The following is a 72,089-nucleotide window of genomic DNA, read 5'->3' on the forward strand; positions in this document are numbered from 1 at the left end:
GCTAGCATCTCTGTGTCCTTTGACTACGAAATGCAGTTCCAGCTCAGAAAGATCTGTCTTGGCCACCAAACCTCTGGAGGTCGCCAGTAGCATTTGCTTGTCGAACCTTGCTGATTTTTTGTTGTTGTTGTTGTTGTTATTGTTTACAATAATACTTGGGGTTCTGTAATTTTTCAGGTCTCATTTATTAGTTTATTATAAGCTGCCTCCAACTGGACATAAATTTGATAAGAACCACTACATGGTTGTATCGACAGCCAAGAGAATAAGGCTAAGGCAGCCTCACCCTTAATAAAGCCTCAGTAAAAGTCTGTGACAGAAGAAGAAAGCATCCTCATCAGCTACAATAAGCCCATTCATGGTCTTGCCACTGACACTGAACTAGGGCAAAGTTAAACTGGCTTGCACATCTGCTCACAGAGACTGCCCATGCTTTATAGTAGGGGTTGCTACAACAACCCCTTTACTGAGCTGAATTGCTATGTTCTTTAATTTATTACCTTTATTTGCACAAACACTGAGGAAAATGCACCCAAACCTGCTGTTAGTGCTCCTGATATGCCTACCCACTAACCTGGTTCTTATTTTCTGCATTCTTTCCTCCACCCACCTGTAAACTGGGATATGTGTACGTCACAATATGTGTATGTAGATGTAAGTATAAATGTGAGCGCTCATAGTAAGTTTGCTTTGTGTTGTTTTGAAAAACAACATGACCAAAGATACTTTTGGGAAGACTGAATTTATTTCAGCTTATGCTTCCTGACAGTACTTCATTACTGAGATTTCAGGGCAGGAACTGAAGCAGAGCCTGATGTAGAAAACCATGGAATAACAATGATTACTGCTAATCTCACTGGCTCATGCTAAGAGAGCTTTATTATACAGCTCAGGTCCACATACCTAGAGATGGCACCAACCACAGTGGTCTTAAGGCTGCACCCTTACACACTTATTATCAGTCAATACAACCTCTCACAGACATTGCTATAGGCCAATCTGAATGAGGCAATTCTTCAATTCAGGTCTCCTTTTCCCAGTGACAATAAAAACTAACCAGGACACTTACTAATAAAATGGACATGGGGTTTTGCTGATAAGCCTTTGGAGTTTCTGTTTTAAATTACATCATAGAGAAACTTTACTCAAATTTCTGGTGTTTCAAGCTGTCAGTCATATTGGCCATTATGTCCATTGTTGGGGAGTTTTGCACAGATGGATTTTCATGTCTCTAGTGTTTGCCACATGATCATACAACAGAGTCACAGTATTGTAACCCTGAGTTTCCCTTTTCCAGGATTGATCGTATCTCAAGGCCAGACATGGAAAGAACAAAGAAGGCTGGCCCTGATGACACTGAGGGAGGAAATCTGAGTTAGGGAAGAAGAGCTGAGAATGCTGCATGCAGGAGGAGGCCTGCCATCTTGTGGAGGCCATAGGAGAGGATGGAGGTGGGCGTTTTTCGGGGAGGTGCCGGAGGCTGTGGACTGATATTTATTAGTACCTAATTACTTGACTGTTCTTCTGACATAATACTTGACAAAAGGAAAGATTTATTTTGACTCATACTTTAAGGGTCTGTCCTTTATAGAAAGGAAGTCCTGGTGGTAGGAGCATAACACCTAGGTCACATTGAACCTGCAGTCAGTAAGCAGACAGAATGCAGAGGTTAGCTCCCCTTCTCATCTTTATTCAAACCTGGACCCTGTAAGATGCTACTGCCCACCTTTGGGGTGGGTCTTCCGGCTTCAGTTAAACCTTCCTGCAAAGTCCCTCACAAATACTCAGAGGTATGTTTCTATGGAGGTTCTAAATTCAGTCAAGTTGATGAGGAAGATGAACCATCATGGTGTTGGTACCAGACGGTGCACTGTCCTACAATCAAATTATGCATATCTTACTACAATCTTCATTTAGAGTGCTGCTAAGCAAAAAATACAGATCATTAAACACATTATTGATTTTAAAGCTTGTCCATATATTTACCCTTCCAGACATTGATAGAGTCCTTGATGCATTCCAGACCCACGTACGATTATTTGGCCACAGACTCTCATATGTTTCTCTGTTATGTATGTTTTATGTCATGTGGAGTTAATTATCTACAGAAATTGAAACCAATAACTATAATGGTTATTCTAAGCCTTGTGGTATTCTTGGATCAAATGGTGAATATCTTACCATAACCTTGAGTAGGAATGCTGCAGCACAGGTCATTAAATACATTATTGAATTTAAAACTTGTTGGTGTATCTGAGTTTGCAGGCATTGACCGAGTCTTTGATGAATTCCAATCCGACGTAGGATTCTTTGGATACAGCCTCTCATAGGCTTCTCTGTTGTGCATGTCATATGGAGTTAAATATATATATATATTTATATATATTAGAAACATATATAACTTTAAGGAACTATCTTCCCTGCTCTTTACCTCCAGTACAGCCTTTTAATCCTCAAAAGATTAAAAGATAAAAAAATGCAGTTTCAAATATCATTAGCTCTGTCACCTTTGGAAGGCTCTTCGAGTATGAGAATGGCCAGTTTTAGGAGTTGCTGAAGTTACTGGATAAGGCCATGTATTTGCAGGCTTTAGTGATGGACCGGGTAAATAGCAGGAACACTTTTCCTGACTGATACTGGTCACAGAGTCTTCATTTTCAATTTTTGCTTTTATAAATCTTAAATACACTTTTTAAAATCTGAATTCAATACAAATCATTGAAATCAAGTGCGTAGAGTTTTGGATTTTCAATAATTGGAATTATTACAATTACATTTCTAACTTTTAAGTAGAGAAGTAAATGGATGCATATTTGTAGTTATGCACTTTTTATTTAATGATTATCATTATTCTCAATGTTATTAGCAAATTATTGATGATTATTGACTAAGTCTAGGTTTTTGGAAGATTCAAATTGGTGATATCCTGATTCTTTTTTGTGTCTTTGGAACTGGATTTTGCTTAATGCTGTTGTTTTGATCTACTGGCAAACTGACTGATTTCTTAGACAAACATATCACCTTCAAGGTGTTGCACATGTGTGTGCATGTGTGTCTGCATGGCTGTGTGTACAGGTTCCTGTATGCACGTATTTGTGGGTTTGTTTATGCAGGTGCACACATGTGTACCCAAGTGCTGAGGACAGATTTCTGCTTTGTGTTTAATCTTCAGTCACTCTTTATCTTATTTTTTCAGATAGGGTTTCACATAGAGTCTGAAGCTCACCAAACCACTAGAATAGTTGGTGGGTAGCAAGTCCCAGGGATCCTCCTGGAGTTCTTTCCCAATGTTAATATTACAGGTACACATTGCCACACCTGGTATTTTTTGTGGGTGTCAGGAATCTGAACTCAGGTTCTTATGGTCATGCCGCAAGTATTATTATACCAATCATGTCATTCCCCAGACTCTCATTTCCAATTCTTATGCCATTCATTTTTCCACTTGCTTTATGGTTCTGGCCAGAGTCCATGGTGAGCTCAAATTTCCTATGAAAGGGAGGGTTTAGCTCTTTCTCCTTTTACTTCTGTGAATGTTTATGACATATCATTTACAACCAAATTACTAGACATATGCAAATTTCTGTCTTCCTTGTAGTCTTTATGTCTGATAATATTTTCTTCCCTAAAGAGCAATTTATCTCACATAAATATAAATAATTATCTTCCTTGCATTTCTGGCTAGTTCTTTTCTATTCTTTTATATTCAAACTCCCTGTCTTTATTTTTCTTTTTCATTAGTTTTTTGAGAATTTCTTACAGTGTTTATTGATCATAGTCATGCTTTCCATGAGCTCCTTCCAGATTCATCCCACACCTTTACATATCCACCCACCTTTGCATTGGTTTTTTTATTGTTGTTTGTCAGTGACCAGAACTGCTTCCCCTAGTGATTAGGAGTTGTACCTACCTCCCCTGACTCCATGCTTGAATTTTGTTATGCTTGTGTTTACACCCTCCTTGAGCACAGTGTCACAGCCATTGTGAGTCCCTACATGGAGTTGCCTTCTTGTGTCTGAGGGACACAGTATCCTTGGAATCATCTGCTATCTCTGGCTTTTACACCTCTGCTGTTCTCTCTGTTGTAATGATTCCTGAGCCTACAGAGAAGAAGTTATGATATGGGTGTCTTTTGTATTTTACATTTTAGCCAGTGGGTCTCTATATTAATCACCATCTACTACAAATAGGTTTCCTCTTCTCTGAATACAGTTGAGAGATGCACTAATTTCTCACTCTGTGCCACATTTATATTTTACATGTTTTCTTTTGAAGCATCATAAATTTGGTGTAAGTTTTTTATCCAGTCTTATCATCTTTGAATATTGTGTTATGGTCCTGACCCATGGGAAAATACTATAGACTCAATCCACTTATAATTAAACGATACATTTATTGCTATTTTCAGGACCACAATCTCTGAAACGAACTTGAGATTTCTGTAGGAATGTGAGTGGGGGAAGGATTTTTAAAGGCAAAACTATAAGAAGACCTTGAATATCTATACAAACAAGCCAAGAACTGTTTTTCTCTTCAAGATTATGTAGTCAAGTTGACCAGAACATCTTCATGAGCAAGCTATACAGAAATCAAAAAACTGTTAGCCATAACATAGCAAGTCATGGATGTATATTTCACAGCTGGGAAGTCATTGACTCAGGGTTACTTGGAACTTATATTCCAGGAACTAGAGTTACAGACAAATGACTACTGGGTAAGAAGATGGAAACATACCATAAAATAGAGTTTCTATAGCCATCACATTTGATACAAATGATTATTTTGCTTTTATCAAAATCTTGGACACATGAGAACTAACTCATAATGAGTTTTTGGTTTCTTTTTTCTCAACTTCTGACTTGTATTATTCAATTTTTTCCTCATTTTAAATTTCTACATACATATTTATATGATAAACACTCTTTTTGTTAATTTAGTGTTACTTTAAAATTTTTAACAATACCAAATTAACCTTTACTTTTAGAATTTCAAAATGCAGAATCAAGCTTTCAGCATAAAGATTAACACATTTATTCTTCCTCACATCATAGAAAATCTTAAGAACACCAACTCTAAGCATTCAGTTTCTCCATTTCTGAAACAGAAAAGATAATAACTGCAATTTCTTTGCACAATGTCTGTTTATATTTGACGGCTATTTACAGCTGCTGTTTCATCATCCCACATTATACTTTAGTATCCTCTCATAAATTTCACATGGGTGATGGGGGAACAGTTAGAAGTAAATCTTTTTTATGATAGCTATTGAAAATAATTACATATGGATATTTCTTCTAATTTAATCTTGAAGTGTCTCTGGAGAGTAACCATAGACAGTATACCCTCTTACCAGAGGAACCTAGACATGGAAGGGAATTAGGTTTGAGTGCACATGGCAGGTGAGACTCAGTACAACAAAACAGGTCTAACAATACAACAAAAGCTTATCATTCAAATAAACAAAGATAAAGAGTTGCCTGTGAGAGCCAAAGGAAAAGCTTGGGATGGTAAGGCTTAACTCCTGGGTGGTGAAATGCAAGGGTTGGACAAGCTTATAAGACCAGGCTTATTAAATACATAGTATTCTCCTTGAGTTAGTGATGGGATAGCTGAAAGAGAACACTATGGAAATTTGAAAAAGAAACACATTTACCAGATTCTGATATTTAGTCAGAAGTTATTTTTTTATGGCCAGCCACTGTGGCTGTGTTAGGTTTGGGACCAGTTGGAATAAGGAACAAACAGACTGTATTACAGTCACACAAAGGAGGAGGTTATCTGGAACCAAAGTGATTCATTGAGAATTTTCTATTAACTTATGCCAGGCCATGGCAGGAACTGGCCAAAGGAAGTTAATAACACTTATCTTTGCTTGTTATATTTTAGTAATTTAAAGAGAAATTATTATTATAGCTTATTAAATTTGTTTTAGAATGATTTTACAAATCTAAACGAATTGTATATTTAGTAAGGATTTATTACAATTTATACTGCAAATTTGTAAAATCATTTTTAAAAAACTATGAGTTTTGTCTCACTGTACTTTGAAACAACACTTTTACAAATCTTTGGTGTCACATTAATACTAGAAGGGCAATGTTGATTTTCTCCAGGGTGATTTTTGACTTTTACTGGCTGCATTTTAGATCTCACCATTTGCTCTGATTTTAGTCTTCTTTATAATCCATGTAAATGTCATTTTACTATCATGAAGTCCTCATAAACATCTGTTCTTGCAGCTTTATGTAACTAACTATAGAAAACTGGTCAATTGCTTAGCATTAGTTTCAGAAAATATAAAATCATGAATCATCATCATCATCATCATTGCCATTATTATTGCCAAAGCTATAGTTATTATTTACTTTCAATCTTACTCATGGTATCTCCCAATGCAGAATTTCCATTTGTTTTCCTCCAGTTCAGTCAGAGCCTGGAAACAGAAGAGAGTTCAGTGGATGGTCAGCTGAACTGTGAATAGGTGTCTCAAAAAAAAACTTGGGAAAAAATAAAGGCAAGTAAATTGGGGATACAAAGGAACTTCTTTACATACTGAAGAATACCAGGCATTTTGGTAGGCAACGGAACATAATCTGACAATGGTCAAATGAAACATCACATGTGCATTCTGGTGGAGGAGTACACAAGCAATTACAAATAATAGTCCACCATCTCTGTGTAGCTGGGGTTTATCAGTACCCATTATCTCCCTGGACGCCCATTAGAAACTAGGTTAATAAGATAAAATAATTATTAGTAGTAATAATAATAGCAATTATTATTAACTATCAGGGAATTACTAGTCTATTGTAATCATAATAGTAATCATAAGTAATATTCATACCCATGTCCACACCATTTATATGAAACTATTAATTTTCCATAACAATAAAAGTAGTTGATTCAATAGCCACATTTTTTCCCAATAAAAATACAGTTTTACCCATATGGTGATTACATCATAATTAAGAGACAACCGTGGTATAAAATTGCCTGCAAACACACATGTTCCTGTTGATTTTTTCAAGGAAAATAAGTCATGGTAGATTAATAGAGAAAGGGTGAAAGACATCTGTCACTTAGAGCATCATCAACAAGACAGTTCCAAGGAGGTGGCACTTGACAGAGGCTTCACGGACACAGGAGAAGGGTTGCATGGATTTCAGAGGAGAGATTTCTGGGCAGTTACAGTGAGTAACAGCTGCAAATCTTTACAATCAGAGGCAAACACAGAGGACACTGGCTGCATCTCAGAGAGTAGCAGTGACAGAAAGAAGGGAATGGGTACTCAAGGACCAGCTGAGTAGAACCTACAGTGGAAAGTCGCTCGACTAGATATGAGTATCATGGAAACACAGTGGAAGATTGAGTCAGTCTGAAGCCAAGTGTGTAAAAGGTCAGATGATTACTGTCGTAATCCTATAGCTTACAGGCTGGACGTGAATTAAGAGTAAGAAACTAGTTAATGCAATGCCAGCATCCAGGTGAGAGAGATGGTGGTGTGTACCAGGGAGCAAGCAATCAGGACGGTGAGAAGGGATATGAGACTCAGTATGTTTTCCATGGTGGAACTTAAACGCTCACTACAAAGTTGAGATTGAAAAAAATGTACGTCAGAGAAGTCCACAGTTCCACTGTGAGGAATGACTGCTAGGCAACCTACGACCACTTACCCAGTTGTAGGATTCCTGCATTAATGAATAATTAGAAAAAAAATGCCCTATAGCTTGTCTACAATCTCATGTATCCATTTCCTCAGTTGTGGTTTTATCTTCCCAAATAACTCAAGCTGGTATCAAGTTGACAAAAAAAAATGAACTGGCACATCTATCATCTCCTGTAATCTACTCATTCGGTAATGACTAGAGAGAAAATGGAATGGTATCTTCTTTCTTGCTATAGGAAAACACATAATATTCTAAGAACATACAATTCTATAACAAGGCTTAAGCTAAGGTTTATACCCCTAGTCAGGTTCTCTATTACAAGCAGATTGAAACTTGCCTACAGATTCACAGCCCTTCTTCACTGAGTTCATACGTATCAGTTAGTACCTCCTTGGATATCAAGCAGTCTCAAATAATATTACTCGCAGTTATTGTCCATAATGTACAGATCAGCTCAGGGGCTCTTTCATGAGTAGGTGGACAGCTAGCTGACTGTTATGAAACCAATGAGTTTTTAATTGATACAGTGTTCTTCTCACATTATCTCCCCCTCCAGCAAACCAGCTGGCTTTTCACATAGTGTTGATAATGTCCTGAGAGAGAACACGAGCAGGCAGATCTGGTGGAGTCCAGGATACAACTTCCACTGCATTCTGAACCTTCACTTCACACAGTAACTTCCATTGCATTCTGATGGCACAGTCAAGCCACAAGTAAACCCCACCTCAAGGGAAGGCAAATTACAACAGTGTTTCACTGGAATAGCACCACTGTCCCAGTGCATGGACATGCAATGTGAAACTGAGAGAAGGTAACCAGAATTGTTTTGTTATCCTCATCTTTTTCTGACAGAGAGGAATAAAATTCATTTGCCCAAGCACATAAATAAGAACAGTTAAATTGAGCAGAGTGTAGAAATATCTGGTGATTTAGCATCATGCCAGGAGCTATCTGGATTTTCTGTCTTGTTCCTACCATTGGCCCAGCTACTTTTCCCACACTTTATCTAGACGTCTTAGAGACAGCCTCTATGAAAGAATAAAGTAATGATATCAGACTCTCTTCCCTTGACAAAAGTAAGTAGACATAGGATTATTACCTTTGTTTTATTGAGGCAGAACACAAAGCAATTCTTGAATCTTGTGTCTCTATTTATAGCCTAAAGCAAATTTAGAATTTCTTAGACTGCTTTCTCATACACTCTAGGATCATATTCTGTGTGGTGACTCAGCCCATGATGAATTGGGTCCTACTACATTGATCACTAATTTAAAAAATATACTACAGGCTTGCTCACAGGCAAATCTTCTGGGAGTATTCTCAATTGAGGTTCCCTCTTCACAAATGATTCTAACTTTTTTCAAGTTGACATGAAAAATTAGCCAGCAAAATGGACCCTTTGTCAACACAAAAACCCATCACTGTTAAACCATAACCTTCCTTTCTTCTTCATCCCCCAGGTCTCCTACTAATATTATATCACAATATAACACAGTCTTTAAAAATTTGAGCATTTTGATAAGAAAAAAATTGTTATTACTAGATGCAATAGAGAACTGGGACCCAGACTTTCCATTAGGTCCATAGCCTTTGATCCTGTGGCTGCATGCTCTGTGAATAGAGAATATAAGGTAATGCAGTTGGTGCTGTGATTTGGAACATAGGAAGGAGTTGGACATAACTACAAGAGCAATTGCCATATGTAGGACGTACATTGATATCAGGATTAGCACTGAAAGAGAAGAGAGAGTCTTCTCATTTTTTGGTAAGCTCTTAAAACAAAGCTCTTTCATTGAGCTATCTGTCAGGAAAGAATGAGACACAGAAAATTCTAGAATCATTATACAGAATTGGAAGGTGATTTTTAAAGCATTAGAGAATGTGTCTGCTTGACCAAAATACTTTAAAGTTTTGGATGTACTGGGGAATATATTATTAATTTTTTTCCTGCTTCAAATCTCTTTTTTTTGTTGTTTTTGTTTTTTGAGACAGGGTTTCTCTGTATTGTTTTGGAGGCTGTCCTGAAACTCCCTCTGTAGGCCAGGCTGGCTTCGAACTCACAGATATCTTCCTGCCTCTGCCTCCCGAGTGCTGGGATTAAAGGGTGTGCCACCAATGCCCGGTTTCAAATCTCTTAAGACCATGTTCTTTATTTATAGAAAATTTTACTTAAAAACACAAATTTGTGCTCATAATGCTTATAGTAACTTATAATGATTATTAAATGCCACATATTATGCTTTGATTGACAAATTTACTTAATATATTAGTATATACATTGTGAGAATTTATGAGTGGCCAAGCTATTTTCCCTTTTAACTAGTGCTGTTAACTGTATTCATGTACATTTTCAAAGCAATGCAAATGATCATAAGATCTATGATATCTATAATTGTAATTCAGTTTATATTATATCTATTCTCTTGAGACAGAATGAATACCAACAGGCCACACAATTTCCAGCTTCGTAAACCAGTAAGTTTATTAGATCTATTTACAGGAGCATGGGTACCAACAGGAAGTTCCCTGCTTCATTCACAGGCAGCTGTTCAACTACTAAAGAGTCTCCCTTCCACCACCTAATGGCTATTTGGTGTTTGAACAACTTCAGTAAAGGGCCTTGCTGGCATACAGAGCCTTTCTCCTCCCTCCATGAGGTGATGCTGATAGGGCCCATCCACTGAAGATGCCATGCAGGTGATCACAGATGTTTTGTTTCAAAGTGCAATGGTCTTATTGTCCTGGAAGGAACAGCTACACAGCACCACCTGATCCCAGAAGTTCTAGAGGTTTCTTCCTTCTTGTGTCTAAGAGACATTTCAAGCAGGACCCACCAACTTTCCATTCACTTTAATGTAATGAATGTTCTCCTTAACATTCCCTCCTAGCTCTCAGTTTGTTCATTACAATTTGCAGTTAAATAGACATACATATCCATGATTCTATAGATTAGTTTGTCTCTTCATAAGACATTAATGCTCCAGACTTTCCCTTGCTGGAATCCACGATGCCATGGAGCCGCATATGCCCGTAGCATTGCACTAAATCTCACACCTTGACATGGGACATAGTTCCTTCTAGAGAGAAGCCCCTTCACATCAGGGAACTCTTTGGGTGTTTCAATGTTATTATTATTATTGTTATTGCAAATATAATAAGCTGCTTTTTCATTCTGATTAGGTTTGGATATGTGACATTATCCTACAATACACAAACACACCTGATGTGTTCTTATTAGCAAATATTTCATCACTTTTCCAATATGCCAATGCATTTGTGATATCTCCCAAAAATGGACAAGCAAATTACAGAAAGCAATTCTTCTAAACAGTAGGAGTATTTGAAACTGTACTTTGAATGGGGGCGGGGCCTGTGATGCAAAATGGGACCATGAGTAGGAAGGAGCAGATCTTCAGGGGGTTAGGATGAGGGTCACGGAAACCATATAGCCAAAATGCAGAAGGGGGAAACAGAGAACCTACAACAGTAGTGTGGGGAGGGTGTGAGGAAGGAATATATATATACATATATACATATGTATATATATATAATATATATATAGTGTGTGTGTGTGTGTGAAACTATGTACATGTAAATATATGAAAGTGCTAAAGGAAATTCATTAAGTTACATGCTAACTAAAAGTAAATAGGAAGGGAGAAAGAAACAAACTGATGAAACAGTGGAAAGGTTGCCTAACGTGCTCAAGGGCAGACTTCAATCTCTAACACTATATGAAAACAAAACAAGCAAACAATAAACAAAGACCCGGATGTTCCTTCAATGTTAACTAAGAATCTGTGAATTCTTTTATTCACCATTGATGGCGCTGTCAAAGTGAGGGGAGAGCTACAGTCTTTCTTACTTCCGGAGAAGGTTTCTCATTTCCCATGAAGGTCGCAGTCACTGGTGAAGTTCGTTTGTAAGACAGGGGTTCAGGAGTTCAGATGCCCTTCATGCTTTCTGGGATGCATGCAAATCACAAAGCGAGAGCCACAGGAAGGACTTTCTGAATGAGCTAGGCTCTCAGCCAGTCCTAACACACTCAAGAGTCTTCTGGAATCCATCCTAGCTTCTCCACAGAAACAGACTGCAAAGCCTGGAATCCATCCTAGCTTCTCCACAGAAACAGACTGCAAAGCCTGAGGACCCGAACAGGAACTTGGGGAAAAGGCTTGACCAAGACAGAGCATTGAGGTGCAGCCAGGGAGGTTGGGTCCTTGAGAAAACTGGGGGAAGTGAAGCGGCAGTGGGTGCAAAGATCTGCTCCAGCCTAGGGAGCTGAGAGTTTCACAAGAGGTTGCCGCCAGGCCAGAGAGCCGGAAGTAAACACATCTGGGCGAAGGAGTCCGCAGTGGGAGAGATGGGAGGAGTCCTGTGGGGACTGGGAGGGCACAGCCAAGGGGCTGACCCATTCTGGGAACCACAGGCGGTGACGCTGGGGACTTGCTCCAGCTCAGAACCCGAGAAGCCTGTTCAGGTACCAGCCATGCTCGCCTCGGTGGGCTCCCTGGTGTCAGCCATCTGGGCAGCGCTCCATCTCCAGACTCTGCTGCTGGCGGCTGTTGCCTTCCTGTTCCTGGCTGACTATTTCAAAAACCGGCGCCCCAAGAACTACCCTCCGGGGCCGCGACGCCTGCCCTTCTTTGGCTGCTTGTTCCATCTGGACCCAAAGCAGCCCCACATATCCCTACAGAAGGTAGGCAGAGGCCAGAGTGCCTGGCTGTGTCCTGGGACTGGATCCTGGCACCTGGAACGGGAGGACCTGGGCGATATTCCCAGCCTGGCAGCCTGATAACCCAGAAATAAGATATTCAGATTTCTTGTTATCTGTTGACGTAAGATTTTCAGTGTGCTCTTATGGCCGGGGAACATACTGTGTATGATATTAATTCTTTTGGATGACATAGTAACTTAGCTTCATAAATATGTCATGCTGAGCCGGGCAGTGGTGGCGCACGCCTTTAATCCCAGCACTCAGGAGGCAGAGGCAGGTGCATCACTGTGAATTCGAGATCAGCTTGGTCTACCGAGCGAGTTCCAGCACAGGCTCCAAAACAATACAGAGAAACCCTGTCTCGAAAAACAAAACAAAACAAAAATGTCATGCTGGTTTAAGGAAAGGGGTGCCTCTGGTGTTGGTTAGAGTGCCGGTCCTGTTTAAAAAGAATACACGGTCTCCTCTTGACCTGGATGAATATCAGTTCTCTTATTTCTCTTATTGAGCCTAATTTGGTCCTTCTACATCCTTGCGATTGCTGAACTTCTGATTGTATCAACTCCAGAGGAAAATGCACAGAAGTCTCCAACTCCGCTGGGAGTCTGTCTGCCTTTCCACTCACTTCTGGAAGCTCTCCTCCCCGTGTCTCCCGTGTATCGGAAAGACCGTTATGTGTACATCGTACACATGTAAGACTGGCAGGTCTTTCTAGTGCATGACCGTCTTCCCATGTAATATTCCTCGTTATCCACAGCACCTTTCCTTGCTTAGACGGTGAATACTCCAAGCCGTGTTTAATTTTCCCTGTCACTGTCCATTACATGTGAAGATTGGCCGTGTCTGATTATTTATTGCTGTTTAAAGGTCTAAGCCCATAATTTTTCTTCTTTTTTTCCCCCACATCCTTTCTTCCATTATCCCTTCCCTGGGTGTTTCTTGGACACTTTCTGATTGGCTGCCTTTCTCTTCATCTTCTCTCTCTTTGCATCTCTTTTATCGTCCAGCAGCGCTCTGTGTTACTCAGCATGAATGTGCAGCCCATGAGACTTTGCTAACACTGCTTTCCATGTGAAGTGAGTGACTACAAACACGAGGAACCTTGTCCCCTCTATGGCTCACTGTCTCAGCTGTTGTCCCCACACACTGAGACCCACCTCAGACACCGCCCTGCTCTTCAGTGTCCAGTGCAGCCGGAGCTCAAAGCAGAGGAGTCTGGTGCCTCGTCCCTTACTCATCCTCCCATCGCTGCCTTTTCTTCCCAGGTCCTTTCTGACCTCTAGCACTTTCTCTCTCATTCCTGCAGAGGAGGCTGCACAAATGTGGCAAAGGAGGAACTGATACCCCTGTTGAAGCTAGATGTGACTCAGTGCCCCGACCCGAGGGACATTCAACATAGGTCTGGGGAACACCTAAGAGAAAGATGGGGGACAAGAGACACGAGAAAGGATGACAAGACAGGATTCTGATCAAGTCAACAAAACTATATTCTTTCCACGGGGTTTTTAAAGACTGTAGGAGGAAGTGAGGAGGGGAGGGAAGGAGGGTGATGACCATGGCTGCAAGGAAGGTGTCAGGGAAAAAAGGTCAGTGGGAGAGGTAGAGCCTCCTGTGTTGCCTGGTAACCTGACAGCAGGGTCTGATCCTATCTTTTACAATTGACTGTCTTTGTTTAGGCCTACCTTCTGACGGGACTAGGGATTGTCCATTAAGCTAATCTTTACTGGCAGATAAACTGTAGGCCTGTTTCTTGGAATTTGCTTTATGTCAGCAGGGTGGTCTGGAGTCACCGGAGGCCCCTGACAACTCAAACGGACAAAAGGCTGCAATGGAATCTTCAAAAGCTAACTCTTGAGCATACCGAGGGAAGAAACGTTGATGCAACTCACACACTGTCATTCAACTCTGTCTGCACAAGCATGGACATTGTTTTTCTTTCTCTCTGTTTCCCTCTTCTTTTTTATCCAAACTCTCTTACACTCAGGCCTGCTGCTCACTCTGTGGCTCTCACTAAACTCCAAGGTCCTTTGAGTATTTGAAAATCAGATCGTTTTCCTCAACATTATTTAGTGTCTGGAGATTCCTTCTGCCAAGAAACAGCTTTGTCTTCCTGGCTACACTACTTCACATACAGCTTGTTCCCCTTGTTGGGAAGATGGGAAACGCTCATTATGGTGAGGAAGATGGGAAACGCTCATTATGTTGAGGAAGATGGGAAATGCTCATTATGGTGAGGAGTTTTAGAGTGGATGAAATACAACACAATAAATGCCATTCCTTTACTCAGTGAGTCCTGCCTATAGCCAGAGACTCACCTGCTCCGTCATCCTAATCCTCGCACGCTTTTCGAATAAACAGCTGGCTGATTTCCCAGGGATGTGGAGGGTAGCTGAGTGCCTAGAAGGGGAAAACAACGTGACTTTCACAGTTCAACTTTCATTTTTCCTAATAGAACCCAATGCGGGATGTGATGGGGGAAGTCCTGTGTATATGTCAATAAAGCACTGTTGGCCAATAGGGAACCAAGATATGTGGGACTAGAAATCCAGGAGGACTCTGGGTAGGAGAAACACAGGAGAAACACAGGAAGTCAAGATGTAACGCCATGAGGTAGGAAGCCCGGAAAGTTCTCTGGTAAGAGAAATACTTAGATTACCAATTATGGGATAAATGCTTAAGTCAGAGCTAGCAGTAAGAAACAAGCAAGGCCAACAGCTTCATTATTAATATAGCCTCCTGTGTGTTCATTTGGGACTTATGTGGTTCTGGAATCAGGCTGGCGGGAAGGCTTCTCTTTACAGGGATGGATTTCTTTTTTCCTTTCATACTATGATTCTAGGTTCCCCAACAGTATATAGACAGTTAACCATGTAATCTACATGTTTACACCACTCCAGAGCTACAGAGAAGTCTCCACTCCCAGCTTCCACCCCTTATTACAGTCTCCATTTCTAACAGGGTATGGGGAGGGCTCTCCTCTGGCTATGCATATTTTAATGTATTAATAATTCCATGCTTGCTATAGTAGACTTCAAAGAAACACTCTCTACCTTTTGCAGGTTAGGAACAGAACACTCTGCCTCCATTGGTCTCCAGGATGCTTCAGCTTAGAACACTGATTTCTTTAAAACATTTATGGCCTCATAACCCATACAGAGACACACTGATGCTTATTTAATTCAAATGGACTGAATCCATGAATGAAATTTTTTTTGAGGAAATGCTTAAAGTAGATAGGAGACGAAATATAGGAAACATTCTCATCACACAAAAATGCTTCCTCCACACACAAATACTCCACACACTGCTTCTCACAGTGTTGGTTGCATTGGTTACATAACAATCTTATGTATATAGCAGATGCTGAAGGAATTATTCTATGCATAAACAGGGTTACTTTTAAAGCTACACAAAACATGTACAGACTTTCCTTGGTCTCTTCCCTCCATTCTCTGCCTTCATTAAAACTCAGGATACTTCAGGTTAGAGACTTTGCTTATTTATTGCTACATATATCCTCATGCCTTCCTCTAGGGACACTGGGTAGCTGCATACCTAATTCATATTTGCCTAATTCTTTAGGTATTTTATAAAGGGAAATTTCTATACTTAGTGTGTATTGGAATTGAACTTAATGTAGAAGAAGAGAAAAAATTTCAAACATTTACACAGAGGAAGACGCTTTCCTCCACTCACAGTATTTGTAGACATCTCAAGTTGAGTCCCATTGGTTACACATATGCCTGCCATTTCTGGACATGCAGACATTGGGCTCACTCAATTGTAACTACTGAAATATCTTTCAGTTTGTGAAGAAATATGGGAACGTTTTAAGCTTGGATTTTGCTAATATACCCTCAGTGGTTGTAAGTGGCATGCCCTTAATCAAGGAAGTCTTTACTCAATTGGAGCCAAACTTTCTGAATCGTCCTGTCACTCTTCTCCGAAAACATCTCTTTAATAAAAATGGTAAGTTCCTTGAGTGATGTATGGTGTGTATGGTAATTCTTGTGACATGGTAAAGGTGCCTGTCGATAGCTTGCCAACCCTCCCATAAACTAACCCCATCATGAATTGCCATCTTCCAAGAAAGAGGACGCCATATTCCCTGAATGGAAGCACCCATATGAGGACTTACCATGTGTATCTGCTAGACTTGGGTGAAACCATGTGTCCTATACACTAATTCTTGATGCTCTTATGGAATATCCAGCCAGAGACACTGTGCTCTCCCTTCCGTTTTCTCACCCCAACCCTCTGCCCTTGGAAAACAGATGTGAGTCGGCCTCCTCTTGCTGCTGCTGTTCTTCTTGATTGTAACTCCTCATACTCCATCACTAAATGATATCACTCATTAAATGATATCATGCATATCTTTAGCCTTCTGGCCAATAATATAACAAGCTAGTTTGAATACTTACTATTATCATTTCAAAAGTAACAATCAGGAGGCTAAGACTTACATAGAAGGGATTTGAGAATTTCTCTGAAAGTTACCAAATTGACGATGTATCCATTGTTTATGACGTGATAGGTGATGGGTGCTATGTACACCGGAAGGTTCATTCTCATAGCCTCCAGGGTCTCTGTGTGTGGGATACTCATCCTGTCTACTTTCTCCAGTCTTGTATTCATTCTTTACTGTGTGCCTTGGCAGAACCTCTTCTATAATACTTTCTTACCCTTTTAAAAGTGCATATCTTGTCTTAGCCATGAGTGCATTCCTGCTATTCAGCTTAACATAGGTTCATGTGATTTGTGTGATCAAAAGGTATTGAAACTGGAGGGACTAAAACATGAATACACAGCTGCTATCTACTAACTACATTTCTTCCTAAAGTGAGCTTTATCCCAGTGTCTCAGCTTTTGCATCAGGTGTAATGGCCTGGAGTGAATAGTTAATAAGTGTATAGAATTTCTGAAAGTGTTAGATCACACAAGGAATATTAAATTGTTTGATGTTGTAAGTAATCAGTAAATCTTAGTTCCCTTGCTTTGGGATTGTCTCTCTAGAGAGCTACCAAGTGCTTTATTGACCTGTCTCCGTTCAATTGTACACGTGCCCATCAAGTTTGTCAGGTGATTTTAGATCACAATCACAATGCTATAACGCTGAATCTCTTCTTTCCAGGATTGATCTTCTCCAGTGGCCAGACATGGAAGGAACAAAGAAGGTTCGCCCTGATGACCCTGAAGAACTTTGGCTTGGGAAAGAAGAGCTTAGAGCAACGCATACAGGAGGAAGCCAGATACCTTGTGGAGGCCATAGGAGAGGAGGGAGGTGGGCATTTTACAGGGCAGATACCGGGGATTGTGGCCTTATATTTGATGAACAGATAGTTTCTTATTAAGTGTCTGTTTATTCCAGGCCCACTCTGGTTTAGGCACTTGTGATATTTTGTTTATGATCTAATAAAGCTTGCCTGAAGATCAGAGTGCATAGCTAAGCCACTAGTTAGCCACACACTGAGGACAGGAAGTGGTGGACACACCTTTAATCCAGCACTTAGGAGACAGGCAGATGGATCTCTGTGCGTTCAAGGTTGCCCTGGGCTGCATGGAGTGAATCAGACTAAAAGAGAAACAGTGCTCACATCTTTGATGCCAGCACTTAGGATGACACGCCTTCAAGCCCAGCACTAGAGAGGAATATAAGGGGAGAAGACAGGAGCTCAGTACAGTCTGAGGTTTGGTGGAGAGAGATGCAGTCTGGAGATGCAATCTGAGGACAGGATCACCCTTTCAGTCTGAGCATTGGCAGAGGTGAGAACTCTGTAGTGGCTGCCTGCTTTGCTTCTCTGATCTTCGGGCAAGCTTTATTTGTTAGATCATAAACAAAGTACTATCACAGGCACTGAAGACTGAAGAGTGAACTTATACTATAACCCTGCCCTAGAGGGCTATAACCTAGCAAACAAAATGGGTTATTAAATATTTTGTTGAATTTAAGTACTGGTCATCAATCTGATTTACAGCCATTAACAGAAACCTTGGATCATGTCAACCCCGTGTGTGTCCTATGACAAGAGCCAAATTATTTCGTTCTCTGCATTCTCCAATATTTGTATAGGAGGGGGGAAAGGTGGAGGGTTCTTTTTTTATCATTTGGAGTTAATTGTTTATAGACAATAGAAATGTAAATATCTTTAAACAACCCAGATCTCTTTTCCAACCTCCAGGACAGCCTTTTGACCCTCACTTCAATATCAATAATGCAGTTTCCAACATCATTTGCACTGTCACCTTTGGGGAGCGCTTTGAGTACCATGACAGTCGGTTTCAGGAGATGCTGAGGCTACTGGATGACGCCACGTGTTTGGAGTCATCAATGATGTGCCAGGTAAGCACTCGACCTTCTCGTATCTTGGGAAGGGTATTAAATGTGACTGATTCAAACAGACAGGTGCTTCCTTTTTGTAACTTAGGGCTTTTGAAGTTAAAATATATTATCTTAGAGTTGAGTTTAACACAGATCTGTTGATTTCAGTGTTGTTGATAATATGCAAAACTCTTGTTTGGACATAGCCACATTTATAATACTTAAATGAAGCACCAACATTCTTCTGTGTGTGTTGCTCTTTGTTAACTGAGACTAGGGTTGGAAAAATGTGTGACTGTTCATAATTCTTTCTCCATGTTTGGATTTTTGATTTGTTTCCAGACGTGTGATGGATACTTGTTACGAGTGTTCATGTGAAACCATTCACTTATTTGTCTAAAATGTGCATCTGCATATAAGAAAAACTAAAAGCTCAAAATTAATTCCTATTTTACATCGCGATCAATTTTCGGTGCTGTGAAATCTTGACACACATAAACATAACATAAAGTTTGGTGTTCAAGCTTCACCCCCATCTTGGAAAGCGTTTTTATCCCTTTAATCTTTAGACTCTTCCAAATATTTCCCACAGCTTGTTGGTCTCTCCACCATGTTCCTAAATATGCAAGACAGTTTTAAAGGAAAATTAATTACTAAGGTTATCCACCTGTATTTCCTAGAAGTCATGTTGCTACCTTGGTTTAAGCATATGTGAGGTAGTGTATATATTTGTACTTATTTAAATCATGTGCTCTTGATACATCATTTTTCCTTGCATCATTATATATCACTATTAAAATGTTTTGATTGTTTGAGCTAAGAAAAGGGTACTTTAATGTTGCAAACTGTAAGATCATGTAAGAGTACAAAACATAAGTATGATCTACTCTGCATGTATGAATCAGTTCCAAAACATGTCAACTTCACTTCACTTACACAAGTGTCCCACTACTGCCTCTGACCTGGAGTTGTGGAGCAAATTACAGGCGCCTCTATTATAACCGTGCTGGTTAGAGCATCTAATGTGCTAAACTTTCCTTACAGAACCATAGGCTTCTCTCTGTCCATTGCAGTTTTATCAACTTTATAGATTTTTTTGAAACAGGGTTTCTCTGTGTAGCTTTGGAACCTGTCCTGGCTCTGTAGACCAGGCTGGCCTCTGCTTCCTGAGTGCTGGGATTAAAGACACATGTCACCACTGCCTGGAAACTTTATAGTTTTTAATCTTTTGGATTAATTTAGATAGCAAATGGTGTCATCATGATATCTTCATTCATGTAGCACTATATTTTTTCTTATTGCTTTCTCTTCCCAGTCCAGCTGGTTTCCATTCTCCCTCAATTGTTCTCGGCTCTTATTTCCTATCAATGCCACTAATTGTACTCTTTTCCATAGATTCTGTTTTCATCCCCCTTAAGTTCTCTTCTACTCTTTTGACTCTCAAGATCTCCCTTTTAATATCCTGACCTGTAAATGCAGGTGTCTTGTTGCATGGATTTTCCATGAGTCTTTATTTCTATGTTGCAGTATTTGCAGCTGTTGGATAGCATTTCTGGAATTTTTTAGAGAATCTTCTTATGGAGCTACCTAGACTTCAAAATTTAGTCCATAGTCCCACTCTGTGAGAAGAAAACAAACTGTTATAGTAACAATAACTTCATCTCTTGCAAAATATGAAGACACACATGAATTCAGTTGCAGCTCTTTAATATATCACCAATGGCCAAAGATCTGAAATAATGTCAAAACTGCTGAACATGCTGTGAAGTTCCAAAATTATCTAATGTAGTGTTACAATAATAAATGAATGAGATACCTGAAGGTGACAGGGAAGGAGAGGGGGAAAATAAGGTGAAATAATGTGAAGAGGAAAGGAGAAGGATGGAGGAAAAGAATGTTATACACAGGAAAAGACTAAAATGGAGGGGAGACAAAATAAATTTAACAATAGCAAAAAAGGTTCTAAAGTAGATACAAAAAGAGCAGTAAAAAATTTAACTGTAAGCATTATTTTTAAAAGCCAATGAGGTAAATTCAAGATACAAATATAAAGGAGAGCACGGAATGTGAAAAAAGTGAATAAACTAAAGTAAATAAATTCTATTGCTAAAAATGAGGGTCATAAACATAGTTAGATGAAGTTATGAGGGAGAGTAACCAATAAGTGTGTTGAGTAAGATGGCTGAGTTTATAAAGGGGCTTGCTGCAAAGCCTGACAAGGTGAGTTTGATCCTGGGAGTTCCCAAGGTGGGAGAACAGAGCCATGCCCCTCAGGCTGTCCTCTGACCTCCACACAGCTACCATGATACATGAGCATAGGCACACACACGCACATGCGCACGCACATGCGCACGTACACACATGCATGGACGCATGCACAAATGTGCACATAAATAAATAAATAAATGTAAAATTATTTTAATTTAAAGCTTTTAAGTGAAAAATTAAAACCTCGGCTAAAGGTGTAGGAAAATAATGATTCACACAGAAAAAAAAGTAAAAAAGTGGTTGGATCCTCTTTGCAGGTCTTCAGAAATGCAAGACTGAAATTTGAGTAATGGAGGAGATTGGCACGTGAACTCATGGGCTTTTGTTGGTCCTTTGTTTTGTGCTACCGCTGAGTCTTCTGTCTACCAGAATTGTTTTCATAGCATAGCTGCTGCTTTTCTTATTTTCATATCTGCTGGCTACACTGAGCTTGCTTTCCACGGAGTGGGCATAACATTTCACCCTCCCAAGATTCCTCAGATCTTACCCCCTGTGTATCATTTGTACATTGGGAGCTGGGGAATCAGCCACAGCACTGAGATCAGTATATGCTGGAGAGCTGACTTTGTACTTTCAGGCTCCTGATTACCTGCTGGAGGAATGCCCTGTGGGTATCCTGTGTACCCCCTAAGCTCTGGAGTTCTCTTACTCAACAAAAGTGAAAGATAAGTGATGGATGCTTTCTGCCTACTGACCTCAGACTCAGAGCTGCCAAACTCTAGGGTTATTGTCAGCTGATGAGCTCTGTTCTTGCCCCCTGGGGGTGGGGAATCTCTTCAAGCACTTCCCAGCCTGATCTGGCTTCTTGCTGTCTGCCATACCCCAGCCTGTTTGTATTAGGTCTTCTTGTTATCCACAACTATCTCTCTGGACCTTCTCTTACTGAGAGGACACAGTGAGAGACCATCTTAGGATGTTCAGACTCATGAATACTCCATGTTCTTAGACCTTGGGGTATTTCAGTTTTTAACAATAGATTCTCTTGCAAATTGGCACTATGAATGTTGTACAAAATTGGTCTATAAAAGTATTAATATATGAGAGTGCTGTAGAGATAGATTGGCAATTAAGAGCACAGACAGTTTGGTTCCCAGCACCCATGTTGACTGGCCACAGCACCCATAACTTCAGGGAATTCAATGCCTCAGGCTTCTGTAGGCACCTGGACTCATGAGCTCATCATGTACCCCTGCCCATAATTACAAATAAAATAAATATTCTTAAATTATGAGTACCAATTTATGATTAATTTGTAGTTTATAATTATCTGAGTTTTCCCATGATTTAAGTTATTGTTAAGTGTCCTCATTGAACGTCTGCAAGTATTAATTGGGAAGACTTGGTACTCTTTTCTATTGCTTTAGTTCTTACCTTAAAATCTGATAGCTGTAGAGGCTAGAGAGATGGCCCAGCAGTTATGAGTATTAGTTGCTCTTGCACAGGACTGGAGTTCAGATCTCAACATCTAAACGGTAGCTCACAACCATCCATAAATCTAATTTCAGAATATCCAATACCCTCTTCTGGCTTCTGCAGGCACATGACATGCAAATGATGAATATGCATACATTCAGTCAAAACATACATAAAATAAATCCAAATAGAATTGATATTTATAACAACCAACATCTAGGACAAATACTTTTTATTAATTGAATTTTTTCCAGCCTTATTACACTTTCCCTTCTCTTCCTCCTCTTCTCCCAGTCCCTCCCCCAACCTCTGCTATCCCTCCTTCCCACCATCCACTCCTTTCTTTTCAGAAAAGGGCAGGTCTCCCATGGATATCAGCCAGCCATGGTATATCAAGCTGCAATGAGACTAGGCACCTCCTCTCATATTAAGGCTGGATGAGGCAACCCATTAAGAGGAAAGGGTTCCAAAAGCAGGCAACAGAGTCACAGAGACCCTGATCCCACTGTTAGGAATCCCACTAGAACACCAAGCTACATAACGGTAGCATATGTGCAGAGGGCACAGGTCAGTGAAGCTCTGGTTGGTGTTTTAGTCTTTGTGATTACCTGTGAGCCCAAGTTAGTTGATTCTGTGGGTTTTCCTGTGGTGTAGGACAAATATTTTTACCCTCTCTGGAGGGGCTACATAGTAAGAGTGAAACAGGAGCCAAGATGGCTTCACTATCCCACTCTAAGAAATAAAGAGAAAGACAAGACTGTTTTGAAATGTGATACCATGGTGTCTCCATGACTGTCTTATTTTTCCCAACCAGCTCTACAATATCTTTCCAAGGATAATTCATTATCTTCCTGGATCACACCAAACATTTTTCAGAAACTGGAGAAAACTGAAATTGTTTGTCTCTGATATTGTCGACAGTCACCGGAAAGACTGGGACCCTGATGAGCCAAGAGACTTCATTGATGCTTTCCTCACGGAAATGACAAAGGTGGGGCGGTTGCCTTCTGTGTTGTCTTCTTGCAGAAGAGGCAGCAATTTAGTAGTTTCCAATTGATGTCCAGTGTGTTTCCTTGACTTTATTGGTTTGCCATAGCACAGATGTTCCGTCATAGTGCTTTATGCTCCCTGTATGCCTGTTGGTCAGGAAAGCTTCATACAGAGATAGTGAGAACTCTTACTTTGCCTGTTCCAGATCCTTCTAGCACACAGGTACCTTTTGCCATGTCTCTTTCCTTCATCTTCAATGGCAAGACTGTAGCATCTATTTCTCCCTGATCTCTGTTTCCATGTTTGTGTCTCATCTCTTTGGTTCTGAACCTTGAGTACCCTCTTATAAGAACAACTCTGTGTAATCTTCCTTTTGAAAATTAGTCACCTAAACAAGATTTATTATGGAGTATCAAGCGATATGCTGAGATGAATAGATTGGACATCTCTGTGGATCTTACTAGCACTTAGTACCCTACAGGAAAATTGAAGTGAAAAGGGTATAGTACTTACGAGCTATAGGATAGCATTAATTCAGGATTGTTAGGGTCATTTGGCACGAGGTTATGACTATCCTTCTATTTTTCTCTTAGCTCTTACCCATATGTGAATGAGCTGTATCAGAAATGAAAGTAGCAATTAAACTCCGAAGTTCAATTTTGTTACAAGCTGGCCAAGGGCCAGTTACTGACTGTGTCTCATCCAACGCTGCTAGATGTAAGCAATGCACAGCTGACTGTGAAAGTTAACATTTAGATGAGGCCTTCTGACTCCACATAAAAGCCATCCACTAATACAAAAGGTTAGACAGCTGCCAGTTGATGGTTGTTACTTTTGTATCATTGTGATAATACCTGGCAAAAATCTCAAGAGAGATTTATTTTTGCTCACCCTCTTACAGAGTTGTGTCTATCACCCCAGAGCAGGAATGACATAGCAGCAAAGGTCATGGTGGCAAAAGCCTGTGGTGAAGTCTGCTCACACAATGATGCAGTGGGGTTCAGAAACCAAGGCAAGATCCAGGGCCCTAATATTACCTGAAGAGTGCTGCCCCTAGTAGTCACTTCCTCCAGCTAGGTCCTTCCCCTTCCCCAAATGTTATAGAACCTCCAAAAATACCTCAGACAACTAGGGACCAAGAATTCAGAAAGTGATCCTGCAGTAATTCTGAAATTTCATTTCATATCCAAAACATATCACAAAATACACAGCCTTGATCTCCCTAGGCCTCTTATTGGTACACATGACTGGATCAGTGCCACAACTTAGATACATTGGCTTATGGGTTCCTCTTCTGAACAGAGTTGGGATAGTAATTTTTCATCTTCTCTCCTGTTTCATTTTCCTGAAATAATATTGATAAAGGCAATGTTTTCTATTCTTTATAGGAAGAGGTCATATACAGGTATTAGGTCATCAATATTAAATATTAAAATCAATCTTAGCAAATTTATTCTCCTGGAGGAAGCTGGTAAAAATGATGATGTGTCATAAAAAATAACTGATGGAATCAGGAAGTCTTGACTAGGAGAGATTAATGGTGAGCTCAGAGAATCAGAGGTCATCGAGAGTCACTCAAGTCTTTCTGGGATCAACGGAAGCATTGATTGAGTACTGACTGTTTACTTGTGGTATCTCATATGGTTGATAATGTCATGTACAGATGTGTTTCTTATATTTATTTTATAAAACTGAAGAGAAGAAATGTTAACTGAGTGTCCTAGACCAAATGGTGACTTAGTGATGTGGCTGATACTAGAAGCCAAACATGATTTTTATCCCATTTTCTTTTCACTGGGCCAAATGTTTCCAAAAATATAATCAGAAGAAAACAGTTGAGATTTTCATCCACCCAAGTGCCATGAGGTTTGCTTAGCTTACTGAACTCAGATCAGGAAAATGCTTCCTGATGAAGTCAAAGGGATTATTATTACTTTATATGAATCTTTTCAAATTCATACCCTAAGGTCTTGACTGAGAACTTCAGAATAAACAAGCACACACTGTTCTTTTTAGTACCCAGACAAGACTACTACAAGTTTCAATGAAGAAAACCTCATCTGCAGCACTCTGGACCTCTTCTTTGCTGGAACAGAGACAACATCCACGACACTGCGCTGGGCTGTGCTCTGTATGGCCCTCTACCCGGAAGTCCAAGGTGAGCACATGGTGTATGTACCCAGACAAGGTGGCATGATGCTTCTGGAATCAGCAGCTCAGATGAGACCCAGAGATGGCATGGTAGGATGGCAAAAGATGGAGTGGCTGTGAGGTGATGTGCACTTGGGATGGGGCACAACCCCTACATGTTCTGTCAGGATTGTGATGGGTACAGGAGTACCAATATTATAGCATCTGTGTACTCATGAAGTCCAGAACACAGCAGAGAAGTCAAGGAGCATGGTGGCCAACTCCAGTCAAGAGTGGCATTACCCTGGGAGCATACACAGATGTCTTCCTTCCTTTTTAGCAATATATTCTTACTTTCCCTGATACTGAGCAAATAAATGCCGTAGTCTGCTTTCTGAAGTCATGTGATATGCACCTTTCTGCCCATCCTCAACCCCACCTACCCTGCATGGTAGCTCTCATGTCCTCTCTTGTCACTGCCTTTATTCTTGTCTCTAAGCCATGACATCAAGTCTTCCCTCTACCAAGAATGTATTGTTCCAGTTTCTTCTACATCTAGAAGAATCTTCTAAGGTACCACATCTCTAAGGTGTTTCAGGAATTTACTGACTAGGGAATTGCTGTCATTTTCTTCCTCCAGCGATGAACAATGACTGATCTTTGTACATTGTTTTTATGTCTCTCTACTGCCTGCTGTCTATAACAAACAATTGTCTGTCTCAAAATTTCTTTTCCTCCACATTCTAGAAGAGTTCATCAGGGAGTGGTTGGGACCATTTTTCATATCCTGAAACTTTTTTTTCAAAATATGGCTAACAGTTTATTCATGGGTTATAAAGTCAATTTGATACATTTTCCCCTAGGATGAAAACTGAAAAGAGAAAATTAGCATTCTAACAATGTGGTGAAGTCAGATTTGTCCATAACCTTTATTTCATCTTTGTGTGAGTGACCTTGTGTGAATGGATTTATGTGTATATCTGCATATGCATGTGTAGGCCACAGAATAACTCCAGACCTCCTTCCTTAAACATAGGTCACTTTTTTTGAGATAAGTTCTCTCATTGACCTGGAATTCAGCAAACAATCACTGAGCTTCAGGGGTGCCCTTCTCTCTGCATCTCCATCACACTGCAACTACCGCTGTCCATCATACCTGACTCTTTTACATGGATGCTAGGGACCAAACTTAGGTCCTCATGCTTGCAAGCAAGATTTTTTATTAAATGAGCTGTCTCCCCAGGGTAAACTTTATTTCTTTATTAATGTGAAATGTATATTTAATAATGTATCTATCGTTACCTGTATGCTTATTGAATCACCATTTAAGATGCATTCTTTCTGAAGATCACATTTAAAAGTTTCTATATATTTTAGGAGGTGCACTAGAGTGCCATGGTACAAGTGTGGAGGTCATAGGACAACTTGCAGAGCTCAGCTGTCTCCCTCCCCATGTCGAGCCTACAGGCTTAGCTCAGCTTAGCGGACACCTCACTTAGGATACAGAGGTGACTCCTGAAAACGAGACTCCAAAATATCAGTACATTTAAATAATATAATTGCAACCATGTACACTTTACAACATGCATAGTTGTCAAGGGATGGAGAAAAAAAAGAATATCTATAGGACATGAATAAACAAAGTGTGGAATACACCTAAGATCTATAGAAAAATAATCAGAGGTAAGAAATTCTTTTTAAGTTTTTAAAAGATTTATTTAATTTTATGTGTATGACTGCTTTGCCTGTATGTGTGTGCTTTACCTGTATGTATATGAACTATGTGCTTGTCTTGTACCTGCAAAGGTCAGAAGAAAGTATCAGATCTGTTGGAACTGGAGTTATGGATGGTTTTGAGCTACATGTGTGTGCTGGGAACCAAGCTCACGTCCTCTGATAGAGCAACATGTGATCTTAACCACACCTCCAGCACCAGAAAAGGACTTCTGATGCTGCACTCATTCAAGACACTGTGCTAAGTTAAAGAAGATGATCACAAAATTCCAAATACTATACTATCTAACTGAAATAATAGTCAAGTTGTACACACCGAAGGGAGAATGTGGCGAAGGAGAAATCAGTGTCTGTAACATGGACATAGATTTTTTTGCACAATGAAGTTCCAGAAACAACATGTACATAGGAACATACTAAAGGCTAGTGAACTATTCATGCAAAAATGGTGAGAAGATCTGTGATTGGTGCCTCCCACCATTAATCTCAACACATGACAGATTTGAGACAATTGTGTTAAAAATTTAAGGTGATCCTGGCCACTCAGGAAGAACCCTGTCTCAAAAGTCACTATGGCAATAATGATAAATTTTATGACATATAAATTTTATGTGAAATTAATTTTTATGTGGAGAGCAGTAGTAAAGGGCCTGAAGTTCTAAATTCATTTTAAATGAAATGTGTAGCTAGCCAATCAGATAAAATTAGTTCAACATCTATTACACTTGGAGAAGAGAAGCCATATTGGCAGACAGCTTGCAGAATCAGTCATTGAAATCGTTCACATGAATCTGAAAGCATCCTTAGGATAAGACAGACTTATTCTCACTAATCGCATGGGAATACTGAAACTCAAAAATGGAGGCATCTTCACCAACAATGTTGTCCAGCAACACGCTGCTGTCTACAGCCCACGCTGATATACCTCCTTAAGAAAGTAGAGACTGCCCGGCGGTGGTGGAGCACGCCTTTGATCCCAGCACTCGGGAGGCAGAGGCAGACGGATCTCTGTGAGTTCGAGGCTGTGGTGGACCGACAGCCTCCAAAACAATACAGAGAAACCCTGTCACGTAAAAACCAAAAAAAAAAAAAAAAAGGAAAGAAAGTAGAGACTACAGATGTTCTGCAGTCTGAACCTTTGTGTCTTATTTGCCAAGCTCATGTTCATCTATATCAATGATGTGACAGCAGGAGGAACTTGGCCCTTGAGAAGAGAGTTAGCGCCTACCAAAGAGATTCATTGCTCCTTATGGTGTGAGGACACAGCAAAGGTTTGGCACCTAAGAGATGGAGGGGGTGAAGAGGAAGAGAGTTGGTCATGGGGGATCAGGAAGTTGAGTGGATGGGGGTAGAATAGGGGGAAGAGGGAATCATAGGATAGAAGACAGATCAGGCACCAGAGTGACCTCGAGTGATCTAAAGGGATAACACCAATTGGCAAGCTAAGCAATAGTGTAGAGACCACCTCGAATGTCCATTCCTGATAATGAACTTGATGTCTATAACCATCCGGGAGCCTTCATCCTGTGACTGATGGAAGCAGAGGCAAACACACAATTAATCACTGAACTGAACCCAAGGAACCCAGTGACAGAGAGAGAGGAGTGATGAGCAAATTGGCAAAGATTGGGCTGGCAAAACCAGCAGAGACAGCTGATCTGAACAGGGGAGAGTTCTTGGACCCCAGACCGACAGTGGGGAGGCCAGCATGGGACTGATCTGGACCCCCCCAAATGTGTCAGCGAGAAGGCCTGGGCAACCTATGGGGCCCTGAGTTGTGGATCAGTGTCTATCCCTGGAATACAAACAGTCATCGTGTGCCTATAGCACAAAGAGGGATGCTCTCTCAGCCTGGACTCTTAGGGGAGTGCCTGGACCCTACCCAGAGTGAAGTGACAGACTCTAGATATCCCCTATGTGGAAGGATTTGGCAATAGGGTGGGAGGGTGCGGGGGAAGGGGAGTGCGGGAGGAGGGGAGGGAGAGGGAACTGGGATTGACATGTAAAACAAGCTATTTAAAATTAAAATAAAAAATGAAAAAAAAAGAGATGGATAATTGTTGTCTACAGGGCAAGAAAACTGCTAGTGCCTTGATCTCAGAAGTTCCAGGCCCTAGAACTATGAGGAAAACATTGGTGTGATTTGTGGCCCACTCGCTGAATGGTGCTGACATGTAGAAGCCTGCCTAGATATTGCTATGAGCTTACCTGTGGTGATCTGAGATATTTAGCTCAGGATGCAAGGAAATTTATGATTCTGTTGTAAGCTCAAAGAAAACTACTGAATTGACAGTTTTCTAAAACAGATATTTGAAGGGTTGGTGAATCTTTTATTTCTTTATAACAAGAATGTTAAGATGAAGTAAAAGCAGGTGAGATCTCATACTACAACTTCTATGTCTTTAAAAGAAAGCATTCAAGTTTTAAAATTAATAGAATCTCCTGTTTTCTTTCAGAAAAAGTTCAGGCTGAGATCGACAAAGTGATTGGTCAAGGAAGACAGCCCAGCCTGGCTGACAGAGAGTCCATGCCCTACACCAGTGCCGTCATTCATGAAGTGCAGAGAATAGGAAACATCATCCCCTTTAATGTTCCCAGGGAAGGGGCAGTTGACACCAAGTTGGCTGGATTTGACCTGCCAAAGGTAACCACTCCCCAGCCTCAGATCCTCCAGTCCATCTTTGGCATCATCTTGGGATGCTAAACTTAGAAAGTAACAGGTATTCCCGACCCAAGAAATTATTCCAATGGGAAGAAAAGTATATTTCTGCCCAAATCCTCTGTGTGTATCAGTGGATATTCAAATCTGTTATAAAGAGTTGAGAAGGGAAGATTCCTAGATGAGGTGTGCTTAGGCCAAACCTGGCTTTGTTTGCTATGGCACAGCTCAGCATTTTGCCTGCCTAATGCCGGCAGAGGACAGTTGCTGAGGAAGCGGAGAGCAATCGTTGTGTTCACCATTCTCTTTCTCGATGAACAGTTCACGGCTTGAAGTTGAGGTCTGAATTTTTCCAGTGCTGTTTGCATTCTTTTCTGTCCATTCATTCATCTTCAGACAACTGTACCAACTCCTTCCAGTGACTGTATCATCAGTTCCCTGGGGATTGAGAAATCTAAATGGCTATTTCCATCAGATGTGGGGAACTGTGGCCTTGACAGCAGTTAGGCCTGTTTCCAATGCTGACTTCAGTTACTCCCACTGCACAAGCACATTACCTAACCAATCACAGCCGCAGCTTCTACAAAATACATTCAACCAAATGCATAGGCTCCATATGGAAATATAATGAGATTACATATGCAAAGCATTATACTCAGAATAGAAGTTGTTCTTTACTAATCGAGAAAATACTCATTAAACACCAACAAAGTTTGGGTCTGGAGTTGGGATACCCAAGTTATGGGAGTCCCTGGTTATAAGCCATGAGGACTGTTGGAAGGAAAACACTCTAGTTTTCTGTGATGCATGGCAACATGGGATGAGGATTAGCAGCTGAAGGAATCAGCGAGTGCTTCAGAAGGAATTAGTAATAGAGCTAAGGATTGAAGGAGAGTTAAGAATTAGCTTTGTGTCAAAATGCAAAGGAATTCTCCATCTAAAACTGTCTGGGCCCATAAAGATGGCTGCTCTCTATCTTGTCTCAAAGACAGAGAGTTCAAAACTGTCCTTAATAAGTCAAAAGACCTAAAGGTCTAAGGCTTGGCTACTGCAGGATGTTTCAGCCTTGGTAGCGGATATCTTATCTAAATAACAACAGACTTGGGCTCAGGTGTGTTCACTATGGCTACCAAATGCCTGGAGGATTAAGAGAAGTAAGCCTGTTTGCTCCTTATACATGATAATAGAAGTCTTCTGCCACATTACCCCTTTTTGGCTGGGTACTTAAGAATGTTGAAGAATAAACTCTAGACATTCAGTGTTCACTGAATTGCCCTCCTGACTCTATCCTGTATCTTTGTCTTTCTCTTATAGTCTTTACCTACCCTTTCTCAATCCACACTCCCCATCTCAGATACAAACCAGGCAAGTTAGCTAGCTCCTACTGTGTCTCCACAAACACGGGCTGCCACATAAAACAGTCAGCATTGCAACATGGCCTGGTTGAGATCATAAAGAAAGAATACTATGGTGGGAGGAGCAATGAACAGTGCCTCTGGTAATACACAGGATGAATCTTTGGTTTAAAAATATGAGAAACCTGCTTTCCAAGTTTGAGTGGACAATGCGGCTAAGTCATATGCAAAGCCCACTCAGCTTTCAAACTGTGGAACAGAGTCATAGTTACTAGGTGGTTGCAAGACTCTAGAAGGAAAAGATGGGAGCCTGTACTCAGGCTGCAGTGGGAACTGGAACACAGGTGATAGATTCAAGAGATATTTGCAGAGTGGACCAGCTAGGCTGATGATTGAGCAAAAAGAGGGAAAGGCCCACTTTGGTGACTCATCTGCCTTGACAGGAATGCTTTCTGATACATCCCTGGGTCTTTGACTGTAGTGAGATAGGCTGTCATCCATGGAAAATAATGCATAGATGAAGGAGACATCCTATCAGACAGCTGCCATGATCCTACCTGCAATGAACAGCAGGCTCATCATTCCTCCCGTGGATGCTTCAGGTCCTCTTCCCAGACTTATACTAACACTTTTAGTAAAGTAGATAGTTTCATTAATAAAGTGTGGTCCACCTACCTTTGTACATGGCTGGGACACTTCAGGTGACAGCGACTCGGCTGGGGAGAGTAGGAAAGTTCAGGATATCAAGTATCTCAGGCCACCTGTCCGTGGGAGTTTTTATTAAGTCTTTACTTCCTGCTGCTTCTTTCAGGGAATCATGATCCTGACCAACCTGACTGCACTTCACAGAGACCCCAAGGAGTGGGCCACTCCAGACGTCTTCAACCCAGAGCACTTTTTGGAGAATGGACAGTTTAAGAAGAGAGAATCTTTTCTGCCGTTCTCAATGGGTGAGTTGTGATGTGCAGGACAGAGTTCAGAGCTCCTCCCCAGCCCTTCCCTCCTCTCCACCCTATAGTTCTACACTTTACTTGGGAGTGTCTCTAGATGAGTCTGCCCATTGTATCCCCATCTTTCTCTTCTTTTTGTTTATTAATTTTTCCATACAATATATTGTGATCAGTGTTCTCTTTCCCAACTACTTCCGTGTCCCTCCTTCCTTCTCACTGTCACAACAGTATATTGTAGATTGCAGGGTTTGCAGCCAGATGGATAGTTACCTTCCTACTCTGGTAGAGTATGTGGCCCAGTATTGCCTTGTTTGAATCCCATAATACTTTGTACCAGCACTGCTTCAGACTAGCCCCTCTTTCAAATTGTCTCCTTTATCCCTAATGAAGTTTCCAGTTTTCTCCAATACCAAGACCCAGATCCTTGCCTCTTGTTCTCCAAAAGCTGGATAGGTTTCTATCTTTATTGAGTTTTTTAATTTTCCCAAGTTATTTTAAAGGGATACTCTCTCTGTGTCTTGGAAATAGGACATGGAAGGATGCCAGGCAGAGGGGCTCCTTAGTCTCCCAGCACTACCTGATCCCTGGGGGCATTTGATTTGTGATCCTAGGCTTTCACCTTCTATGTTTTGGGAAGACAAGGCAGGCAGATGCCAGACATAGCTAAGCGACTGGATTCCACTCCCAAAGTCTACTCAAACTTTGCAAAAGGTAGTTAGTGACACCAGTCTCTGGGCATACCAAAATAAATTACTTTGTTACTTTGTTTCGGTCTTACAGGAAAGCGAGCTTGTCTTGGAGAACAATTGGCTAGGTCTGAGCTCTTTATTTTCTTCACTGCTCTTGTGCAAAAATTTACCTTCAAGCCCCCAGCCAATGAGAAGCTGAGCCTGCAATTCAGAATGTCCGTTACCGTTTCACCCGTCAGCCACCGCATCTGTGCGGTTCCTAGGCTGTGATGTTGAAGAAGGGAAGTTTGAAGACACACACGGCGTCTGCTTGGGAGACACTGGTGCTTGCTCACGTTTGAGGAGATAGAAGGAAGGTGACTGGAGAAATGCATATAACGACACTGAAGAGATCGAATCCAATTATGGCTTCATGAGTGGAAAGCCATTTGCTAGCTCAGTGGCAGAGCTTTTCACCTAAGATCTCCAGAGAAAGATGATTCCTCCAGTAAAGAAAACTGCTTGCAGGGCTCATGAGACATGGTGGGTTAAATTGATATGGAAATTATTTTAAAAAAAACACGATCATAAAAGTTATGCCCTCACTTTGCCCCCTCCCTTTCTCCTTTGACATGCATTTGCTTCTAGCCTGTGGACACAGTTTATCTAGAGGGTGCAGAAGGAAGGGTGTCCACTGGCTAGCTCTGCAGCTTCCATCCAAGAATTATATAAAAAAGATTTGTGAGTGAAATTTCCCCACAGCCATTCCTCTTTCATATGGGAAACCCCATCCCCTCCTCTATTCATTCCCGATTGACATCTAGTATACAAGCCATTTGAGCGGAAATAAAGAAGTCAGGACATAAGGAAACGAGCCATTAAGGGTTATGCTATAGATGTGCCTTCAGGGAATAAGTGCCCCACAGTCAGCTGTTCTCTGCACGTTGACCAGCTGTGAGTCTCTATAATCGTCCCCACATGCTGCAAAACGGAGCTTCCTTGATGTGGAGTGAGAGCTGCGCTCACCTGTGGGTCTAAGGATGAGTGTTCATAATGCAGTTTGAAAATATATTGATGTAGGACAGTTGGAGTTGTAGGTTCTCTTCTACCCATACCCTCACCAGCCATGGGCATTTAATAAATCTAACAGTGCCACTGAATACTCCAGTTAGGGGCTTCCAGGTAAAATGTGTTTATGGATATTGAGAGTTGATACTTAGGAATGGCATAGGTGCTCCACAAGGGGGAGAAAAGAAGGGTGTTGCACCATGCTCTGCTTATTCCCCTGGTAATGGAGGCAAAGGGTGAGAAGAAGCCACAGCAAGTCTGCTGCAGACCTGGAGATAAGGCTAGTGTGGGGGTTGGGGGGATTGGATTTGGAGTTGCAGTGGGAGGCATGAAGATCTGCTGTTAGTCTACCTGCTTCCCTGGCTGGAGTGGCCCGTGGGTTCTCAGGGAATGCCTGCTGAAGCTGGGGTCTGGGATAAAGCAATGAGTGGTGGGAAGAGAATAAGGTGGGGAAGGTGGGTGTGAGCCACTGGAGGTTGGGGGGGATGGCCACAGCTGGTTGTCTGCTTCTGCTGCAGAGCTAGGAATGAGACTGGGGGATTTAATGGATTTGGAGGCAGCAGGGGAGAAGTGATCTGCAGTTAGCTTACCTGTTCCCTTAGTCAAAATGGCCTTGACCTTATGTACTTTAAAACAGCTATCCCTGGGAGCCCTGCTCTTTTCTGAAGGGAAATAGAGAAGTGGATCTAGGGGAGGGGTGAGGTGGACTTGGAAGAGTGGAGGGAGGGAAAACTGCAGTCAGGATGTAATGTATGAGAGAAAAATAGATAGATAAATAAACAAATAGCTAAAAGCTAAACTATTTCCAATAGAGGCTACTATTGTCACCTCATAGTATAAAGGTGTCTATCTACTAAAACCACATTCCACATATATTATAAAGGCTGCCTTATATTTTCTATACGGTTTACCTGAAAACAGGTAATATTAATGCATTGCATCACTCGTGTATGCCATTTGAATTCAACCCTCTTTTTTTAAGGTAGTGTTGCACAATATCTTATAAACAGAACAATGGCCGTCTTCATAACTCCAGCTATGCACACTTAAAATAATTATAGCTAAACTTGTTACATGTTAATATTCCTTCAAATAAGGAGGAGATAGACAATGTCACTGGTGGAACTTTGCCCAAATATCCATCCACTCCTCATAGCTAGTTGTACGTGGTTAGGCCCTAGTTAGGAATATGGGCTAAAATCTAAAACAGGAAAACATGTTTACCTATGTAACATTAAAAAATATTCGTTATATATACTGAGTTAAGGCCCTAAATATTGCCTAACAGCCCCTTTAGAAAAATTTCTTACAACAAATGATGAGTTTATTTGTTACTGTTATGTCTCATGGTATTTAATTTTTTAATCCAGGGAAGTATATGTTTAAAAGTTACAATGACCCATAAATGTAATTATGAATGTCTAACTCTTTGAAAGCTCTCTTCCACCTTCTTGGTGTTAACTTGAAACTTACAACAAAGAAAGATGATCGTCAAAATTCATATACAGGTAATCTTAGTTTGTTACGGTGTGACATGTATGTTGCATGCTGGCCTCGTTGCAGAATAAGAATGCATATGGAAGTAACCCCCCACCCCAGAAGATCTGCTGCTCTTGTCTCTGGCTGTGTAGGCCTGACCAGTTCTAGCTAACTAGGCCAAACTGGAAAAACAGCAACAACAACATAACAAACAATCCTCCATATCTCTAGGAAAATGAATTACATGAATTACTCCTCCGGTCACACATGTTAGGGAGCTGGATTCTCTTTCCCACTGGAGGATTTTAGAGCCTACGCCCACATCCTAAATGTCTAAACAATAGAGAGTCAAATAGCAATTACTCTGCCCTCAGTGTCTCCCAGACTGACCTATGAAGATGCTATGAACAGGGGCAGCTTGTACCTAAGCCTACCAGCGACTCATATGTCACCTACCTGCTAGTTCAGTTGTCCAGCCCTTTTTCCTTGACCTTCAGTTCTTCCTTTTAACAAAAGTGAACTCCACAGTCTATACCCTCGCCACCCATGTTCCTGGATTTAAAGCAGACTTCCAGACACTCTGTCATCAAACTCAGTGCCTTTAAAAACTTCGTTAGGCAATCCTATAGAAATGACTCAGGGACATTCTATTTCTCTTTTCAACTGACAATTAGATGCTGAATTAAACTGACTTCCAGGCATTTGTTCCTTATACAGGATTCTGACGCAACAAACTGGTAATTACAGTTGCCATGTCCTTCTACAAAACTCTGGCACATGGCCTTCTCTAGCCAGTTGTACAAGTGTATTTAACCTTACTACACAAATTTTACCTCTTAATGTTCCTGAGAGGGTTGTACAGTAGTTACCTCCTAACTATTATTTTGGATCTTTGCTTTCAGTTTTATTGTGGCCCTATGGAAGAACCCTCTTCTAAGGCACCTAAATGCTGCCTTTTCTTTTCTACACTGTCACTTTTGTCAGCTCCAAGAGAAATCTGCACTCTAAATGTCTAAAAGCAGTTTGGGTAACCTCTGAAGGGGGATTCAACTCCATCCTGTTCATTCAGCTTTTTTGCCACTCTAAACATCGTTTTTCAGGACTCAAAACTAAAACAGCTGGATTGAAGCCTTTGCTACATCAATTAACCCCTCTATCTTACCAGCTCTCAAAGACCTTAGAGAAATTTCAGGTCAGTTCCTACAGGACCAACTCGATTCTTTGTCTGCCAAAGTACTTTACAACTAGATCTTATCACTACCAAGGATGGGATCTGGGCCTCCCTCCTAGAAGGATGCTGCTTCCACACCAACAAATCCTAACTGGTTTGAGATGGGTCCCAGAGACATGAGGATCAAAAAATAAAAAAATTCAACCACAAGCCTCCTCCGATTTATTTTGTCCCCTCCCCTGATCACTCCTTCCCTCCTTAGCCTCATGCTCACATTTTACCCTGTCTTTTAAGTGTTTTATCCTCTGAACTCCCCCTCCCCACCTCTGTATACCCAAAGACTCCATGTAAGCCCTCCCAATGGCTGGCATCCTACAACAGCTATATGACACCAATAGGCACAACACAACCTACAGACCAATCAGACCAAGAAAGGCTTGACCTGTACAACAAAGAATAACCCTTGCAAAACCAAGTAGTAGACTTCTTGACTATAGTGATTCTCCAAAATCAAAAAGGACTCAATGACTGCTGAACAAAGGAGGTATCTGTGCCTTCCTAGGGGAAGAATGAGGTTTTTATGCCAATTGATCTGGTCCAGCACAGGAAAACACTAAACAAATATTAGAAAGAATTCAAAACAGAAAAGGAACTGACAAAGCTTTCCAGAAGGGCACCTGAACTGTTTGGGAGAGTACTATAGACTGTCCCCTTGACAGCCCTAATCACGATTGTACCGTTACTCTTTGGCCCCTGCCCTTACAGCTCTCTCACCAAGCTCATCCAACACTACAGGTGTTCACCACCCACGAGAACTCCTCATGGCCTAAAACTACCAGCCTGTAACCCATTTATAAGAATTTACTGCAACATTTTCCTTCCACTGTTGAGACCATTACCTTCTTGCAACTGGAAAAAGCACCTTCCCTAAAACTAAAACCACTACTCCTTCTTCTTTTATCCATCTAGAGGTGGTATATGTTGAGTCATGAGTCATTGAGTCAGGCCATATGGGGGCTCTTTATCCCTAAAGAATGACTTAGTCCCAACCTGACCTCATTTCCCTCCACCTGTAGAAACAATGCTCCTGGTATTAAAAAAAAAAAAAACAAAACCTACTTTGCTTCCATTCAACTCCTCCCCCAAATAGCCCCCCCTCTCTCCCTCTTCCTCTCCCTCTCCCTCTCGTTCCTATCTCCCTTTCCCTCCCTCCTCCCCCTCCCTCTGTGTGTGTGTGTGTGTGTGTGTGTGTGTCTGAGAGAGACAGAGACAGAGACAGAGAGCCCATGAAGGTTCACGCCCCCTCAATATTCCAATGAAGCAGTCTCAGCCTGTGAAATCAAGTTTGTCTGCTTCCTTACCTTATTTTTCTTACATGCAGTGTCCTCAGACACTAGAAGAGGGTGTCAGATCCTCTGGACACCTCAATCCTCTGCAAGAGCAACCTGTGCTCTAAATTGCTAAACAATCTTTCCAGTCCCAGGATCCTAGGTCTTAACTAAACCTTTTGTGTCTGAGGGGGAAGAAGAAAGAGAAACAGAGACAGAGATCTATAGGCTAGGAACTGGGCCCGGGGACACAGATTGGGGAAGCTTCTGGGGTGAAAGTGCATTTGTGAGCTAGTTTGTCCTGCAAAATCCAGCTGTACAGGCAGTTATCATTATCCATGAGAAGCTGAAACTGTGCATAAGTGCAGCTGTTTTTGGCGTCCCTCATACTCTCCTAGGTAAGAACTGACCCATGCCCTGTAAGTGATACCAGAAAACTTTATGGTGGACCAAGTCGGACCTTGATGGAATCAATTATGCTCACAAATGTACTTTGGTCTGTTGTTGATTCCCTATCTAAGGTGAACAGATTTTTGTCCAATTCTTATTAAGAAAGGTGAGTACAACAGCTATGATAAATGGTGGTTCAGTAAGCATGAATAGGCAGGCACTTGGGTTGTATTTTACTTTGATTCCTTTGGGTGAATACTCAGGAATAGAATAGCTGTATTATATAAAAGTTCTGTTTGAGTAACTTCCGTACTGATATCCATAGCTGATGAACCAACTTACACTAGTGCCCTCCCAAAGTGCCAAAAAAGTCCTATAAAGATGATGATAGCAGAAATTAAAATATTGTTAAGAGGCACATGCAACCACCCTCCCCTCACCTGTTTCCTCCTCTTGGCTATCAAAGTATCAGAACAGTGGTCCATAAAGGAATTGGAACTTCCTCTGGAAAACTCACTGTGAGAGGAGAAGTCTAAATAACTTATACCAGTCAAAAAAGGATTTTAAAAAAATAATTAAATGTATTCATTTATTTTACATCCTGAACAAAGTTTGCCCTCCCACCTTCCCTCCCATTCCCTCCCCCGCCTCTCTTCCACACCCCCCAACCACTTCTCTGTTTCTGTTCAGAAAGGGGCAGGCCTCCAATGGGTATCAACAAAGCATGGCATATCAAGTTATGGTAGGATAAAGTTCCTCTCCTTGTATTAAGCCTGGGCAAGGCAACCCAGTATATGTCAAGCCGTTAGGGTCAGGCCGGCTTGTACTGCTAGGAGTCCCAAAAATAGACCAAGCTACACAACTATCACACAAGTGTAGAGGGCCTTGATCAGTCCCATGTAGTCCTCCTAGCTGTCAGCCCAGACTGTAAGTCCCTATGAGCCCAGGTTAGTTGTTTCTATGGATTCCCTTTTGATGACCTTGATTCCCCCTGGCTCATACCATCCTGCCTACCTCTCTTTGACAGGATTCCCTGAGTTTGGCCCAGTCCTTGGCTGTAGGTCTCTGCATCTGTTTCCATTGGTTACTGGATGATGGCTCTCTGATGACAAATGGGTACTCACCAGTCTGATTACAGGATATAGGCTGTTCAGGCTACCTCTCCACTATTGCTAGGAGTCTTGGCTGGGGTTATTCTTGTAGATTCGTGAGAGTTTTCCTTGCACCAGGTTTCTACCTGACCCCAAAATGCCCTCCCATATCAAGACACCTCTTTCAGTACTCTGCCCCTCCATCTACCCCAACCCTATCTCTCATGTTGCTATCACCACCCACTCCAGTTTAATCAGGAGATCTCTTCTAATTCCCCTTTCCATGGAAATCACTGCCTTGGGCCCTTCTTGTTACCTAGCCTTTCTAGGCCTGTGGGTCTGTCGATGACTATCCTTTACCTTACAGCTAATATCCACATAAGAGTATGCTTGTCTTTCTGGGTCTGGGTTACCTCATTCTGGATGATTTTTATTTTCTAGTTCCATCATTTCCCTTCAACTTTCCTGATGTCATTGTTTTTAACAGCTGAGTAATTCTCCATTGTGTAAATGAATCATATTTTCTTTATCCAGTCTTTAGTTGAGAGGTATCTAGAAGATTGTTTCTAGCTTTTGGCTATTGGGAATAATGCTGCTATGAACATATTTGAGCAAATGTCCTTGTGTTATGATTGAACATCCTTTGGGTATATACCCAAGGGTGATATAGCTGGGTCTTGAATTAGATAAAGTCCCAATTTTCTGAAAAACTGCTGTAGTGATTTCTAAAGTGGATGTACAAGTCTGCATTTCCTTTCATACAGATGCATGTAGCTGTGTGAATTTTCTTTGGGTCCTGTATCCAATCCACATATATACATATGTTTTGTGTCGGTAGCATACTAATTTTTGTTACTAGGGACTTTTAGTATAATTTAATTGCATATATTGTGATTATCTATTTTCTCATGAGTATCATTGGTATTTTCATGGGAATTGCATTGAATCTATAAACTAATTTGGGGAATATGACAATTTACACAATATTAATCTATCAAACCATGACAATGGAGCTCTTTCCATTTTCTGGAGTTCAATTTCTTTCTTCTCTGCATTGTAGCACTCATTCTAGAGGTCTGTTACTTCCTTGAATAAGCTTATTCCTAAGTATTTTATTGTTTTTGAAGTTCTTTTGACAAGAATTATTTTTCTGATTTCTAAGTTGATACCTAATTGATCTATAAAAAAGTTACTGGTTATTGTGTGCTAGCTTGGTACAGGTTGTTTTGCTGAGTTTGCCTTTAGGCAATAAGTTTTTGGTACATTCTGTAGTGTCTTCAAGTAGAGGATCATATAGTCAGTCTGTAGGACTAATTAATCTACTTCCTTCTCTATTTTACTTTCTTTTTTACTCTTGCTACAATACCTTGGGTAAATTTGTAAGTACAATATCCAATATATGTGGTGAAAGTAGATTGACTCTTGGTTTGCTACACACAACCTTTTTTTTATTGAAGTGTGACCCTTGATCCTATTTGTGTGCTATATTGAACTTACTTGTTTGTAAAGGCTGAATCATCATTGTATCCCTGGAATGAAACCAACTTGACCATAGTGCACGGATTCTATGTTCATCAAGAAATATATATATATATACATATATATATATATATCATTCTGTCTCTCTCTGCATCATTGCCTGGTTTTGATATCAGGTTAATATTTGCCCAAAGAGTTTGAAAGTGTTGGCTCTATTTCTATTTTGCAGAATAGCTTGAGGAATGTTGGACGTCTGAGATTTTGTCCAGTCCTGATCTTTTCTTTGTTGGGAAATGGTTTATTTTGCCTTAGTTTCTGAAGTAAGGTATTTGCAGATACAGAACCCTGCATTAGTAGATCCTTTCTTTACCTTGTTTGCTGCCTTGAACACACCATTCCTTTGTTTTATAGTTTCATATTTACTGACCTGATGAAAGGTTGATAACTGTTCTTCTTATTCCATAAACATCAATGGACCGTCCTGTGTTTCTAAGATTTTTTTCCATCACTATTAACATTTGGAGTAATGTGTGGTTATAGTGTTTTGGGCTTTAGTCTCACTGAGGTCTTTTGAGCTTTTGGATTACTTTAAGAAAATTTTGTAGGTATCAAGAAAGCTCAACTGGTTAAGGCACTTTCTGTCTAGCCAGATGTTTGCTTCCTGGGTCTCACAAGGTAGAAGGAGGAAAAGAATCCCACAAGTAGTGCATTGACCTCCAGAGGCACTCCATGTCACAAGTGCAAGCACATAAATGATAAACAAGCAGACTTCACATAGGTTTAGTCCGCAGAACCACAATCATTACAATGTTACTAATAATAGTAAATCAGAGCCAAGGTGCTCCTCTAACCAATGTTAATTAAGTATCTGTGGATGTGCTTCTTCACCAAGTATAGCTCTGTTAAAGGGAAGTGATTTATTACAGAGGTGAGAACACTGCCTCACATATTGTTGGAGCCCAGATGTGTTAGCTGTCATTGTGACTATTTAAGTTTCCCAGGGAAGTTGCAGTTATAAGGAAATTTACTTACACAATAGGCTCTCAGATGCTCAGGATGCTCTCTGGGGTTCATCTAAACCACAAGCTCTAGAGCTACAATTGTGTCCCCAGAGGCAAAGACTTTCTCACTGGAAAATCTTAGGCTGTCTTTTAACATTTTTATTTTTATTATTAATTATTATTGTTGTTGTTGTAATTATTCGTTTTGTGAGACAGGCTCTCACTGTGTAGTCCTGGCTGTCCTAGCACTCGCTATTTTATGCTGAACTTGAACAGAGATCTACCTGAGTCTGCCTCCTAAGTGCTTGGATTAATGCATTTGCTACCACATTCCTTCTAATTGTTTCTCTTTAATTTTAATTAAAATATAACGACATCATTTCCCCCCTTCCCTTTCATCACTCCAGTCTGACCCATGTCTGTCTCCCCACTTCCCATCCTCTCAAATTGATGACCTTTTTAAAATTGATTATTATAGTTGCTATATATATATATATATATATATATATATATATATATATATATATATATACTAACACAAGAGTATATAAATACAGCCTGCTGGGTCCGTTTTGTTTCCTGTCCGTACTTGTTTTCAGGGTTGGTCATTTAGTATTGAATAACCAATTCTAGAGCTCCTCTCTGGGGAAGACTAAGTTGCCTGTGGTTCTTTTTCTAGGGGTGGGGTCCCTTGAGATTTCCTGGTTCCACCTTAGCAGATCGACCAGTGCCTTTTAAAACCATGTTCCCTGTGTGTTTTCCTGGGTACAGCACAAGCCAAGGCAGAGCTACTCCCGGAGGACACCTGCGAGGCACAGCACAGCAAGGGAGAAAGGACCTGGGAGGGAAGGTTGGGGAGGAATGGGTAAAGCGCTGAGGGATGGGGCGGAGTGAAGTCTGTGCGCAAGCACGTGATCAGATAAGCTCTGGCTGACTGGTTCCAGCAGATAGGAAGCTACACCAAGAAACATTAGCTGGCAAGGGAGAACATGAGAGAGCCCAGCTGCAGGGAGGAGACCAGAGGGACTCAGGGGAGTGGACAGGAAGGGACAGGGAGGAACTAATAAAAGGATCGGTATGTGGGGGAAGTCTTGGTGATTAACACCTGGGACCTGCTCCAGCTCAGATTCTCATTACTCAGAAGAGGCAGCTCCAATCCCAGTCATGCTCGCCGCTGCGGGCTCCCTGGTGGCAGCCATCTGGGCAGCGCTCCATCTCCGCACCCTGCTGCTGGCTGTTTTCACCTTCCTGTTCCTGGCTGACTATCTCAAAAACCGGCGCCCCAAGAACTACCCGCCAGGGCCGAGGGGTCTGCCCTTCGTGGGCAGCATATTCCAGTTGGACTTTGATAAGGCGCACCTCTCAATACAGCCGGTAGGACGGGCAAGGGTGCCTAGCTGTGCTCTGATGTAATCCCGAGCTAAAGGAACAGGGGACATCCAGGGACAAGGACAGAATACCAGGTTCAAAGGCTGGTGTTGGCAACCTGCTATTCCGAACCGAAAACCTGTGTCCTCCTTTAATAAATACGCTGTTCCGTTTCCAAATAGAGATGTTCTTACCCTTGTATGAAGGGCTTTCCTTGTAATTCTGTTAAGTGTCATAAAACTCACTGTGGATGATTTTAAATCTTTAAGTGCAGGTGTATTGAAGGCATAATAATATATCTTGATAAATAAGCCCCGACAATTTCAGAAATGCGTGGTGGGAAGGTGGTACCTTTGCTTACTTGGTTAAAGTGCTTGTCTTGGGGGGGGCTGTTTTTCTCTTAATTGGAGTTTTCTATAAATACTAGTTCTCCCTTACTGATCCTTGGTTGGTCCTACTACATCCTTGCGACTGCTCAACTACTGATTTTATCAACTCCAGAGGAAGATGCACAGAAATCGCCAGCTCCACTGGGAGTCTGTTTGTCTTTCCACTCAGTTCTGGAAGTTTATTATGTGTACATAGTGCACGCAGGAGACTGGCAGGTCTTTCTGGTGCATGGCCGTCTCCCCAAGTAATGTTCCTCGTTATCCACAGCAGTTTTCCTTGCTTAGACGGTGAATACTCCAAGCCGTGTTTAATTTTCCCTGTCACTGTCCATTACATGTGAAGATTGGCTGTGTCTGATTATTTATTGCTGTTTAAGGGTCTAAGCCCATAATTTTTCTTCTTTTTTCCCCACATCCTTTCTTCCATTATCCCTTCCCTGTGTGTTTCTTGAAGATTTTCTGATTGGCTGCCTTTCTCTTCATCTTCTCTCTCTTTGCATCTCTTTTATCGTCCAGCAGCGCTCTGTGTTACTCAGCATGCACGTGCAGCCCATGAGACTTTGCTAACACTGCTTTCCATGTGAAGTGAGCGACTACAAACACGAGGAACCTTGTCCCCTCTATGGCTCACTGTCTCAGCTGTTGTCCCCACACACTGACACCCACGTCAGACATTGCCCTGCTCTTCGGTGTCCAGTGCAGCCGGAGCTCAAAGCAGAGGAGTCTGGTGCCTCGTCCCTTACTCATCCTCCCATGGCTGCCTTTTCTTCCCAGGTCACAGTTTCCTTTCTGACCTCTAGCACTTTCTCTCTCATTCCTGCAGAGGAGGCTGTGGCAGAAGGAAACGTCTTAGCTGTGCTCCTCCTCAGAATGTCTCCCCCCTCCATTCCCACACTCTCTTTCCGACTGTAGGACACCGGGTTGACCATTTGCTGTACTTGTTGTTTTTAAATGTTCTCATACTCCATTCTGACCCTTGTGGGTTCCCCATCAGTAGTAAGCCATTTTCTCTCTGCTTTCAAGAGACGTGTGTGTGTGTGTGTGTGTGTGTGTGTGTGTGTGTGTGTGTGTGTGTGTGTGTGTGTGTGTGTTTTCAGGCTGATATAAATGGTTTTGCTTCACTCGGTGGCTTTTTGCTGTTGGGTTCTTCATGGTAGGTTTGTATTATGCCAGACTAGGACATTTCAGCCGTTCTTCAAGAATTGTCTCATTTACTTCCTCTTTCCTGGATTTTAGGGGACATCTGTGTATTGAGGCACAGTTGTGAAGTCTCTGATGCTGGGTCTTCCTGTTTGCCATCTGCCTTCTCTGTGCAGTGCAGGGTTGATTTCCTCACATTACTCTGCTAATTTCTAAATTGTTATGATTACTTTATTACTGGATTTGTTGACATATTTATTTTTGACAGTGAACCTAAGGTTCATAGATTTGGAAACAAATAGAGAAAATATCACTAAGTTTCTCCCAAATTACACATAGGGTAACACTCAGAATCCACATTCAAGCAAGTCAAATGACTCCCAATCCAGTGTCTTGAGTGTTTTTTCAGATTAAAAGAAATATATCCTATGTTTGTTAGTCTTAGTCAACTTGACAAAACTTAGACATTATCTGAGAAAGAGAGAACCTCAATTTAGGAGTTGTCTCCATCATCTTAGTGCAGGGACATTTGGTATTGGTTGATAATTAATGCAGGAGAGTTCAACCTACTGAGATGATGTAATTCCTACACTTGATGATGAAATATAACTTGTGAAATTAAATCCTTTCTTCCCAACTTGTTTTTGGTCATTGTTTTATCACAGCAACCAAAAGAAAACTAGGACATGTACCTATGAAAAGAAACACATAGGAACACAATTTAGCAAAGGAGACAAAGAATTTCTTCTCTATACACAAGACCACTAGTACACACACTTATGCACCACACACACACACACACACACACACACTTACCAATTCAGAAATAATTTCATATAACGTATTCATCTATGTTTCTAGATTTTGATCAAAGTAAAAATAAAGTTATAGTTCCACTGTTTACTGAAGTTTTCTGTATTAGTAGGTAGGTTCTACTGATCAAGAGAAAGAGTGTCACGTACAACTGTGTTAACAATAGGCAAATAAGTGGTTTAAAAATACAATAACCATAAAAATCAAATTCAGTTAGCGAAGTGTTCAACATGCAGCAATGAGAATATGAGTTTAGTCCTCAGAACCTACAAGAGCATGGTATGGTAGCCTGCCTTGATAAAGTAATTGACAGGAAGAAGAAGACAGCCAAAGCTGCGAAGTTCACTGGCCAGCCTGCCTAGCCCACTCAGTGCTAATGAAACACACTGATTCAAACAAACTAACAAGCAAGGTGGGAAGCTCCTGAAAATGATACCTGAGGTTGACCTCTAACACACACACACACACACACACACACACACACACACACACACACACACACACCACAGCCCAGAGCTCACTGCATAGGGCTGTAAAGATTCAGATTAACAAACCTTCTCATACACTGCTAGTGGGAATGTGAATTTGATGCCGTTTTCCTTTTCCCCCCTGCATTCACCTTTTCTGTTGCTCCTAAAGGACTTCAATAGAGCCGAAGTATCATTTGTCTTCATGCATCATTTGTTTCACTAATCCTTAGCTTCTACTTTCTCTTTATTCAAGACACACACCCTGCCCCACATTGTTCTTCACAAGCCACTTGAAGATTTACTTCTACTATTGAATTTTCTGTCTCCTATTTCTTTTGTTAAATTTTATATCTCTTATTTCAATCCATTGTTGTTTGTTTTCCTGTTGTTATTTTCAATTTTAGCTCTGTTTTACCCCCTCTGAGCCACATTAAAAAAACAGCTTTGCTTTATTTTTTCAAGTGAATTACTAGGTATGGAGTAAAAATTGTGTTCTGCATGTCTTATGCCATATACCCCGATGTCTTCTGGGTCATTTAGTACATTTGTAAATTGGCAGACAGAGCTAATACAGTTGAGAATTGTAAGGATCATGACTTGTCCACTTGTTTCACAACAAGATAAAACTTGTGTTGAAATAGAAACACACATGGGCAGAGAGCTGGTAAAGATGGAAAGAACGTTGGTCTCAGTACCTGGTCTCAGATGCTGAATCCCTCTCCAGTACAACTAGAGAATCTATGGGGTACACATTGCTAGTCAGGAGGCACTTAAGTCACATTTTTTAAAGTCATTCCCAAACTTCTTTTTGATACTGAAAGTTAGTAATTTTTATACAGCCTAAAAACTCACCCATACTTTGATCAAGATGAAATTAATTTTTGCGTCATTTGTACACATCTACTATTGGCATCTCTTAAAATAAAAGACATATACTTGTTGGCTTTGCCTTACAAGCTAGACAAGACAGATTGTGCTACAACTCAATGAAGCTAGCAAGGATTCTAGATAAAGAGCAAAGGAAATACAGAGTATAAGGCTTTATCTATAATATGGATCCAAATGCCTGGAATGAGACCAAATCATTATATTTGCTTTGACAGAGTCCACAAAGTTTCATGTGATAGATAGATGTGATAGGGAGCAAGTAAATGAAGGTAAGAGTAGGGTAGAGGACCATAGATACCTGGAGGAATTGAACCCTCTGTTTGGTACTTCTGACAAGAATCAGGACAACAAAACCCAGAGGTGGGTCAATACGGGCTGACATGTAAACACACGGGGAAGGATCTTTGAAAAGAATCATGTGCTGCTATCCAGCTTTGCAACACGTTGAGTGTTCTTAATCTTCATTATCTCATTCTCTCCAACTACCTCTTCTTGCTTCCCTAAACTCTATCACCTACACACTCATGCCTGGTCCCCACTCTTTAACTGCCACTAAACTCCAAGTCCTATAGAGACCCAAACTAAGGTCATATGTTTTTACAGATGTGCATAACTTCTGGCAGAGTCCCTCCACCAGGCAAGAGCCATTTTCTTGGCTACATAACATCATTTTCAACTTATTTCCCCCTTTAGAAAGATGAGGAAAATTCTAACTATAGCATAAAGAATAAAGTTAAGCATAAAGAATTCTGAGTACCCAGTCAGTGAGTGGCTATCTGGGACTGGTGGATTCTTGTCCTGGCTCTCACCATGCACTTGTATTCCCAGGCCTTTGAACACAGAGCTTATTCATTTCTCAGAGATGCAGTGGGTGGCTTGGTGCCTGGAACTAAACAAAATACTTCTCGTAGCGCCACTTGTATCCTTCCCCACAGAACTCTTTGAAGAGGGGGCACTATTTACTCTTTTATAGCTGGTGGTCTGAGGACTTGGAAGAGAGCATCTTCCCCAAGACTCCAGTTAGTGAACTACAGAGCCTACAAGCTTGCATCACTCCAGATCTTCAGAGATGTCTCTACTGCTATCATCAACCCTTTATTGTACTCTTCATATCCAGCAAGGTTTGGGAAGGGCACATTCTCCTTTGCCTAAACTGATGCTGGATTTTGATTAAATATTCCATGGTTGCTATAGCAGCCTTGCACATATACATCTTAATCTTTCTCTGGACTGATGCCCTTTATTCTCTTTCTCACTGGATGTCAAAATGTTTCACTTACAACCTTTGAGATATCTTTGAAACACTTACATCTTCATGAATTAGTCTAGGAACAAGTTAATGCTCATTTAATTCATGTTGACTGGATATACGAATGAAAGATTTGTGAGGAAATTTCTAATCTGAAACTGGAGTTTGGTAGAGAGAAAAAAGAAATCAGGAACATTGCTATCACACCAAGGCACCTCTTCCATATACAAATACACAGAGTTCCCTTAGTGTTTATCCCATTAGTCACACATGTACATCCCATATCTAATGCATGTTGATGAGTACAAGGCACTATCTTCTGACTAAACAGTTTGATCTACTAGGAAGTCCATACAGTCTGCACCAACGTCAAACCTATACACACCCTCGTTGGACATTGTCAGGTCAAAGTGCCACACATTCTCCTTTCATTGGATTTCCAGATGCTTCAGGTCAGAGATTTTGCTTCTTTGTTGAAACTTACATGCTCATGATTTCTTCTAGGTTGACACATGGTAGATACATAGTCAGTTCATACAGACTAACATTAATGAATTTATACAATAAAAATTTTTGCCTGATTTAAATTTGAATCTAATGCAGTTGAAGAAAACACAATTTCAAAAACACTGCCACAGACAAAAGTACATCTCCCTATACACAGAAACCTCTTAATATGAATTCTGTTAGCTACACATGTGCCTACCATCCCTGGATACACAGACATGGGCACATCTAACTACAACTATTGAAATATTTTTCAGTTTGTGAAGAAATATGGGAACATTTTTAGCCTGAATATTGGTGACGTAACTTCAGTGGTTGTAACTGGACTGCCCTTAATCAAAGAAGTCTTTACTCACCTGGAAGAAAACATTCTGACTCGTCCTGTCACTCTTGTCCGAGAACGTATCTCTAATAACAATGGTAAGTTTATTGAGCACGGTGGAATGTCTATTATAGTGTTTATGATATGTTAGAGGTGCGCGTCTCTGACTTTCCAACATCCCCATAAGCCAATCCCATTATGAATCACCATATTTAAGGGAAGCAGTATGTCATATTTCCTGAATGAAAGCACCCATCAGAGGACTTAAGAGTGTCATCCTAAGGGATATCAAGAGAAACCAAGTGTCTTGCAAAACGAGTTCTAAACGTGTAAGTGAGAAGGAATTAGGATGGAAATCTGGAATGGCAGGCTCCCAGGTAATACTGGGAAAGGGTTTCAGGAAGTGTCTGGTTGCCGAATGACCAGGCTGGTGATGAAGAAATGGCTACCTGATGATGTGTGGGACCAGAGAGACCAAGGCTTATGTTTAAAGAGTTGAGGATCTCTTGGAAAGTTGAGAAACGGACTTGCATGTCACATTGCATGTGGCATGAAATAGGTGGTTGATGCTAAACATACTGGAATGCTTTTCTCTTGTTCTTTCTGTGTGGAATACTGATGCTTCTTACCACATTGATTTATTTTTTTCATCCCTTAAATCTTGTGTTGACTAGGAAGTCTCTTATAGGGCCTTTCTTACCTCTTTAATTTATATGCCTTGTCTAATCCTTTAGTCTGTGTCTGCTAATCAACTTAACACAACTTAGTAGGCTTTTATGTTAGCATTGGAACCAGGTAATGTGTATTTGAATACCTGGTTGCCAAACAACTGTGCTCCCTTGAAAAATTTAATGTATTATGTGTTTCCCATTTCTTTGCAGCAGTGGTAATGGACCTGTTGCTGGTTAATAATAAACATGCAGAATTCCTAAGAGAAACAAATCACATAATAAATAAGAAATATCTGTGTGTGATGTTGCAGATATGTTAGCCATCATGTTTCTTGGTTTCGGTTATTCTCTCTAGACAGCTACCAAGCCTCTTATTGCCCCTTCTCTTTTCCATCACACATATGTCCATAGAGCTCACAAGGTAATTTTAGATCAGAATTTCAATGTCATAATGCTAAATCTCTTCTTTCCAGGACTGGTCTTCTCCAGTGGCCAGACATGGAAGGAACAAAGAAGGTTCGCCCTGATGACACTGAGGAACTTTGGGTTGGGAAAGAAGAGCTTAGAGCAGCGCATACAGGAGGAAGCCAGATACCTTGTGGAGGCCATAAAAGAGGAGGGAGGTGAGCATTTCACAGGGCAGGTGTGGGAGGCTGTGGCCCTTTCATTCAATGAACAGATTCTTCCTGAGTGTCTAAGTGCTTGTCCTGGGCCTTCACTGTGCTGAACACTGAGGACTGAGCAGTGGACATCTAGCCATGACTCTGCATCTGAGCACACACATGGTCATTAGACATACTGCTTCACACAACACCAGGTCATCCGTGTGGCTTCCCATGAATTAGCAGAGTCCTTGGAGCATGTCAGAGCATACTCCACTATGTAGTATGCTCTGACCAAAGCCTCTTACATGGTTCTCTGCAATGTGTGTTTCTCCATTATATCAAGTTAATCTAGTATAGGAAATAGAAACAAATGTATGAACAAATGTGTAACCTTGTAGGACCCATCTCTCCCTCTCTCCACCTCCAGGACAGCCTTTCAACCCTCACTTTAGTATCAACAATGCAGTTTCCAATGTCATTTGCTCTGTCACCTTTGGGGAACGCTTTGAGTTCCATGACAGTCGGTTTCAGGAGATGCTGAGGCTACTGGATGAGGCCACGTGTTTGGAGTCATCAATGGTGTGCCAGGTAAGCACTCTTCTTTGCTTATCTTTGAAGGGTGGGGCATTTTGATGTTATCATGTAATATTTTAAATATTGAGTTTGATTCAACTATATTTGAAATTCGCCTCTTGACTTTTAAGTTTTTGTTAATACAAGAAACTTCATATATACAAAACATATCTATCATTTATATGAACTATTTTAATATTTATATTGGTCTATATACATGCATATGGGAATGCTGGTATCTTTTAGAGAATAGAAATGTTGTTGTTGACTTGGACTCTCTTTTCTCCTTCTCTTCCTACCTCAGAGTCACCTTCTGAAGGAACTTTCCAGCACATCACCTTGTATCGATATTCCTCTTTGTTCATGGTTCCTTGTTATCTGCAGAATAGCAGTACACTGGCTGAATGTGTTGTCATTTTATACAGTCAGATAAATGAGTTTTCCTAGGTTTAGAGTATTTTGAATAACAGTTCCATATCAGTGTCTATGTGACACACTCATTTGTCTTATATTTGCATCTGGATATATAAGATAATTAAAGATTCAGAAGTGTACACTGTCCCCATAATCATCGACATGATGCTATCAGTCTAATACTAGAAAATATAAACATTTAAGGTATATGTGTCACCTCCAACTATGTCCCAGTTTCCATGTGTACTCCTTATAGCCACTCAAACACTCTCCACAGGTGTGTTGGTCTGACACCCATACCTATGAATATGGAAGACAGTTGTAAGGTGAAATTAACCACAAGTGCTTGATTTTATCTGACTGGTTTTCCTTCTGCTAGGCCTGCTGCGGTAGTCCTCTAATACCTTGATGTGATATGTATGCATGTTTGTTCGTTTTTAAAACATTTTCATGACATCGTGTTTAGTGAGTGTGTATACACATGTACACATTTGTTACATGCATAGGGACGCACAAGTCAGAGAACAACTTTCAGCAGTTGGTTCTCTCCTTCCATCGTGTGTGTATCAGAAATGTAAGAGTGTGTGTGTATACCTTTTTATTTGCAATTGTTATGGTTCATTAATTGTTCCCCCTATGTAATATCATTATCGCTTCTGAATCTTTGGATTTAAAATCTGTTTTATCAGATATCAGAAAGCCATGTCAGCTTGTTCTATTTCTGTTTACTTTATACATTGTTTTTCTTTGATTCTTAATTTGTGGTTATCTTTACCAGTAAGATGTGTTTCATAGAGACAACACAAACTTTGATTTAGGTTTGTGATTTTGGTCTGCTAGTCTGTGTCTCTTTTTTGACTTGTTGGAGTCAATTACATTTAAGATGATGATTGAACCATGCCACTGAGTTCTATGATTTTGCTGGTTTTCTTCTTGGATGGATTATTTATATTTTACTTTCTTCCCTAATACTACTAAGGGTTGCTTGTTTTATGTGTTGAACACAGTGGATTCTCCTCTAGCTGTCATTTGCTCAACAATGCTTCTCATGAAATTTATTTTTTCCTGTTTTCATAATTGGATTTTTTTCTTTTGTGTATAATACCTCCTTTAAGCACCATTGCTATTGGTGCCTTAGTGCTCCTGAATTGTCTTGGTTTGTACTTTGCATGAAATATCTTTGTTTCTATATCAATTTTACAAGACAGCAATTTTGGATAGAGGATTCATGGTTGGCAGTTACTTACACAGTATAAACTGTGCCATCTCATGCTTTCTTGGCTTGAGGATTGACGATGAGCAATTTGATATTCTAATTTTTATGACTCTACATATGAGTTGATATTTTTCCTTACAGCTTTTGTAATTTTTGGCATCTTTAACATAATCACAGAGGCGATTTCCTATGGTCTGTTTATTTTAAGGGACTAAATACTTTTTGCATTTGGAAATCTATTTCTTTCTCTAGATTTGGGGAAAGACCTGCTATAAATTCATTGATTCTCTGTTCACTTTTTCTTTATCCCGGATCCTTGGTTTCTTATCTGTGACCCTGTGGTCCTATGGCTACCTAGGTCAATTTTCTGATTGTATCCCTGAGTTCTTAGACATTATGGTCATGCTCATTATTTTCCCTAGTGGGTTTTTGAATGATGTGTGCCCTCATCATTATGCTCCATTCCTGAGAGTCATTTGCATGATCTAGTCTGTTGGTGATGGTTTTTATTGTGTGTGTGTGTTTTTTTTACTCATTCAGCTATTAATTTTCAATATTTACTTTTTTTTAGATCAAAACCTCAGTTCCCTCATTTTTACTGGAAAACTTTTGCAACTTTTGTGTAGCATTGTTCTGTTTCCGTTTCTCTGAGTTGATTAGTTCAGGAGTTTGTGATTTTTTTAGTGGCGTCCTCCTGGCTTGTATTTCCATATGTCTCGAGTTTCTGTGCTACACTTCATGCTCTCTTGGACATCTCTTCTGGAGTGTGTGGAGGTAGCAGTTGTGGAGGTTTTAACTTTACCTTGTCTTGGGTACATAATGGTTCCAGAGAAAATGAATCTGAGGCACGGACTCAAAAGTTCCCCTTCTCTTTAAGACCTTCTGTTTCTATGCATCAACTTCTCTAATATGCACCCAAAAGTAGATTTATTCTTATCACCACAACCATTTTCTCCTCAATTTCAGGGACGCTCTCACTAAAAACTGAGGAATTAATTAGCGTTACTTGTAGGTCTGAAAATAGGTGTAAAGAATGAGATCAGCTGTGCTTATTGCCTACGTTATTTTGTGTTCTGTGTTTTAACTTTCAGTCATGGTAGTCCAAGCCCAGCAGTTACATTGTTTTACTTTCAGCAAGCAGAGCCTAGGAAGTCAGGGGGGTCCAGTGAGTACCAGGCTCACTTCTAGGTGTGAGTATCAAGGAGAAAAATCTTAGAAGGGAACAAAGAGGTGGCAGAAAGTGATAATAAACTCGGAGTGACTGATTACATCAGGCATTTTTATTGACAGCTGCAAAACTCCATTTTTGCTGTGATCTTCTACATATAAAATGATGCAATATGATGTGTGCAAGCAGGTACAGAGAGTTGTGCAAACAAATATAGATACCAGCCCACCAGACCTCTGTGCAATACTTTGTGTGTCTTATGCCATTCAGTGTTCAGATACAGGAAGACCTCATTATCATACTGTATTATCAAAGCTTACTTTCAATAATATTAACATTATTAATATTGTTATTGTAACTGCTACAACTCATTATAACTAGGAGGCATCAGAGGTAAAAATCACACGCATGTCTGTCTCACTTTTAATCTCATTGATTTTTTTCATTGTGGTAAGCTATCTCTTCACCACAAGTTTTATTGAAACATCACTCACCATCCACTTTTACTTCATGAAAGATTGCAGTCTTACCATATGGGGATTAAACCAGAATATACAGTTACCTGCACAATACATATTACTATAATTTCCCCAAAGGAAAGTAAGTCATGACAAAGAATTAGAAAGGTGAAAAAATAAATGCCTGTTACTTTAAGAATAATCAAATAAAGAACCTCCAAAGAGACTTGAGCTACACCTTCATGAAGGGAAGTGAAGGACAGGGTTATAATAATTTCAGGGGAATTTTTAGGCTCAACAAATAGCGCCTACCAGGGCCCCCAACACATAATGCCCTCAGTTTGATTTCAGAGGCTTCTGTGGTTGGAATGCCTAGAGAAACTGGGGCAATGATGGAGTTCTGGGGGTTCCATCCCTGTAACACTTACATATAAAAAGCACTATGTTCGACTTCAAGACTAGGGACAGTCCTTGAATATTGAAAGTCACAGAGTCAAGCATGTGATTACATTAACAAATATTCTATCTGGAAACTGTATGCAAAATAACTTGCAATGCCATTGACAGGATAACCAATAAACATGTTAAATGCTGTCCCAACATCCAGAAAGAGGTGGTTGTGTGTAGACTGTAACAGGCAGTTCATCTAGTAAGAAGTGGTCTTGCTAGAAGCTCGATATACATTTACAGCAGAGTTGAAATGTTTTTGAGGTAGGTGAGAGGGAAAACAAAAATTTGTCCCACATTTTCACAGTAAAAAACAAAGAGAAAGACAAGACTATATCTTGAAACATAGTCAAGTGGCACCATAGTGTCTCCATGACCATCTCATTTTTCCCAATCAGCTCTACAATATTTTTCCATGGATAATGAAATATGTTCCTGGCTCACACCAAACAGTTTTCAGAAACTGGGAAAAACTGAAATCGTTTGTTTCTTCTGTGATCGAGAATCACCGGAAAGACTGGAACCCTGATGAGCCAAGAGACTTCATTGATGCTTTCCTCAAGGAAATGACAAAGGTGGGGAAGATGCTGCTTCTTTCTCCTCGTCCTCTTCCTCTTCCTCCTTCTTCTCCCTCCTCCTCTCCCTCCTCCTCCCCCTCCTCCTTCTCCTTCTTCTTCTTCAAGACAATGTGGTACTTTAACAGGCGAATAGACTTACTTACCCCTTATAACAAAGTTAATTGGTATAAATTTTCTTTCATTTTCTTTCTGGATGACTCTGTTTTGTTCCTTGTCAAGTTTAAGAACTTTATTATGGTGAAATCTTTCTCAAGTTGCTCTTCGTTGTTCTTCAGTGCCTTGTCTCACTAATCCTTCTAAACACTTCCCCTGCTGACCCTTGTTTCTTTACACTACATTTCGAGATTTCATCCCTACTATTAATGCCCTGTCCTATTAATATATCTCGTATCTTAATCCATTGTTCTTCATTTTCTGTTATTAGTTCCACCTTTAATGCTGTTTTAGCCTTCTGGACTAGCTTATGTTTTTTAAATTATTTTATTTTATGTATATGAATACTTTGTTTGCATATATGTCTTTGCATTGCATGCATGCCTGGTGCCCACAGAGGCCAGAAGACGCTTCTGGAACCTCTGGAATGGGAGTTACAGACAGTTGTGAGCAGCCATGTGGGTGCTGAGAATAGAACCCAGATCATCTGGAAGAGCGACCTTCCCATTGAATCATCACTCCAGCCATGGCCTATCTTCCTTCTATCCTCTTTTACATTATTTCTTACTGACTTAACATTGCACACTGAAAAACATGCCCTGTCTTATGACTTGTCCTGGGACATCATCTGGGCCATTTAATCTACATGAAACAATTGTAGACAAAAATCACATATTTAAGAATCATAAGGCTAGAGATTCAGAGTTCAGTTGACTCACTGATTTTTACTTTGGTGGTATAAATATAAAACTTATTGAAATATTTATGCTGAACTAGAAATATACATAGGCAAAGAGCTGATAAAAATAGAAAAAGGCTCTGGTCAGTGGTGGCACATGCCTTAATCCCAGCACTCTGGAGGCAGAGGCTGGTAGAGTTCTGTGTGTTTTAGATCACCATGAGCAACAGAACTAGTTCCAGGATAGCTAGGGCTATTGCACAGAGAAACCCTGTCTTGAAAAACCGAAAAAAAAAGGAAAAATGCATTTATCTCAGAATTTAGTCTTTGGATCCTTCTCAAGTTCAAGGGCAAAGCCTGAGTAGTACACATTGCCAGTGGAGAGTCATGTAGCTTAAACTGAATTTTCAGTTGTTTCCAGAGCTTCTTCATTAGGCATTCACCAAAATAAAGTTAGAAATTTACTGAATATCCAAGCATCCATTACTGATAGCCTTAAAGTAATATACTGTCCTGGAACTCATTCTGTAGACCAGAGTGGTCTTGAAAGCACAGAGATCTACCTGCCTCTGCCTCTTGAGTTCTGGGATGAAAGACCACTGGACTTGGCTACAAAGGCACTGCTATCTTTTGCTGTGGTTTCTGCCTCTCTCTTCAGTTCCCAAACTGTAAAATCCTTTTCCTGTCATCTATTTGGCTGTGACCCTCAAGCACATTCTCATATGGACAGTGCATGATAATTGTCCCCTCTCAAATTAATCAAATCCACTAAGGCTATTCCTGTTTTAGATTATTAAGTAGCATGTGAAGGTTTCAAAAGTGAAAATATAGACATCTTCACATACCCCATTTGAGTGAAAATTAGTAGTAATATAACTCAGGAGTGTCATTATAAGTAAAGGGTTCCCTGCCTATAAATGGTAGGTATGTCCCTTTCATGCCCTTCCTTACCTTTTACTCTTTATTTAAGAAGGAATGATATACAAGGGGAAAGTAGCAATTAGACATCAGAGCTTTGTTTTGATTCACTCCCTTTCAGCCACAACTGCAAGACACAGGCAAATTTCAACTTAATGCTGGAGTTCAGTTTTAAGGTTTGGGTGGGGCAGCTGCCTCCCCAAGATCTCTTGCAAACATCATTCAGTCATACATGAGCAGGCAGAAAGCAGCTCAGTGGATGTATTTGACACTTTTTGTCTTGTGACAGCAACAGGCAGAAACAATTTAAGAGGTTGACGGTTAATTTTGTCTCACATTTTCAAGGAGTATTGGGCCATCATGAAAGAGCAGGAATGGGAAAAGGATGTGGTGGGGGCATGTTTATGTCAGGGTAGAACAGGAAGCTAACACTGGCTGGAATCCAAGACTTTGACACAGCCACAGGAATCCCACTTCTGCTGACTGACTTACTCCAGCTGGATCCCAACAGCCATTGTTCCAGAGTATCCCCAAACAGTTCCAGCAGCAAGGAAGCAAGTATTCAAACTTGAGCCTGTAGGGATCAGTTTAGATTCAAACTATATTTAATACTCTGATCTCAATAGAGTCATGGCAAATACACATCACTGAAAATCCTTCCTATGAGCTTCGACTCATTAGATTATGGATTCCTTCTCCGTCCAGGGGCTCAATGGCAAATTTCATCCCCTGTTCTGTCATAGTTCATCTTCCTGGTATGTTATCAATAGAAGCAACATTTTATCCCTTGAAAAAAATGGGCAAATTATTCACCATATGGAGTGCAGTTGTGAGACCACCAATATTATGAGCAATGTAAATAGTGATGTTTCTAGAGTAAGTTAGTAAAGATGGAATTATATACCAAAGAATAACTGAGGGAATCAGCAAGTCTTTACAGTTGATATAATGTGTTAAAATAAGTGTGTTTTTCTCATCTTATAAACTGTAGCAGATAAAAATGTGAAGTGAACCTCTTAGATCAGATTATGACTTAACAATGTGGCCAATACTGGAAGCCAAATATGTGTGTGTGTGTGTGTCCTGTTCTGATACCATCTTGATAAAAGTTTTTCAAAAATCTAGTCACAAGAAAATAACTGTCTTGATAGTCATCCACCTGAGTACCAGATGCACTTGGAGTAGGAAAATGCCTCCTACAGAGACCAAAGCAATATCATTTGAAATGAGTCCTTCTGAACTCATTCCCCAGGGTAAAAGAAGACCTTCTTCTATGTCTATCTCCTTGCACTGGGGGCACGATATGGCTCATGATATAGCTACTTGCTGAGTAGGTCAAGAGGAATATAATTTTAAATGACTGCTTCCACATTTGTTCCCCAGCATCAGAGTCTGTGTATTGAGACAATCACAAACCCTCTGACTAAGCAAGCACACACTGTCTTTTTTCCAGTACCCAGACAAGACTACTACAAGTTTCAATGAGGAAAACCTCATCTGCAGCACTCTGGACCTCTTCTTTGCTGGAACGGAGACAACATCCACGACACTGCGCTGGGCTCTGCTCTACATGGCCCTCTACCCGGAAGTCCAAGGTGAGCACGTGGTGACTGCACCCAGACAAAGCAGAATTCTGGACGCTGTGGTGTAGATAGAATGCAGGATTACATCATGGAGTGGAACCAAGTGGGACAGCTGTGAGGCAATGTGCGCTGGAAAATGTGCGTGTGCTGTGTATGTTCTGTCTGAACTGAGACGGGTCCCAAGGGTGCAGACATTTGCAAAATGTATCCATTATGTGTGTGTGCTGTGTATGTTCTGTCTGAACTGAGATGGGTCCCAAAGGTGCAGACATTTGCAAAATATATCCGTTCACATCCTTCTTCCATTTGAGTAGTCCTTCCCATTTTACTCTGAATTCTGTCCAAACTCTGTCCTGGTGTTCAACACATTCTGATGTCACCTTGTGCCTTATCAGCCTCAACTCCTCACCTCCCCAGTGCCCTTCCTACGCTCTACGCCTTCTTATTCTTGCCTCTAAACCATGATATCAAGAGTGTTCTCTCACAGTTTTTACCCATTCTAGAAGAATGTCCTCGGGTACTACCTCCCTAAGTCATTTCAAATTCCTCCATGAACTTGTAGACAAGAGAACTACTGTCATTTTCCTCCAGAAGTGACCAGCTACTCCTCCATGACTGGGCTCAACACATTGTTCCTGTCTCCATTGACTGGCATTCATCTAGGAGAATGATCCATCCCATCATTTTTATTCCTTTGGGTTCTAGAAAAGTTCAAAAATTTGAGGATAGGAAAAAATTTTCTGTCATAGACCATTTCTTTGCTATTGTTTGTTTTGTTTTTCGAATAGTGGGTAATGGTTTGTTCATGAGGTATAAAATACATTTAGTAGATACAGGCCAACTATATTTGCCTTAAGATGAAATTTGAATTTTTTCTTTCCTGTGTGGTAAAGAAAAAATGTTTATAGAACTACCACTCCAGTGTGTGTGCGTGTGTGCGTGCGTGCGCGCGTGCATGCGTGTGTGTGTGTGATGGGGGATGTCCTTCTGCATATATGTTTCTCTTACTGGTTGATGAATAAAATACTGATTGGCCAGGAAGCATAGGCTGGGCAAACAGACCAGGAGAAGGCTGGGAAGAGGAACCACCAAGAGATGCCATGTAGCAGAGGAAGGAGTAACAGGTCCAGACCCTTCTTAGGTAAGCTAAGACCATGTGGAAATATTTAGATTAATAAAAATGGGTTAATATTTAAGAAAGAGCTAGCCAGTAAGAAGCCCTAGCCATCGACCAGTATATAAATTAATGTAAGTCTTTGTGTGTTTATTTGGGGCTAATTCGTTTCAGTACTAGGCAGAACAGAAACTTCTCTCTCTCTCTCTCTCTCTCTCTCTCTCTCTCTCTCTCTCTCTCTCTCTCTCTCTCTCTCTGTGTGTGTGTGTGTGTGTGTGTGTGTGTACATGTGGAAGCCATAGTGTAGCTGCAATTATCATTCCTCAGGAACCAACATCCACTTTTTGAGACAGGATCTCTCATTCACCGGGAACACAAAATGCATATGTGTACCTCTATTTATATAAATGCATCTTGATTTAAAAATATTATGCACCTGGAGAAGAATATTTTTTTAAGATTTAAAAACTGCTGAGTTAGAATACAGGCTTGACCTCTAGAATAACAACTTAAAAATATCAGTAGATTTACATGAAAAATTCCACACATGTTCATTTTACAATATGCATAATAGTCAAGAGATAGGATTAGCTAGACTGTTCACTGACCACAAATAGATGCACAAGATAGTGCAGCTGTTCAGCAGGAGGGAAAAAAGTTCTGATGATTCCAAGCAATGGATGAACTATGAGGATATTGTGCTAAAGTTAAATGACTAATCACACAATTATAGGAACTGTCCTATCCAACTCAAATGAGTTATGTCGAATAGTTAAATCTCTATACAAAGATGATTGAATGGAGGAAGGTAGAACCAGAAATTGTTTGATATCACAGAGTTTCAATTTTGCAAGATAGAAAATGTTCTGGTCATTGACTGTACAGCAATATGAACACATTTGTTGAACTGTACAATTAAAAGTGTTAAAAAGAGTTGTGATTGATGGCATACAACTTAGTCAAAATACTTGAGAGCCTGAGGAAGGACTTTCACAAGTTTGAGATTATTTAGTTACATGCGAAGAAAATACCCCCCAAATTGATGTTGTGACAAGTTTTATGTTGAATGTATTTTACACCCAGTTAATTTTTATTTAAACAGTAGTGCAAGTCATATACATTTATTTCTCTCTCAGAAGAAATCCCTAAGTTAGACCTAGTAATGAGATTGTTACTACAAATTCCCTTTAAACTGTTGCTGAGTTGAAGCTAAACTGAAGCTCACCTCTCTGTAAATTGGTACCATTGAGGACACCTTCCCCTGGAAGGAAAACAGGGAAGAAAGGAAGCAGACATCATTGTAACAGGCCTTGTTCCAAAGATGAAACTCACATTTATTTGCAAATTTTGTTTTTATTTTTTCATTGTTTTAAAATAATTTTTTAACTTTTTACACATGTTACTCCCAGCTCCCTCTCCCTGCTCTTCTCACCCTCCTCCCAACCACCCCAACACCCCACTCTATCCCCCATGCACTCCCCAGGGAGGGTAAGGCCTTCCTTCCATGGGGCATTTTCAAAGGTTACTCACTTACTGGCATCTCAGTCATCATTCTGGGGTCCATGCATTCCCCCTTGTTTAGGTCAGCTGCCTCTATGGGTTTCGCCAGCCTGGTCTTCATTCTTTGCTCCTCACTCCTCTTTGCAATTAGGTTCCAGGAGTTCAGTTCGATTTTTAGCTGTAGGTGTCTGCCCCTGCTTCTGTCAGCCACTGGATGAGGGTTCTAGGATGGCATATAAAGTAGTTATCAATCTCATTATCAGGGGAGGGCATTTAATGTAGCCTTAATGCTAGTTGGTGTCATTCTTGTCGATCTCTGAAAATCTCATTAGTGCTCCCTCTATTATGGTATCTCTCATCCTGCTCTCCTCTATTCTTGACCTGACTCAACCTTCCTGCTCCCCCATGTCCTTTTCTTCCCTCCTCTTCTCCCCCTCTCTTTCTCCCATCTCCCTCTGCCCTCTCCTCTCCCATGCTGGCAATCCAATTAGGAGATCTTGTCTCATTCTCCTTCTCTGGGGGTACCATGCATGTCTCTCTTAGGGTTCACCCTGTTTCCCAGACTCTCTGGCGGTGGGATTATAGGCTGACAATCCCCTGATCCATGTCTAAAATCCATATAGGAGTGAGTACATACCATGTTTGTCTTTTTGTGACTGTGTTACCTCACTCAGGATATTTTCTTCCAGTGCCATCCATTGGCCTGCAAATTTCAAGATTCCATTTTTTCTCTGCTGAGTGGTACTCCATTGTGTGGATGTACCACATTTTCTCTATCCACTCTTCAGTTGAGGGGGATCTAGGTTGCTTCCGGGTGCTGGCTATTACAAATAATGCTGCTATGATATAGTGGAACAGATGTCCTTGTTATATGAATATGAATCTTTTGGGTATATGCCTAAGAATGGAATTGCTGGGTCTTGTGGTAGGCTGATTCCCATTTTCCTGAGGAAACTCCATACTGATTTCCAATGTGGTTATATGAGTTCGCACCCCCAGTAGCAGTGGAGGAGTGTTCCCCGTTCTCCACATCCCCTCCAGCATAAACTGTCATTCGTGTTTTTGAGTAAGATGGTATCTCAGAGTTGTTTTGACTTGCATTTCCCTCATTTCTAGGGATGTTGAGCACTTTCTTAAGTGCCTCTCAGCCATTTTAGACTCCTCCGTTGAGAATTCTCTATTTAGTTCTGTAGCCCACTTTTTAATTGGATCCTTTGGTGTTTTGAGTTGCTTTTTGAGTTCTTTGTAAATTTTGGAGATCAGCCATCAGTCAGATGTGGGGTTAGTGAATATCTTTTCCCATTTTGCTTGTTGACTGTGTCCTTTGCTTTACAGAAGCTTCTCAGTTTCAGGAGGTCCCATGACTTAATTGTTGACCTCAGTGTCTGTGCAACTGATGTTATTTTCAGGAAGCAGTCTCCTATACAAATTTATTCAAGGATACATCCCACTTTCTCTTCTAAGAGGTTCGGTGTGGCTGGATTTATGTTGAGGTCATTAATCCATTTGGACTTAACTTTTGTGCATGGCGATAAACATGGATCGATCCTCATTCTTCTACATGCCAGCATCCAGTTATGCCAGCACCATTTGCCTAAGATGTTTTCTTTTTCCATTATATCTTTTTAGCTTCTTTGTTGAAGATCAGATGTTCATATGTGTATGGGTTAATATTGGGATGTTCAGTTTGATTCCATTAGTCTACCTGTCTTTTTTTTGTGCCAATACCAAGCTGTTTTCAGGACTATAGCTTATAATAGAGCTTGAAATCAGGGATGGTGATGCCTCTAGACATTGCTTTGTTGAATAAGATTGTTTTTGCTATCCTGAGTCTTTTGTTTTTCCATATAAAGTTGATTATTGTTCTTTCAAGGTCTGTGAAGAATTGTTCTGGGAATTTAAAGGGGACTGCATTGAATCTGTAGATTGCTTTTGGCAAGATTGCCATTTGTACTACGTTGATCCTACTATCCAAGGGCATGGGAGAGCTTTCCATTTTCTGGTGTCTTCTATAATTTCTTTCTTTAAAGACTCAAAGTTCTTGCTATACAGGTCTTTCATTTGTTTGGTTAGTGTTACCCCATGGTATTTTATGTTGATTGTGGAAATTGTAAAGGGTGATATTTCTCTGATTTCTTTCTCAGCCCTTTTATCATCTGTATATAGTAGGGCTACTGATTTTCTTGAGTTGATCTTGTATCATGTCACTTTGCTGAAGGTGTTAATCAGCTGTAAGAGTTCCCTGGTAGAGTTTTTTGGGTCACTTCTGTAAACCATCATATCATCTTCAAATAGTGAAAATTTCGCCTCTTCCTTACCAATTTGTATCCCCTTGATCTCCTTTTGTTGTTGTATTGCTTTAGCTAGAAGTTCAAGTACAATATTGAAGAGGTATGGAGAGAGTGGACAGGACAGCCTTGTATTGTTCCTGATTTTAGAGGAATCAGGTTGAGTTTCTGTCCATTTAGTTTTATGTTGGCTGTTGGTTTACTCTATATAGCTTTTATTATGTTTAGGAATGTTCCTGTTATCTCAGATCTCTCCAAGACCTTTATCATGAAGGGGTGTTGGATTTTGTCAAAGGCTTTTTCAGCATCTAGTGAGATGATCATGTGATTTTTGTTTCTCAGCTTATGAAAGATTACATATGGATTTTCGTATGTTGAACCATCCCTGCATCCCTGGGATGAAACCTACATGATCATGGTGGATGATTGTTTTCATGTGTTCTTGTATCCGATTTGCAAGTATTTTATTGAGTATTTTTGCATCAATGCTCATGAGGGATATTTGTCTGAAGTTCTCTTTCTTAGTTGTGTCTTTGTATGGCTTGGGTATCAAGATTATTGAAGCCTCATAAAAAGAGTATGGCAAAGACCCTTCTGTTTCTATTGCGTGGAATTCTTTGAGAAGAATTGGTATTCAAAGAAAGCTGTTCTTTGAATTTCTGGTAGAATTCTGCACTGAGGCCATCTGGACCTGGGCTTTTTTTGCTTGGGAGAATTTTGATGACTGCTTCTATTTCCATAGGGGTTATAGGTCTATTTAAATTGCTTATCTGTTCTTGATTTAATTTTGGCAAGTGGTAGCTATCCAGAAAATTGTACATTTCTTTTAAATTTTTGAATTTTGTGGAGTACAGGTTTTCAAAGTATGACCTGATGATTCTCTGGATTTCCTCAGTGTCTGTTGTTATGTGCTCCTTTTCATTTATGCTTTTGTTAGTTTCCATGTTCACACTCTACCATTTTGTAAGTTTTGATAAAGGTTTGTCTATCTTGTTGATTTTCTCAAAGAACAAACTCTACTCTTCGTTACATTGATTCTTTGTATTGTTTTCCTATTTTCTACTTTATTGATTTCAGACCTCAGTTTGATTATTTCCTGGCATCTACTACTCCTCCTGTGTGAGTTTGCTTCTTTGTGTTCTAGAGCTTTCAGCTGTGCTGTTAATTCTCTAGTATAACTATTCTCCAGTTTATTCATGTGGGTACTCAGTGCTATGACCTTCCCTCTTAGCACTGCTTTCAAAGTGTCCCACAAGTTTGGGTATGTTGTGTCTTCATTCTCATTGAATTCTAGGAAGTCTTTAATTTCTTTTTTTATTTCTTCTTTGACCCAAGAATGATGCAATTGCACATTATTCAATTTCCATGAGTTTGTAGGGTCTCTGCAATTTGTGCTGCTGTTGAATTCTAATTTTAATTCTTGGGGGTCTGATAAGATACATGAAGTTATTCTAATTTTTTATACCTGTTGTGATTTGATGTGTCCCCAAGTGTGTGTTCCAAATTTGGGAAGGTTCCGTGTCGCACTGAGAAGAAGGTATATATTTTTGTGTTTGGATGGAATGTTCTATAGATGTCTGTAAATCCCAATTGACTCGTAACTTCTATTAGTTCCTTTGCTTCTTTGTTAAGTTTCTGTCTGGTAGTCCTGTCTAGTGGTGTGACTCGGATGTTGAAATCTCCCACTATAAGCTTGTGGGGCTTTACATGTGATTTGAGTTTTAGTAATGTTTCCTTTACAAATGTGGATGCCTTTGTATTTGGGGCATAGATGTTCAGAATTGAAACTTCATCTTGGTGGATTTCTCCTGTGATGAGTATGAAATAACCTACTTCATCTCTTTTGATTGATTTTATTTTAAAGTCTAATTTGTTATATATTAGGATAGCTACCCCTGCTTGTTTCTTGTGTCCAGTTGATAGGGAAGTCTTTTCCCTACCCTTAACTCTGAATCTATTTCTCCTAGTGTATCTTCAACACCTAATATTCTGTCTTCCATCTCTTGTATTCTGTTGTTTATGCTTGCATCTGTAGTACCTGACCATTTGCCCAGCTTTTCTATTTCCAGCCTTCCCTTAGTCTGTTTTTTTATTTTCTCTATTCCTGTTTTCAACCCTTGAACTGTTTATTTCTGGCAATTTTTGCTTTGTCTTTTCATCATTTGTTGCATTTTTTATTTTTTTGATTTGTTTTTTCTTCCATTTCTTGCATTTTTGGTATGTTTTTTCTTCCATTTTTTTAAGGAACTTTCCCCATATCTTCTTTCAGGACCTCTATCATTTTCATGAAGTTGCTTTTAAGGTCATTCTCTCCTGCTTCTTTTGCATTGGAATGTTCCAATTTTGCTGGAGTAGAGTTTCTAGAATCTAGCAGTGTCATATTTATTTTTCTGTTGCTTAGTGTGTTTTTGTATTGTCTCCTTCCCATCCCTTCTTCTAGTGGGTGCAGAAAGATTCTCTTCCTGGCCTGGTGGTTAGGAGACCAGAGTTCCTTTTCAGTGGGGGCAAGCAAGTCCAATACTCTGGTAGTTCTCCTCTTCCTGATCCTAGTCCTCTTCCTGTGAGTGGAGAAGAAGACCAGGAATCTGGGGTGCGTAGGCTCCCACTGGGAGAGGAGCCTCAGGGTCAGTCTTCTGGCACTGGAATGTGGGCCCAGAAACAGGCCCCAAATTGCCTGATCCCATGGGTGGAGATGAAGACCAGGAAGCTGGGGTATGTATGTTCCCCCTGGGAGGGGAGACTCAGTGGCAGTCCCAAGGTAGTCCCCAGGTACTGGAAAGCAGGCCTGGATACAAGTCCCAGTTTACCTGGTCCCGTTTGTGGAGAAGACCAGGAATTCTGGGTTCATAGGCTCCCGCCAAGAGGGAAAACTCAGTGGGTGTCTACAGGCACTGGAAAGCAGGCCCAGAAATAGCCCCCGAATTTCCTTGTCCAGTAGGTGGAGAAGAAGATCAGGAAACTGGGGTGTGGAGGTTATGGTCAGGAGGGGAGGCTCAATGGTGAGCAGATGTCCTTATTGTATGAATGTACATGTTTTGGGTATATGCCTAAGAGTGGAATTGCTGGGTCTTGTGGTAGCCTGATTTCTATTTTCCTGAGAAGTCTCCATATGGATGTACAAAGTTGCTGTACAAGTTGGCACCCCCACCAGCAGTGGACAAGTGTTCCACTTTCTTCTCATCCAACCCTGTATAATAAAGGAACTTCTGGAGGAATCACCATCCTTGATTTAAAGCTCTACATAGAGCTATAGTCCTGAAAATAGTTTGGTATTGGCACAAAAATAGACAGGTAGACCAATGAAATCCAGTTGAAGACCCTGATATTAACCCACACATCTTTGAACACCTGATCTTTGACAAAGAAGCTAAAACTATACAATGGGAAAAAGAAAGCATCTTCAACAAATGGTGCTGGCATAACTGGATGCTGGCATGTAAATGACAGCAGATAGATCCAAACCTATCACCATGCACAAAACTTAAGTCCAAATGGATCAAAGACCTCAACATAAATCCAGCCACACTGAACCTCTTAGAAAAAAAAGTGGGAAGTACCCTTGAATGAAATGGTACAGGAGACAGCTTCCTGAACATAACTCTAGTAGCACATACTGAGATCGACAATTAATAAATTGGACCTCCTGAAAGGGAGAAGTTTTTGCAAGGCAAAGGACAGAGTCAAAAAGACAAAAAGGCAGCCCACAGAATGGGAAAAGATATTCACTAACCCCACATCTGACAGGGTTAATCTCCAAAATTTACAAAGAACTCAAGAAGCAAGTCTCCAAAACACCAACGGATCCAATTGAAAAGTGGGGTACAGAACTAAATAGAGAATTCTCATTAGAGGATCTAAAATGGCTGAGAGACACCTGAGAAAGTGCTCAACATCCTTAACCACCATGGAAATGCAAATCAAAACAATTCTGAGATACCATCTGACTCCTGTCAGAATGGCTAAAATCAAAAACACTAATGACAATTTAAGCTGGAGAGGATGTTTTTCGTTTTTAAGATAGGGTTTCTCTATATACGCAGCCCAGGCTATTCTGGAATTCACTCTGTAAACCAAGATGTCCTTGAACTCAGAAATCTGGCTACCTAGTGCTGGAATTAAAGTTATGCACCACCATGACTGGCTATCTATTTGTATTTTACTTGCCAGACTTAATCATGATCATTTACTGACAAATGAATCCAGGAGATAAGAGTTTTTAGCTGGGTAATTGTTTTAATCTTTATGAGAATATTGGAAGACAGGAAAGAGTCATTATCATTGTTATTATTATTCTGTCTGTTCAGATATATTTCAAAACATTCTTAAGATAAGGCACAGATGTTCTTATTAATCAGATGTGGAAACAATTCTAAAGGATTTCATTTGCAATGTTGTTCAGCAACTTCTTGCTGTCCACTGCCCATGAACAGAAAATTGTTCCCACCAGATGAAAAATGACTTGGTGCCATGGTCTTAGCATCCCCAGGATCCAAAATTATGAAACATGAATGTAAGTTGTTTAGAATCTACATATGTGCCATGGTTTAAATGTACATGTGATATCTATGAATCCACCTGTTGCAACTTAATTATCAGCTGTTTGGTGTTTGGGGGTGATTAGTCCTAGGAAGAGAATAATTGCCTTTACAAGAGTTAGCAAAGAAGCCAGGGAGACAGCTCAGGAGGTTAAGAACCTTGCTACCTAGCCACTTGTCATGAGTGCAACTCCCAAAACCCACATGGGAGAAGAGAAACAACTACCATAGCTGTCCTCTTGTCTCCACTCATGTGCCATGAGACACCCTACCCTGCCAGAAATATACTATTCTAAAAAGTATTATCTTTTTCAAAAGTATTAGAGAGACTTCTTTCTCTCTGTAATATGAAGACACAGTGAATCTTTCTCATTTATGAGACAGATAATTGTTCCTACAAGATGAGAAATGGCTTGGTGCCCTCCTCTTAGCATCCCCAGGCTCTAGGACTATGAAACATGAATGTGAGTTGTTTATCCTCCACTTTGTGAAAGGAACTCACTCATACTAGGTACTGCTTTGGGATTAGCCGTGCTGATCACAGCTGTTCCATCCAGGAAAATTAGGATTATGTTGTAGGCTCAGGGAAAAACCACAGAATTGGTGATTTTTCTTTTAAATCAATCCTTTTTTTAAGGGCTAAGGAATTTTCTTTACAGCTACGACACTAAAATGAAATAAAAGCAAGAGAGCTTCTAATTGTTAAAAGAAATAAGTAAATTTGAAAATCAATAGAATCTTCTGTTTTCTTTCAGAAAAAGTGCAGGCTGAGATTGATGTAGTGATTGGCCAGAAGAGACAGGCAAGCCTGGCAGACCGAGAGTCCATGCCCTACACCAATGCTGTTGTCCATGAAGTGCAGAGGATGGCCAACATCATCCCCTTGAATGTTCCCAGAGAGGTGACAAAGGACACCAGTTTGGATGGATTCCGCTTGACAAAGGTAACTATGTGCTCCTAGCCTCAGATATCTAAGTCCACTTTCGACAGTCTTAAGAGGCTAAACTAAAGGTGGCATGCATTCCTGCCTCAAGAGATCATTGAAATTGGCTAGAGAGAGACTGCTAAAATGCCAGTTTTCCTCCATACATGAAAACATATATATACATGAAAGAAGCGTCCTTTGTCAAACATGTTTAGGCAAAGCCTGACTGTGTTTCCTGAAGGCCTCCTAGAATCTTCCTATGATAATGTGAACTCACAACAGTCAGCAATTTGATGTAACCGGATCAGCTCCCAAGACCAAAGCTTGGCTTCGAAATGTGAATGAAATTTGAGGCACCTGCACTATCATCACAGTGAGACTTGTGTTTTTAAAACAATGACCTACAGGCTTATTTAACTTACATGCAAATAATCTGTCTCATGTGGGAAGTCATTTCAAACTACAGTCTTAGAAAGAGAGAGAAGGGTCAATAGTTACTAAGTGATATTTGTGAGTTGTTAACTCTTATATCCTTCAAAATGTCTTATCAACTTTTCAGAATAACTATCCATTTCATTTTTGAGATTAGAAAGATGAGGCTTAAGGAAATTAGTTTTGCATACAATCCCTCTATTATAAGATAATAAAAGTGGGGAATCCAGAACCAGACCTGTTCTGATCATTCTGATGACCCCATGCTTCTTCCATGGAACTTGTATTATTTTGACATTAAAAGGATCTCCTTTGATGTTTCTCCATGAGTTCCTGTTAAATCTCCTCTCTTTACAATCTGGATCCCCATCACATCTCCCAGTGCTCTTAAGATCTCTGCCCAGGGTTTCCTGAAACGCATACACTCAACGCCCCCGAAACAGTTACAGTAACTTCTGTTATTCCCTTCACCATGGATTATAAGAAGGTATTTTTCTTGGCTGTGACAAAATACCCAAGGTTTCAGTTCAGCATGGCAAGAAGCAGTGAAAGAGTCGGTCAGATAATATAATGGTGATGGCCGGGAAGCAGAGGGAGCACCTACAGGAGGCTTTTTGCCCCCTCTTCCACACTTTTTTATTTCATCCGGTTCGTCAACCTGTAGGATGGTGCTATCCACAGTCAGGGAAGGTTTGCTGCTAGTAGTTGATTGTCTCTGGAACCATCTTCACGTATCCTAGCCCAAGATGATGGAAACAAACTAGAGAGTGTATAATGAAAATGATGGGAGGCGACAATGTAATCACGTTCATGGCACACTTCACTGTTGACTGTGCAGCAGATGTGGGTCTCAGAGATCAAGGGCGCAGTTCTGCACTAAGGTGCTACCTGGACTCAGAAATGTACATGGCAAAATCAAGAGAGATTAGAAGAATGGGTAAAGAAGCTGATTAGGTGAATGAGTCAATGGGAGGTAAAGACTCATGTCGGGGAGTCTGGGCACCATTTCAAGGATCCTGATGGACTGACCTTTCTTATTCTGCTTGCTTCATGTGCTCCTAACACTGAGGACTAGGTTCAGAGGCCTCCACACAGAGGTCCAAGAATGGACCTACCAGTGTCCTCATGGTAGGAAATGACTGAGTTGATCTTTATTCCTGTCTGCCTCATTATTCTTCTTTGGATGCTAACATGTCTCTCCATAGACCCATATAGACTTCTTCCTATAGACTTGTGATCAGCGTTAAAGAGCAACCAAATGAACTTGAAAATCCCCAGAAGTCACTCACAGTCGTTGTAAAGCTATCTAGACAAAGGAGACGGTACTAAGTGGGGAGAGTAATGCACGACAGCTCAAGAAATGTCTACCTCGTTGCAGGTCTGTTCCATGAATCAAGTCTTGACTCTTTGCTGTCATTTCTAGGGCACCATGCTTGTAACCAATCTGACTGCACTGCATAAGGACCCCAAAGAGTGGGCCACCCCAGAAACCTTCAATCCAGAGCACTTTTTGGAGAATGGACAGTTTAAGAAGAGAGAATCCTTTCTGCCATTCTCAATGGGTGAGTTGTGATGAGAAGGACAGAGTTCAGAGCTCCACCCCAGCCCTTCCCTCCTCTCATCTCCATAGTCATCTATGTTAACGAAAACACCTCCAGATGGCCCAGGGTTGCTCCACTTCACTTTTGGTTACAATCCTACATTCCCTGACCTTGGTACTGCTTCAGACCTACCTTAATTCTTACGCTTCCTTGCCTTGACAGGGTATTTCAACTCGCCTCATGCTGTTTTCCAAAACACTAAGAATAGAGACCTATGCTCTGCCCCTTCTTCACTAAGGTGGCATCTTCATAAGATTTTTCAGTGTTCCAAGTTATTTTTAAGGGATGCACTCTCATGGGGAAATGGAGTTGACATGAAATGTGATGGAGAGGAGAAATGGGAGAGTGATTTGCCTACTCACATGAAGCAATAATTTTAAAAAGATCACTCAGAGTTAACCATCTTTTGATATACTTTTCATAACCCTACAAAGTAAGCCATATCCACTATTTATTAACTCTGAAAACTATAGTAGTAAATGCATTCTGGGAAAGTTATAGAGATCCTGTATCAAATAAAATGGTTAAAAGAGAGATAGGGGTATAGCTCAGTGAAAGTGTACTTTCTAGAATATGCAAGACCCTAGGTTTAGCAATTACTAGGAAGAAAGAGAGACTGAACAAGTAATGATGGAGAGGCAAGAAAAGAAAAAAAGTATAGTAAAGGAAAGGAAAAAAGGAATAAAGAGATAGAAATTCTTCTTCTTTAGTGTGAACTCTGACACCAGCACACACACTAGTCAGCATTGTCAAGGGGCAGACTCTGTACACTGTATGCGCTACTAGTATTAGTATAATTTACACAGTTACTCACAAATGGCCTTTGAGAGGTTGGGGGTGGGAGGAATGGAAGTCAATGACCACTAAAAAAGCACTTGCCCAGAACCAGGCTATACATCTCAGTAAACTTCTGTTTAGTTAGAACTTCCATTCTGAGGCTTTGTGCTTTGCTTTAGATTTTACACTTAGGAAAAATGTAATAGTAGCAAGGTACTTAAGGTACCTGACATGGTAGCTCAGCTGGTAAATTGCTTGCTTTATGAGCATAATGTCCTGATTTGATCCTCAGAACACACAGAGAAAGCTGAGTATTTCAACATATGCTTGTATTCCTTGTGCTAGTGACCAGAGACAAGAGGACCCTGGAACTCACTGGCCAGCAAGATTATCCTGAGTGGTAGGGACATAGTCTCAAAAACACATTCATA

The 72,089-nt window shown here is 40.5% G+C and overlaps 2 protein-coding genes across 4 annotated transcripts in view; both read left to right on the forward strand.

The window, feature by feature from the left end:
• The first annotated feature begins 11,603 nt into the window (after positions 1-11,603).
• On the forward strand, positions 11,604-35,439 carry LOC101830700 (cytochrome P450 2J3). Of its 3 annotated transcripts, XM_005074311.4 has the most exons (9): positions 11,617-12,366; positions 16,191-16,353; positions 17,516-17,665; positions 18,564-18,724; positions 23,199-23,375; positions 25,391-25,532; positions 29,695-29,882; positions 32,064-32,202; positions 32,983-35,439. In XM_005074311.4, exons 1-9 carry the CDS (start codon positions 12,031-12,033, stop codon positions 33,159-33,161), a joined length of 1,635 nt encoding a protein of 544 aa, XP_005074368.2. In that variant the 5' UTR covers positions 11,617-12,030; the 3' UTR covers positions 33,162-35,439. The 3 variants fall into 3 exon arrangements, with proteins under 3 accessions (XP_021085304.1, XP_005074368.2, XP_040613074.1); XM_021229645.2 differs by lacking the exon at positions 32,064-32,202 and having other exon boundaries at positions 11,604-12,366; positions 32,983-33,090; XM_040757140.1 differs by lacking the exon at positions 16,191-16,353 and having other exon boundaries at positions 12,228-12,366.
• A 7,416-nt stretch (positions 35,440-42,855) lies between these two features.
• Positions 42,856-72,089, forward strand: part of LOC101841462 (cytochrome P450 2J4) — a 30,422-nt gene continuing 1,188 nt past the window's right edge. The window contains exons 1-8 of the mRNA XM_040757141.1: positions 42,856-43,251; positions 48,959-49,121; positions 50,168-50,317; positions 50,727-50,887; positions 54,974-55,150; positions 58,357-58,498; positions 68,679-68,866; positions 70,704-70,842. Coding sequence (XP_040613075.1) covers positions 43,042-43,251; positions 48,959-49,121; positions 50,168-50,317; positions 50,727-50,887; positions 54,974-55,150; positions 58,357-58,498; positions 68,679-68,866; positions 70,704-70,842 — 1,330 coding nt within the window. The 5' untranslated portion in view covers positions 42,856-43,041. The remainder of the gene's footprint in view (positions 43,252-48,958; positions 49,122-50,167; positions 50,318-50,726; positions 50,888-54,973; positions 55,151-58,356; positions 58,499-68,678; positions 68,867-70,703; positions 70,843-72,089) is intronic.

Source organism: Mesocricetus auratus, unplaced genomic scaffold (assembly GCF_017639785.1).
Source record: "Mesocricetus auratus isolate SY011 unplaced genomic scaffold, BCM_Maur_2.0 Super-Scaffold_100014, whole genome shotgun sequence".
Classification (NCBI taxonomy): Eukaryota; Metazoa; Chordata; class Mammalia; order Rodentia; family Cricetidae; genus Mesocricetus; species Mesocricetus auratus.

Bases quoted from the DNA above. Each gene is read 5' to 3' on its own strand.
- LOC101830700 (XM_005074311.4), top strand. From the start codon at position 12,031: ATGGGAGGAGTCCTGTGGGGACTGGGAGGGCACAGCCAAGGGGCTGAC. The intron at 16,354-17,515 runs GTAAGTTCCTTG...TCTTCTTTCCAG, and splicing joins ACATCTCTTTAATAAAAATG to GATTGATCTTCTCCAGTGGC. The intron at 23,376-25,390 runs GTGGGGCGGTTG...TGTTCTTTTTAG, and splicing joins TCCTCACGGAAATGACAAAG to TACCCAGACAAGACTACTAC.